The sequence below is a fragment of the Macaca thibetana genome, chromosome 8 (genome assembly GCF_024542745.1).
Source record: "Macaca thibetana thibetana isolate TM-01 chromosome 8, ASM2454274v1, whole genome shotgun sequence".
Lineage (NCBI taxonomy): Eukaryota > Metazoa > Chordata > Mammalia > Primates > Cercopithecidae > Macaca > Macaca thibetana.
In genome coordinates this window covers 109882270-109952969 of record NC_065585.1, presented here as the reverse complement: position 1 = coordinate 109952969, position 70700 = coordinate 109882270, and the positions used below count along the sequence as shown (strand labels likewise).

Sequence of the window (70700 nt, the reverse complement as noted above, 5' to 3'; positions counted from 1 at the left end):
TCCAGCCCAAACTAATATACAATTGACTCAGATGAAGAAAAACCACTGGCTTATCTGTGGAGACTCAGGAATGTGGAGGCCTGCTTGGTGCTGAGATATTTTTAACTTGGTAACAGCTTTTAGTTATCATCCTCACTTTCCAAGGCAGGAAAATGTCTCTCAATTATTACTAACTCACACAATGCAACCTTCTACTCAAATTCAGAGAATCCAGACACAGTTATGAAGAAATCATACTATTACCTGAATGAGGTGGTGCTCTGGTGTGTACAGGTGGTTGAAAACGGCATGGTACAGGACCTGGGCTCTGTTATATTGGAGTAAATCAGCAGCTGGCTGAAACCAGACAAAGTATCAAATTAAAAGAATAGTTTCCCAAGATTGGCAAATGTTGACCATCTTTGAAATTGGATTATGGGTATGAAGCATGAAGAACATGCCATCCCAAAATATGCCACATTGGTATCATGATGGTTTTGAGTTGAAAATATTGGAGAAACTGTAGATTCAGAAAGGGCGAGCTGAGAGAGAGAGAGAGAGAGAGAGAGAGAGGGAATTTACTGCTCCTAGCCAGATTTTCTTTGTCCTGTCATTTTTTTCTGACAGGACAAAGAAAATCTGGCTAGGGGTAGTTTAAAAAAAAGATGAAAAATTTATCAATTCTTTGTCTAAAAAGTATAAAAGCATATTGCTTTGGTCACTTCTTCAGACTTCTCTCTCTTGTGAAGATCCCCATGTACACGTAAAACTAATAAAATGTGTATGGCTTCCTCTTGTTAATCTGCCTGTTGTCAAATTCAGTTTTCGATCCAGGAAAAGAGCCCACTACGAGATAAAAAGGGGGCTGAGGCTGGGCATGGTGGCTCATGCCTGTAATCAACCCCAGCACTTTAGGAGGCTGAGGTTGGATCGCTTGAGGCCAGGAGTTCAAGACCAGCTTGGTCAACATGGCGAGACCCTACCTCTACAAAAAACAAACAAATTTTTAGTTGGGCATGGTGGCATGTGCCTATAATCCCAGCTACCCCAGAGGCTGATGTGCAAGAATCATTTGAACCCGGGAGGCGGAGGTTGCAGTGAGCTGAGATCACACCACTGCACTCCAGCCTGGGCAACAGAGCAAGACTCTGCCTCAAACTTAAAAAAAAAGGCAGGGGGCCAGGGTTGGAGGTGATCTCTGGCTCTCTCCTACAGGTACATGGAGATTAATTACACCACTCTCTCCACTTCCATGTATATTTTAAAAGCTCCATACTACAAAGTTTTTTTAAAAAAATTTTTCCTTGAGTAATAGCTTCCACATTTGGGTATAGTCCCTTTTAGATTCTGATTTTGTTTTGTTTTCCTACTTGAAAGTCAACTGTAGGCTGGGCGTGATGGCTCATCTCTGTAATCCCAGCACTTTGGGAGGCCAAGACAGGCAGATCACCTGAGGTCAGGAGTTTGGGACCCACCTGGCCAATATGGTGAAACTCTGTCTCCACTAAAAATACAAAAATTAGCTGGGTTTGGTGGCCACTACTAGGGAGCCCCAGCTACTAGGGAGGAGTCCCAGCTACTAGGGAGGCTGAGGCAAGAGAATTACTTGAACCCGGGAGGCGGACGCTGCAGTGAGCGAAGATCACACTCCAGCCTGGGTGACAGAGCGATAATGTCTCAAAAAAAAAAAAAGGAAACAAAGGAAGTAGGCCGGTGCAGTGGCTCACGCCTGTAATCCCAGCACTTTGGGAGGCTGAGGCGGGTGGATCACGAGGTCAGGAGTTGAAGACCAGCCTGGCCAAGATGGTGAAACCCCGTCTCTATTAAAAATACAAAAATTAGTTGGGCATGGTGGCACGCGCCTGTAATCCCAGCTACTCAGGAGGCTGAGGCGGAGAACTGCTTAAACCTAAAAGACGGAGGTTGCAGTGAGCCGAGATCGCGCCACTGCACTCAAGCCTATGTGACAGAGTGAGACTCTGTCTCAAAAAAAAAAAAAAAAAAAAAAGTCAACTGTTCACCAGTTCTCAAGATCTGGTTATTCGGTTTGATAATGACCCATGCCTTCCTGTTTCTTCTATAATTATCATTTTAGTTATTACATTACCTATAGGATACAACTTCTACCAGGTTGATAGAGGAAAAATATAAGGAAAAAATACAAATAGGTAAAGCTGAATGACTTATCATTACCAGAAAAGAAGAACAGCCAGGAATGACTCAGTCTGTCCCATCAACATGGATGACAAGGTAGAGGTTGCTTACCACATTAAGCACAATGTGATGGAGACAGTGTACACCCAGGATTTTGTTCTCAGTCTGATAATCATCTGAAATGAGCAATGATGCAGGAAGTACCCTTTCCAGATGCTGGCTCAGCCAGGGCCGAGTGACCTGTTGCAGAGTCCATGAGAAAACATGTTTGATGGCAGGGTTATTCTTCCAGGATTCCCTAAATGGATACATAAAATTACATTAAGTGACATGGTGGTAAGTAGCAAAAAAATAAACTACTTCAAGCTAAACAGAGTATTTTCATGTCTTTGCAAAAAAAAAAATACATCACACATAAGATAACTCTTAATTCTACATCATACATTTTAAGATTTGGATTAAAATAACTTCCACAACTTACACCAAATACTTAATCACCCAGGTCTTTGGGTCTAAAGCCTATCCAATGAGAAGGAGCCAATTATAACCAGAGCTACATAAAGGACTTATGATGATGGATGGTGAAGGTATGTTGAGAAGGGAGGGAGGAGTAAAGGCAATGTGTTAGTATTATTACACTAAGGAAACAAATCAATACTTGAACACCTGTTAATAGCTAATAAAGTGAGTGTACACGTGATTTAACTAATCCTCAAAATAATTACAGTGTAATAGGTATATTATATTTATTTATTCTGAAATAGAGTCTCGCTCTATTGCCTACAATGGAGTGCAGTGGCACCATCTAGGTTCACTGCAACCTCCACCTCCCAGCCTCAAGTGATTCTCCTGCCTCAGCCTCCTGAGTAGGTGGGATTACACACTTGCACCATTATACCCGGATAATTTTTATATTTGTAGTAGAGACGGTGTTTCACCATGTTGCCCAGGCTGGTCCCGAATTCCTGGCCTCAAGTGATCTGCCAGCCTTGGCCTCCCAAAGTATTGGGATTACAGGTGTCAGCCACCACACCCGGCCAAGTATATTATCTTTATATTAGAAACAAATGGATTCAGAAAACTGTCTAATCTAGTCCTACTCAGAGCAACAAATAGAAGCACAAAACTCAAAATCAAGCCTTTTAACTCCATGTTCCTGGTAAAATGACAGTTACAGATACTTCTTCTCTCATCACTCCGGTGCTAACAAAGTAGCAAGTGGAAACTCATTGAAAGAACTTTAATAGCAATCTAAAGGTGCTTTTCACTTTTTTTTTTTTTTTTTTTGAGACAAGAGTCTCGCTCTGCCGCCTAGGCTGGAGTGCAGTGGCGCGATCTGGGCTCACTGCAAGCCCCGCCTCCCGGGATCACGCCATTCTCCTGCCTCAGCCTCCCGAGTAGCTGGGATTACAGGCGCCTGCCACCATGCTCGGCTAATTTTTTGTATTTTTTTAGTACAGACGGGGTTTCACCGTGTTAGCCAGGATGGTCTCGATCTCCTGACCTCGCGATCCGCCCGCCTCAGCCTCCCAAAGTGCTGGGATTACAGGCATGAGCCACTGCGCCCGGCCGGTATTCACTCTTTATCCTAAACATGGCTTCCTTAGCTGATAGTCATCCTTATCTAACAACTGGTAATGACATTCAAGATCCCCAAGTCTAAATTCAAACCGTAAGTTTAAATCCTCTCCAAATCCCCCAACCAAATTCCAGTAATTTGCAATTTTTTTTTTTTTTTTTTTTTTTTTTTGAGATGTAGTCTTGCTCTCTTGCCCAGATTGGAGTGCAGTGGCCTGATCTCAGCTCACTGCAATCTCTGCCTCCCGGGTTCAAACGATTCTCCTGCCTCAGCCTCCCGAGTAGTTTGGATCACAGGCGTCCACCACCATGCCCCGCTGATTTTTGTATTTTTAGTAGAGATGGGGTTTCACCATGTTGGCCAGGCTGGTCTCGAACTCCTGACCTGAAGTGATCCACCCGCCTCAGCTTCCCAAAGTGCTGGGATTACAAGAGTGAGCCACCTCGTTCGGCCACATTTTGTAATTATTAACTCCAAGAAAGTGGCACAGAATTTCCAATTTTCCTAAGCAGTCGTCCTAAGCGCTGGAAAGAGCACTGGACAACTGAGCCTGAACACCTCAGTTATGACCTCCAATTTGCCACTATCCGGTTATGTCATTTATATCAAATCGCAACGTTTCTGGGCCTTAAGAGTTCTGTGGTAACAGCACCCTTATTTTACTGATGAAGAAACTCAGCTTCCTTTGAGGTCTAATGCTCTAAAAAATTAAGGTAGGGCAGGTGCAGTGGCTCACGCCTGAAACCCCAGCATTTTGGGAGCCGGAGGCGCGTGCATCACTTGATGTCAAGAGTTCGAGACCAGCCTGCCCAACATGGTGAAACCCCGTCTCTACCAAAAATACAAAAAAATTAGCCGGGCGTGGTGGCGGGCACCTGTAATCCCAGCTACTCCGGAGGCTGAGACAGAAGAATCGCTTGAACCCAGGAGGCGGAGGTTGCAGTGAGCCGAGATCGCAACATTGCACTCCACCCTGGGCAACAAGAGTGAAACTCTGTCTCAAAAATAAATAAATAATAAAAAATAAAAATAAAAAACTGTGAGGCTCAAGTCGGTGGCAAAGGGCAGGAGTACTCACTTATTCAAGTCGGGTTTGAGAAGCCCTAATATCACCGAAAGACTCCCTTTCTCATCTTCGTTTTCTCCGCGTAAGAATCCTGCCACAGAACTGCATTCAGTAACTTGAAGCAGTAAGGTGAGCACCTCCCTAGCAACCTCCCGAGATCTCGGAGTGGTCCACGGTTGCTCCAAGCTGTGTGTGATGGCAAAAATATAAACCGGTCCTGCCAAGTGATGCAGGCCCGTCTGCCATGCAGGGCCGACCAGGGAATTCTTAGCAGTCTCAACCTTCCCCAACAGCTTAAGAAACAGTAACCCAACTTTGGCTGCTTTCTCGGCCACTTCAGAGTGCCCATCACCTCCACCTTCCTCCTCTTTGCGGGGGGCTGCATACTTCTCCACGGCTTTTGCCACCTGCCCCAGTGTTTCCGGCATTCCGCGGAGCCGTGCACCACTCCCCTCAAATAACCTATCACATTCGGTGGCTTCTATTAGATCACCGAGGTCTTTAAGAGCTACATCTTTTCCGTTGCCTCGTCGTGCCTCCGGGCGGGTAAGACTGTGTAAAATCTTGGAGAAGGCCTGTCCAAGGGCGGAGGGAGACAACTCCCCGAACAAAGAAGACTCTTCCCGCGACGGGGCTTCCAGGGCGCTGTCAAGCTCCATTCCTGACTGCAACACCAGAAGGCTGGTCTCTCCCACAGGACGAGGATGGAGGCGGGGAGGGATCCGCTGAAGAGGGAAGGAGCGATCACTCAACGAGAACTAAAGTCAAATAAAATAAAACGGAGAGATGTCTTGGAGGAGGGGCGAGTCTGACCGGGATAAGAATAAAGAGAAAGGAAGAGACACAAGAAAGGAAAAGGGGACTCTCGGGGAGTAAAAGAGTCTTATACTTGTAACGGTGACGTAAAAAAAAACTACTGTTGCTTTCTGAAGACTAAAAAGAAAAAAAAAAACCTTAAAACTTTAAAGAAATAAACTTCTGAGCCATGTCACCAACGCAACCACCGCCAGGTACTTGCAACCGCTCGCGCCGGTCGGTGTATACCAGGATCCGGACCTAGCTCATATTGCTGCCGCAAAGCACAAGGCTAGCTTCCGCCAGTACTGCAGTACTGCCGCAACACCTTCTTATTTCACGACGTATGGTCGTAAAGCAATAAAGATCCATGCTTGAGAACAAGACCCAGCGGTGGAACCATGGAGAACAAATTTGCATATATAATAATCCGCTCGCTAATTGTGTTTCTGCTTTCCTTTGCTAAGGTAGAAACAAAAGAATAATCACAGAATCTCCGTGTGGCTTTGAAAACATCCAGGGTTTTATATATGAAGACTCGATATGTCGCATTACGGTAGTCACCCTATCTGTAAAATTAGTGGCACATACTTGGAGCTCCTTAATGGGTGCTATAAGATGATCCTTTTGTGGTTCATGAGCGTGATGATTGGGTGTTCACACGTTTGTGTGAGATGTGCCACCCTACAACCTTGTTGCGACGTCGGCACATTCCCCATCTGACCTGAACTTCAAGGATCAATTTAACGCTGTAGTTTACCTTCTTGCTAGTTACAATTATAGGTGATTTAATAGTCTTGTAGTTACCGCTGGTGGGTACCATTATTTTCTGTCTGTAAGATACATGCACGGGTGCTCTTTCGTTGTACAACTGTGAGGTGTGTGTTTGGGAGTGGAAATCTCGCTCTGTCGCTAGGCTGGAGTGCAGTGGCGCCAGCTTGGCTCACTGTAACTTCCGCCTCCCGGGTTCAAGAGATTCTCCTACCTCAGCCTCCCGAGTAGCTGGGACTATAGGCGCGCGCCACCATACCCAGCTAATTTTTGTATTTTTAGTAGAGACGGGGGGTTTCCCTCATGTTGGCCAGGATGGTCTCGATCTCTCGGCCCGTGATCCGCCCGCCTCGGCCTCCCAAAGTGCTGGGATTACAGGCGTGAGCCACCACGCCTGGCCTGTGCAGTGTGTTTTAATGGCTTACAATTTTTTAGGTTTTGGGGATACCTGCGCAGGTTTGTTACCTGGATATATTGTGTGATGCTGGGATTTGGAGTGCAGCTTGGCCCGTTTTTAGTGCCCCCTCTAGTAGACCTCAGTGTTGTTGCCACTTTTATGTCCACGTGTTCCCAGTGTTTAGCTCCCACTTACGAGTGAGAACATGCGGTATTTGGTTTTCTGTTCAATGCAATACTTTAGCTGGTTTCTGGAGCTAGCGTTCTAAAGCCTATATGCACAAGCGTTTGAAAATTCAAATTCTAGCGTCAAGGTAGAAGGCCCCAAGTGGCATTTGGGGCAGCCCCGAGTGAGGCGGGTCGTCGCGTTGGAGGATCCGTCTTGGTCCCGCCCCGCCGATGTCGGCGCCGGGTGTGCGGGGACAGCAGAGCGCAGTCTTGGACATGGGCCGCAGGCGGCGCCCGGAACTGCCCAGGGGAGCCGGAGGCTGCGGGCTCTGGCCCGGGTGGATGTGGAAACCAGCCGTGTTTGGTTGGGTTTTGAGAAGGCGCGAGAAGGGTCGCTCCTGTGCTACTGCCCTGTGTTAAGTCCCCCACGCCGCGTGGGCATATCTTGTTCCCTCTTCCTGCGCCTTCCTGGAGGGTGGAATTGAGCCCTATTGGCCTTCAGTTCCCGAGGGGCTGGTCACATTTAGGAACTTGTGACTCTCATAGCTTCCACGGTTTCGCAGGAGCCCGAGGAGGCAAACTTCATTTGTGCCACTGCACAGGCGGGAGCTTCGGACCCTGGGAGGGGTGGCGCGCGCGAGAGAGATGTGTCGGCCACTGCTCGGAGAGGGACTCCTTTAAGGCGTCAGCCGCGCATCCAGGGGTCAGGAGTCCAGAGAAAGCCTTTCGGGGTTTTCTGACCTGGGGTAGGCTGAGGGGCGTGTGTGCGCGCAGGGGCGAGGGAGGGGTGATGTGTCGGGTGTCCTTTGTTCTCGCCAGGAGGTGGTCATGGGGCAGAGGGACATACAGTACTTTCCTCCCACCTTGGGGAGGGCACCAGCTTCTTGGTGCACTGCTTGCAATTGTCCCATCTGCGGTGTCTTGCTATCTGCTCGCCTGCCCTTCTTTCCATTTTGCTGTGTGGCCTAGGGCAAAAGTTTGGTAAACTCTCTGTGCCTTAATTTCTTTTTATTTTTTATTTAATTAAAAAAATTTTTTTAGAGTCAGGGTCTTGCTCTGTCGCCCAGGCAGGAGTGCAGTAGCGTCATCATATTTCACTGCAGCCTCAAACTCCTGGGTTCAAGCGATCCTCCCGCCTCAGCCTCGCGAGTGACTGGGATTACAGGCACCCACCACCATGCCCAACTAATTTTCTATTTTTAATAGACACGGAGTTTCACCATGTCAGCCAGGCTGGTCTCGAACCCCTGACCTCAAGTTATCCACCCGCGTTAGCTTCCCAAAGTGCTGCAATTACAGGCATGAGCCACCTGGCCCAGCCACCTTAATTTCTTTATCGGAAAAATACAGGTAGTAATAATTCGTACCACTTAGGAGTGTTGTGAGAAAGGGGTTATATGTAAACTGCTTAGAACAATATCTGGTCAGCAGAAAGTTCTACACAGGTGTTGGCTCATGTTAAACCACAGCTCCTGTGTTGTTACATTTCCTCTTTCCAGGGTAATTTTGTGGTTAGGACTCTCCCTCTCCGCCTCTTTCATTCAGCTTTCCCTTCTCTGACCAATTGGTGGCACTCATGATTTTCTAAGCAATTTCAACCATGGGTAACCATTTCCTCCCGAGGGGACTCTCCTGTTCGTAGGCCCAAGTGGAAGCAAGATGCCAATCAATAGACAGTTATTGTATCCCTCCTGTGTGCAAGCGTCTCTTCCCTGATCCATGTGCCCCTTGTGCTAAGTGGACCCAAGCTATTACTTCTTATAAAGAAAGCACTTGTATTGTGGAGATCTCCCCATCTGCACTTCCGAGTTTCCTGAAGCCAGAGACCACGTCTTTATTCCCAGTGCCTGGCACAATTTGGTCATGGAATAAATGTTGAACTCACACGTCCATCCACAGAGGGCTGGCTGAATAAGCTACGTACATCCATACAATGCAGTTTTATGCCGCTGTACAGAGGAAAGAGAACCATCTCTGTGGACTGCTTTGGAAATCTAGGATGTATTGTTAAGTGAAAAAAGCAGGACAGAGGCCATGTATATGTTGCATTTATTTTTATTTTTCCCCCTTTTCACACGTGTTGAAATGTTGCCTTTGTTGTAAGAAAGATGGGGAAATAGAAATAATGATGTGTGCATTTGCTTACATGTTAAAGAAGCAATAAAGTATAAATTATAAACTAAGAAAAATGGTGACATGTAAGAAAATAACAGGGTGAAGGAAATAGGAATGGAAGCTAGATTTCTCTGTACACACTGTGTTTAATAGCTTCAACTTTGGATTCATGTAAATGTTTTACTTTTTTTTTTGAGAGAGAGAACCTCACTCTGTCGCCTAGGCTGGAGTGCAGTGGTGCGATCTCGGCTCACTGCAGCCTCTGCCACCCGGGGTTTCAAGTGATTCTCATGCCTCAGCCTCCCAAGTAGCTGGGATTACAGGCGCCCACCACCACACCTGGCTAATTTTTGTATTTTTAGTAGAGATGGGGTTTTACCATGTTGGCCAGGCTGATCTGCAGCTCATGACCTCACGTGATCCGCCCACCTCGGCCTCCCAGAGTGCTGGAATTACAGGTGTTGAGCCACGGTGCCCAGCCACATATATATATATATATATATATATTTTTGAAGCAACAAAAGCAGAGATTTATTGAAAATGAAAGTACACTCCACAGGGCAGGAGTGGGCCAAAGTAAGCGGCTCAAGAGCCTACATAACTATGTTTTAAAAGAAAATAACAAAGCATTTCCTAAAAGAAAAGAAACAGTCAAAGTGTACATGGAGTCACTGGCATAACCACATAGAAATTACAGACTGTAAAACTTGTTAATTTGACTCTATATCCTTAGTGTGACAAAGCCTAAAAACAGAAAAAAATTAACTGCATTTAATAATGGTATTGTAGGCCGGGCGCGGTGGCTCAAGCCTGTAATCCCAGCACTTTGGGAGGCCGAGACGGGCGGATCACGAGGTCAGGAGATCGAGACCATCCTGGCTAACATGGTGAAACCCCATCTCTACTAAAAAATAGAAAAAACTAGCCGGGTGAGGTGGCGGGCGCCTGTAGTCCCAGCTGCTCGGGAGGCTGAGGCAGGAGAATGGTGGGAACCCGGGAGGCGGAGCTTGCAGTGAGCTAAGATCCCGCCACTGCACTCCAGCCTGGGCGACAGAGCGAGACTTCGTCTCAAAAAAAATAATAATAATAATAATGGTATTGTAATAATACTAATATTATTGTTTAGGTTGTTTCTTTTGGTTTGTTTGTTTTTTGAGACAGAATCTCCCTCTTTTGCCCAAGCTGGAGTGCAGTGGCATGATCTCGGCTCACTGCAACCTCTGCCTCCTGGGCTCAAGTGATTCTCCTGCCTCAGCCTCCCAAGTAGCTGGGATTACAGGTGTGTGCCACCATGCCCGGCTAATTTTGTATTTTTTAGTAGAGATGAGGTTTCACCATGTTAACCAGGCTAGTCTTGAACTCCTGACCTCAAGTGATCCACCTGCCTCGGCCTCTCAAAGTGCTGGGATTACAGGCATGACCCACTATGCCTGGCCTGTTTAGGTGTTATTACATGTATTTTGTATAACTTATATATGTGTATAAAATAACAAGTAACTCAATATTGTTAGAAACCCAGATTTTCAGTTAAAGATAAAAGAGATACTCGTATCAAATCAATGAAGTTAGCTATAAATTCTGTAATCTGATTGAGTCACATATTTGAGTAAAAAAATCTGTAATCTGAAATTAGAATTGGCAATGTTGGTATGAATTTATAAGTAATTTTCCTCATTCTACAAAATATATACATATAAATATATACATATATACGTGTGTGTGTGTGTGTATATATATATATCTCCTGGTTGTGTTCACTGAAAGGCCAAGAAGAATGACAGTCTAATGGCTGTGAGCACCCTGGGTGTCCAAATTCAGAGTTTAAATGCCATTTCCCACTGAAAGGAACCAGTGAGGCTTTAGGAAATGATTGATTTTGATTTCAGAACTAGGGCAGAAATTGCACAAGGTGGGCCTGTGGCGTTTTGTTATGCCTGAAAGCAAGGTAGTTATCAAATGCTGCTGAGGTGGCCGGGCGTGGTGGCTCACGCCTGTAATCCCAGCACTTTGGAAGGCTGGGGTGGGCAGATCACGAGGTCAGGAGATCAAGACCATCCTGGCTAACATGGTGAAACCCCGTCTCTACTAAAAAATACAAAAAATTAGCCGGGCGTGGTGGCGGGTGCCTGTAGTCCCAGCTACTTGGGAGGCTGAGGCAGGAGAATGGCATGAACCTGGGAAGCGGTGCTTGCAGTGAGCCGAGATTGCGCCACTGCACTCCAGCCTGGGCGAGAGCGAGACTCCGTCTCAAAAAAAAAAAAATTGCTGCTGAGGTGATGTGAAAAAAAACCAAACAACACACCGAAGGCCCTACAGCTCAGGGATTACAGCATTGGTCTTGTAAAGGAGTAATGACTGTAATGAATTAAAACAAATATATATAAATCCATGAGTTCATAGTGATACTAAAAAAAAAATCATTCACCTTTGGATCACTTAAGAAAACAAATGTTTATTTTGAAAATTGGTATATAAGAGGAAAAAAATCAAGCACTTATTCTTCTGTTTCAGGGTACCCAAATCATTTGTAAGGATAATACATACAACAAAATGGTAGAATTAGAAAGTCACTATTCACACCTCCTAATGAAACACTGAGACAAGGCAACTGTCATCCAGTGTGATTACAATTACGAGGTGAAGGTTGATGGGGAACTTTATAACTGAACTACTGATTTATTGAACATCACTAAAAGCAAGGCAGCCAGATACCAGGCACCTCTGAATGCAATAAGGTAGGAAGTACACACCACCTACGAAATATTCTTGCCTAAAAATGGACCCTAAATCTAATCAAATTTTTAGGTCTACTACCAAATGACAAGAAACATGGAGGGTAAAGAAGCAAAAGACACCAAGAAATTTAATTTATTCAAGGAAAGATAAATAAATAAATAATTGTTTTAAAGACACCAAGATAATATAATCAGCCAAGCCAAGGATGAGAACTGATATAGATTGAAAGTTTTAAGATATTCTCAACCAACAATGTTGCATATTTTTCCTTCCTTCCTTCCTCCTTCCTTCCTTCCTTCCTTCCTTCCTTCCTTCCTTCCTTCCTTCCTTCCTTCCTTCCTCTCTCTCCCCTTCCCCTTCCCCTTCCCTTCCTCTTCTCTTCTCTTCTTTTTTTTTTTTTTAGAGGCAAGGGCTAGCTTTCTTGCCAGCTGGACCTCCCAAAGTGCTGAGATTACAGGCGTGAGCCACTGTGCCCCACCAGATCTTATTTTCTTTCTTTTTTTTTTTTTTGAAATAGACTTTCGTTCTTGTTACCCAGGCTGGAGTGCAATGGCATGATCTCAGCTCACCGCAACCTCCACCTCCCGGGTTCAAGCGATTCTCTTGCCTCAGCCTCCCTAGTAGCTGGGATTACAGGCATGTGCCACCACACCTGGCTAATTTTGCATTTTTAGTAGATATGGAGTTTCTCCATGTTGGTCAGGCTGGTCTCCAAATCCCGACCTCAGGTGATCTGCCCACCTTGGCCTCCCAAAGTGCTGGGATTACAGGTGTGAGGGTGTGAGCCACCGTGCCTGGCCTCTTTCTTTTTTTTGGGAAACGGAGTCTTGCTCTGTTGCCCAAACTGGAATGCTGTGACGTGATCTCAGCTCACTGCAACCTCCACCTCCTGTATTCAAGCAGTTCTCCTGCCTCAGCCTCCCAAGTAGCTGGGATTACAGGTGTGTGCCACTGTGCCTGGCTAATTTTTGTATTTTTAGTAGAGATGGGTTTTTGCCATGTTGGCCAGGCTGGTCTCAAACTCCTGACCTCAGGTGATCCACACGCCTCAGCCTTCCAAAGTGCTAGGATTATAGGAGCGAGCCACCACATCCGGCCCAGATCTTATTTTCAATAAATAAATTGTAGGCCAGGTGCAGTGTCTCATGCTTGAGCCCAGGAGTTCTAGACCAGCCTGGGTAACAAGTGAGACCCTGTCTCCACAAAAAAATAAAAAAATAAACCCACCCAAATTATAGAAAGACATATTTAAGACAATCAGAGAAACGTGAATATAGATTAGTTATTACGGTGTTCATACAATTTGTCATCTAAGCAGAATATGTTGAGAGTTCAAGAAGGCGCTATTAACAGTTGTGCTGGTACAAAGGTGTACACTGGATTTGTCCCAGGCAAACATGATTATCCTGGTATTACACAATTTTGTGGAGTATTTTAGATTGATAATGTTAGCACATTTATGTTTTTGTGAAAGCTATTAGTCAGAAAAGCAGTTCTGAAAGGTTTTAGTCTCAGGATCCTTTACACTCTTAAAAATTATTGAGTCATACTCATTAGGATGGCTAGAATGAAAAACACTGAAAATAAATTTTGGCAAGGATGTAGAGAAATTGGAAGAGAAATTGGAATGCTCATACATTGCTGATTAAAATGTAAAATGGTGCAGCTGCTATGGAAAACAGTGTGACAGTTTCTTAGAAAGTTAAACATAGAGTTAGCCATAGGACCCAGCAATTCTATTCCTAGATATATTGCCAAGAGAACTAAAAACATGTATTCATACAAAAACTTGGCTACAAATGTTCATAGCTGCATTATTTGTAATATCCAGTAGAAACAACCCAAAAGTCAAGTGATGACTGGGTAAACAAAATGTGGTATATGCATACAATGGAATGTTATTTAGCTATAAAAAGGAATGAAGTTCTGATACATATTACAACACGGATGAACCTTAGAGACATTATGCTAAGTGAAAGAAGCCAGAAACAGAAACAAAAGGCTACATATTGTATGATTCCATTTATCTGAAATGCCCAGAAGAGGCAAATCTGTAGAGTCAGAAAGTACATTAGTGGTTGCCACTAGATAATGGGAGGGGACATTTAGAAGTGACTAATAGGCCTGGCGCAGTGGCTCATGCCTGTAATCCCAGCACTTTGGGCAGCCAAGGCGGGCAGATCACAAGTTCAGGAGTTTGAGACCAGGCTGGCCAATATGGTAAAACCCCGTCTCTACTAAAAATACAAAAATTAGCTGGGCGTGGTGGCGGGCGCCTGTAATCCCACCTACTCGGGAGACTGACTGTAGTCCCACCTACTCGGGAGGCTGAGGCAGGAGAATCACTTGAACCCGGGAGGCAGAGGTTGCAGTGAGCTGAGATCATGCCACAGCATTCCAGCCTGGGCGACAGAGCGAGACTGTGTCTAAAAAAAAGTGACTAAAATGGGTATAGGGTTTTCTTTTGGGGTGATAAAAAGGTTTTGGAATTAGCTAGCGGCAGTGGCTGCCCAACCTTGCAAATATACCAAAACCTATTGAAGTGTACACTTTATTTTTTTGTTTTTTTGAGACAGAGCCTCACTCTGTCACCCAGGCTGGAGTACAGTGGTGCGATCTTGGCTCACTGCAACCTCTGCCTCCCCAGTTCAAGCAGTTCTCCTACTTCAGCCTCCAGAGCAGCTGGGATTAAAGGTGTGTGCCACTACACCCGGCTAATTATTGTATTTTTCAGTAGAGACAAGGTTTTGCCATATTGGCCAGGCTGGTTTCAAACTCATGGCCTCAAGTGATCTGCCCACCTTGGCCTCCCAAAGTGCTGGGATTATAGGTGTGAGCCAGCGTGCCTGACCATGAGGTGTACATTTTATTTTTTTTTTAATTTTTCTTGTTTTTTGTTCCTGAGGTGTACATTTTAAAATAGTAAGCTGCTGGTCATGGTAGTACGTGCTTGTAATCCCAGCAACTCAGGAGGCTGAGGCAGGAGGATTGCTTGAACCTAGAAGTTTGAGGCTGCGGTGAGCCACGATTGCACCATTGCACTCCAGCCTGGGAGACAAAGTGAGACCCCAACTCTAAAACAATTAAAAATAAATAAAATTATGAATCTAGTGGTTTATGAATTAAATCTCAAAAATATTTTAGAAGTATTAAGGACCCCAAAGAGCTTTTCTTTATGTGTGATGGATAAATATTCAGATAAATGGATTATTTTCTACCCTAGAAATTAAAACTGAAAAAATTTTTTAAATACTCATTTGATTTTTAAAAATTGCCTGGGTGCGTTGGCTCACACCTGTAATCCCAGCACTTGGAGAGGCCGAGGTGGGTGGATCACCTGACATCAGGAGTTCAAGACCAGCGTGGCCAACATAGTGAAACCTCATCTCTACTAAAAATTAGCTGGGCGTGGTGGCAAGCACCTGTAGTCCCAGCTACTTGGGAGGCTGAGACAAAAGAATTGCTTGAACCTAGGATGCAAAGGTTGCAGTGAGCCGAGATTGTGCTATTGCACTCTAGCCTGGATGACACAGCAAGATTCCATCTCAAGAAAAAAAAAAATTAAATTTAAAAAACATAGTAATAATAAAGATATTACATGTTAAGGACTTACTTTTATGAGAATAAGTATATTTTTCAAACAGCATCATGACAAGTGACATTGTTTTACACTTTTGTCAACAGATTTGTAAAAATTTGCAACTCTTTCTTATCTGGTTTAATAGGAGACAGCTGGATTTTCAGATTTGTGGCTGCATTCGATCTATGTTGGAAAATTCTACTGTACACGAGATAATGAGAACAAAAAGATAAACAATATATTAATATTGTTATAAAAATAGTTTTGACCTAGCAGGCTGCCTGACAGGGTCTTGGTAAGTCCCAGGAATCCAGGCCACACTTTGTGAAGTATTATTGGAAACACACACAAGTATTAATTGTTGAAATGATGCAATGTCTGGGATTTGCTTTAAAATTCCCAACACTGGGCAGTAGACACTGAGCAGACCAGATTCCAGTCGCTCGTGGGCATGGCTCAGCTTCCTTTGTGACCATATCTGGCAAGTCCAGTATGGATGAGATCGAGAAATTAAATAAGCCGAAACTGAAGAAGACAGAGATGCAAGAGAAAAATCCACTGCCTTCCAAGGAACGGATCGAACAGGAGAAGTAAGCAGGCTTCGTAATGAGGTGTGCGCCACCAATATGCACTGCTCATTCTACAAAGCATTGCTTTCTATTTTGCTTCTTTTAGCTGTTTAACTTTGAAGGATGCAAAGAGGTTAAATCAAGTTTAAATGACTGTGCTGCCCCTTTCACATCAAATAACTGCTGCTGCTGATGGCTGTGCCTGCCTCTCTTATCTGCCTGTCTAGCTGGTGGGAAAGAAAAGAACTTGCATGTTGGTGAAGGAAGAAGTGTGGTAGGATGACAGTGAAATCTAGAATAAAACCAAGCTGGCCCAAGGCGTCCTGCGGGTTGTAAAATGCAGTTTAATCAGAGTGCTTTTTTTTTTTTTTTTTGGTTATTGTTCAAATAATTTTAATTATGGGAATGCATTTTGTTTGTTTGTTTGTTTGTTTTGAGATGGAATTTCGCTCTTGTTGCCCAGGCTAGAGTGCAATGGTGCGATCTCAGCTCACTGCAACCCCACCTCCCAGGTTCAAGCGATTCTCCTGCCTCGGCCTCCCGAGTAGCTGGGATTACAGGCGCCTGCCACCATGCCCAGCTAATTTTTTTTGTATTTTTTTGTAGAGATGGGGTTTCACCATGTTGGCCAGGCTAGTCTTGAACCCCTGACCTCAGGTGATCCTCCTGCCTCGGCCTCTCAAGGTGCTGGGATTACAGGCATGAGCCACCGCGCCTGGCTCAGTTTTTAAAGTAGGCAAATAAAAAGTTTAAAAACTTGAAAAATAAAATTTTCCATGACAGGGGATGGTGGTAAAGGAGTGGTCAAAAGCTAGATGAAAAAGATTATCAACATCTTGACAATTGTAGAAGCTGGGTGATGGATCACAGATGTCCTCTATGTTAATCTCACTTCTTTAGTGTAACTCTGAAATTGCCCATAATAAAAATTGTTGTTATTAGCTAGGCACAGTGGCTCATGCCTGTAAGCCCAGCACTTTAGGAAGCTGAGGTGGGAGGATCACTTGAGCTCAGGAGTTTGAGACCAGCCTGGGCAACATAGTGAGACCTCGTCCCTACTAAGAATAAAAAAATTAGCCGGGCATTAGTGGCACATGCCTGTGGTCCCAGCTACTTGGGAGGCTGTGGCGGGAGGATTGTTTGAGCCCAGGAGGTCAAGGCTGCAATGAGCTGTAATCACACCACTGTACTCCAGCCTGGGTAACAGAGCAGGTTGCTGTCTCAAAACAAAACAAAACAAAAATATTGTTGTTATTGCTCTTATTTCAATCAATGCTTATTTAACAGAGCAAAAGACGTGGAGGTAGTTGGTAGGAGGAAAAACCATGTTAAGGACTGGATATGTAAAGATGCAAAGATGAATTAGATACAGTTCCTGCATTCAATAGGTTTTCATCTGATGAGGGGAAACAATGATGCACAGCTGGAAAGAACTGTAAGGAAGACATCCGATAAAGAACCCATCACATTTAACAAGCGCCAGGCGCTCTGCTGAGGGCCTTACATGCACTTCCTCCTCAAGGCAACCCTCTCAGACTGGTATCATTATCTCCATCTTGCAGAGGAGGAAACTGAATTTCTGAGAAGTTGAGTAACTCGCCCAAGATCTCACAGCAGAAAGTGGTAGAGCTGCAACTTACACTTCAGTCTGTTGACTCCAAAGCCTGTGCTTTTCATGGCTTTGGAGTCAGTCACCTTTCAGTTACACAACCCTGGAACATCACTCTCACTGTGTACCACATAAATGGCACTCATCAGAGGCCCAGCTGGTGGCCTAGAGGAGCCCACAGTCTTTTTTTTTTTTTTTTTTTTTTTTTTTTGAGACGGAGTCTCACGCTGTTGCCCAGGCTGGAGTGCAGTGGCGCGATCTCGGCTCACTGCAAGCTCCGCCTCCTGGGTTCACGCCATTCTCCTGCCTCAGCCTCCTGAGTAGCTAGGACTACAGGCGCCCGCCACCGCGCCCGGCTAATTTTTTGTATTTTTAGTAGAGACGGGGTTTCACTGTGGTCTCGATCTCCTGACCTTGTGATCCGCCCGCCTCGGCCTCCCAAAGTGCTGGGATTACAGGCTTGAGCCACCGCGCCCGGCCCACAGTCTTTAGGAGAACAACAAATATTATCAACCAGGTTGGTCTTTACACTGTACCTATGTCCTCATTCAGTCCTCACAATTTAAACTCACGGAGTAGGGGCTGGGCGGGGTGGCTCACACCTATAATCCCAGCACTTTGGGAGACCGAGACAGGCAGATTGCTTGAGGTCAGAAGTTTGAGACCACCTTGGCCAACATGGTGAAACCCTGTCTCTACTAAAAATACAAAAATTAGCCAGGTATGATGGCGGGTGCCTGTAGTCCCAGCTACTTGGGAGGCTGAAGCAGGAGAATTGCTTGAACCTGGGAGGCAAAGGTTGCTGTGAGCCGAGATCACACCACTATACTCCAGCCTGGGCGATAGAGTGAGGCTCTGTCTAAAAAAAAAAAAAAAAAAAAATTCATGGAGTAGGCATTTCTGTCCAAGTTTGCCTTCCTTGTCTTGACTTTCTTTCTCAAGGTTTTGGGAAGCAACATCTCTTAAAAAGAATAAATTCAATGGCAACTCTCCTGTAATTAGCAAATGCAAATAACCATATGTAAGGATATGGATTCAAGACCATAAAGATAAAGAAGTAGGTTTATCACATCCCTATTCATAATGCAGAAACGTCAAAACAGTGGAAGCTTGCTCATCAGTGGCACATCCACACTGGGGAATTCTCCAGCCGTTTTTCTTTGTTGTTGTTGTTTGTTTGTTTAAGAATGACATGGAGCTAAGCCAGATGTCAAGGAGAGGTTTCCATAAGGTATTGTTAAATGGTGAGTGTAAGATTTGTGAGCCAGGTGTGGTGGCTCACACCTGTAATTCCAGCATTTTGGGAGGCCGAGGTGGGTGGATCACTTGAGGTCAGGAGTTTGAGACCAGCCTGGCCAACAGAAATGGAAGGCTGAAATAAATTCCTGGGAATTGATGACTAAATGGTAAGCAATACCTCTTAGCTTTCCAAAGACCATACGATCAACAATTTTAGATGAAGATTTCTTCATAAGGATAAACAAAAGTGAGAGAAAGTAAAAAAGGAAGTATTTACTCCCCTTCATTCTAAGAGTAACAAACTGATGAAATTGAAGCGTGACAAATATACCAACCACAGCTTTCAAGGTTCATGTGGTCTAAACATGGTTAATAATAGGAGTTTGAAACACGCTATAAGGGCTGGCCGCAGTGCCTCACACCTGTAATCCCAGCACTTTGAGAGGCCAAGGGAGACCGATCACGAGGTCAGGAGTTCGAGACCAGCCTGACCAACATGGTGAAACCCTGTCTCTATTAAAAATATAAAAATTAGCCAGGTGTGGTGGCACACACCTGTAATCGCAGCTACTTGGGAGGCTGAGGCAGGAGATTCACTTGAACCCGGGAGGCGGAGGTTGCAGTGAGCCGAGATTGTGCCATTGAACTCCAGCCAGGGCGACAGAGCAAGACTCAGTCTCAAAAAATAAAAAAATAAAGAAACACACTGTAAGATAATTACTGCTTGTAGCAGAGCTACTTTTCTGATTATAGGCCAAATGGAAAAATAATATTACAATATTTATCATCCTTGAATGCCTGCCAAGAATGAGGCAACCACTATATTCTTTCAGTTTAATATTTTTACAAGTATTTAGCTGGGTGCGGTGGCTCACGCTTGTAACCCCAGCACTTTGGGAGGCTGAGGCGCGTGGATCATGAGGTCAGGAGTTCGAGGCCAACATTGGTGAAACCCCATCTCTACTAAAAATACAAAAATTAGCCAGGCATGGTGGTGCGTGCCTGTAATCCCAGCTACTCAGGAGGCTGAAGCAGGAGAATTGCTTGAACCTGGGAGGCGAAGTTTACAGGGAGCTGAGATCGTGCCATTGCACTCCAGCCTGAGCAATAGAATGAGACTCCGTCTAAAAAAAAAAAAAAAAAAAAAAAAAAAAAAAAAAAGAATATTTTTACAAGTATTTAGGGTAGGTAGTACATTATCTAAGAACATCTTACCCAAATGATAAGACCACTCTTTTTTACTTTAGTGCTCCAAAATGTTCAATTTCATTGTTGAAATGTTCTATGTGCCATATTTCTCTCCAGCAATTGCTATTTCTCTGCTCAGCAAAATGTCTTAAAACAAAAACAGGCTGGGCTCAGTGCCTCATGCCTATAATCGCAGTGCTCTGGGAGGCCAAAGGAGAAGGATTGTTTGAGCCCAGGAGTTCAAGACCAATCTGGTAATCAGGGAGACCCCCATCTCTACAAAGTAAAAAATATTCGCTGTGCATGGTGCTGCACACCTGTAGTCCCAGCTAATTGGTAGGCTAGGGTGGGAGGATCACTTGACACCAAGAGTTAAAGGCTGCGGTGAGCCATGATCATGCCACTGCACTCCAGCCTGGGTGACAGAGTAAGACCCTCTAAAAAACAAAAAAAGACAACAAATCCACACCTGTTGTCCCCAATTATCCACTCAACTTTAAAAAATTTTTATTACTTGAGCATGTTTCTTAAGTTTTAGTTTCTCTCTTTTTTTATTTTTATTTTTTGGAAATTAGAGTTATCCTGGAATATTTCTTTTTAAAATTATTTTAAAAACAGAGATGGAGTCTCACTACATTACCCAGGCTGGTCTTGAACCCCCAGGTTCAAGGGATCCTCCTGCCTCGGCCTCCCAAAGTGTTGAGATTACAGACATGAGCTACTGCGCCTAACCCTGGAATGTTTCTTAAGTTTTAAAAACTTTATAAAGTCCCCCTCTGTTTTAAGAAATGCCATTTATTTGTTGAAGAAGTAAAGCCATGTGTCCTGTAAAATGTCTGAAACTCTAGATTGGCAGATTGCTTCCTCTTGATGTTATTATTTATTTATTTATTTATTTATTTATAAACTTTTTTTGAGACAGAGTTTCGCTCTTGTTGCCCAGGCTGTAGTGCAATGGCACAATCTTGGCTCACTGCAACCTCCATCTCCTGGGTTCAAGGGATTCTCCTGCCTCAGCCTCCCGAGTAGCTGGGATGACAGGCAAACACCACCATGCCCGGCTATTTTTTGTATTTTTAGTAGAGATGGGGTTTCACCATATTGACCAGGCTAGTCTCGAACTCCTGACCTCAGGTGATTCTCCCACCTTGGCCTCCCAAAGTGCTGGCATTACAGGCGTGAGCCACCGCATTCGGCCATTTATTTATTTTTTGAGGTGGAGTTTCGCTCTGTCGCCAAGGCTGGAGTACAGTAGCACGATACCGGCTTACTGCAATCTTCACCTCCCGGGTTCAAACAATTCTCACACTTCAGCCTCTTGAGTAGCTGGGACTATAGGCATGCACCACCACTCCTGACTACTTTTTTGTATTTTTAGTAGAGACAGAGTTTCACTATGTTGGCTAGCCTGGCCACAAGTGATCCACCTGCCTTGGCCTCCCAAAGAGCTGCGATTACAGGCGCTCTTGATGTTATTGTTAATTTATTCCTCTATCTAACCCATTTCCTGGAAAGGGGTGGTTGGATCTAGAGATAAAATGAAATTTAGGATCAGCCTTTGGGGTGGGGCTGTATACTTCTTACTGTATCGCAGGAGGCATGTGATGTCTGATTGTCCCACTTTTACTAATGATAAGACAGATTGATCTGTTACAAAAGTCTCCATCAATCTTTCCCCTGGTGGCTACAGGAGCCATGAATAATCACTGCTTAATTTTATTACTTTATTAGAGTTACAAAATGGCAATTTCCTAATTCTGTTATTTCCTTTTGCATCTTTACCTGGAACTCTGCTTTAAATAGAACTTTCCCCCAGCAACCAGTTATCTGATCACCCTGAATACAACTTGCACAGCAAAAGCAGGATAAATGCTTGATATTTTCCTTTCTTTAACCAGGTTTTAGAATAATGAATTTAGTGCCTTAGCGCCCGTCAATGAATACCTGATATTTGGTTGTTGTTCTTGTTAGTTTTTATTTTATTTTATTTATTTTTATTTTTGTGGAGACAGGGTCTTAATATGTTGCCCAGACTGGTCAGCTAACTCCTGGACTCAAGCAATCCTCCTACTTCAGCCTCCCAAAGTGCTGAGATTTGGGAGGCATGAGCCATTACACCCAGCCTGTTCTTACTAGTTTTATATGATCTTAAGGAATTTTATACATGTAATGAGTTGTATTCCATTGTAATTATTCTTGTTATACTCAAATCGTCCCATCTTTTGCCAATGGGGGTCTTTTCATTTTGGCTTCTGTGCCCTATTAACATGACCCAGTAGTCGTGGATTGCTTCCTTCCTTTCTAGAATGGCAAGATTGAAGCAACCACTGTCTCCAAGGAGCCCCAATTCCTTGTAAGGAGAAAGGTTGTTTAAGGGCTACACTTTGAAGAGTGAGATGCCATTGCTCTTGAGTTTGTATTAATTTTAGTTTTCTAGGTCTCAGTGGACGACACATCTAGGAAACATATACTCTTTAAAAGCAGAAAAAAATAATAAATCTGTATTAATATATCCAATTCAGATTTAAGATTTCAGGCTTATACTTCTTTAAAATGAGACTTGTATCTCTCCTCTCTTTTACTGCCCAGGCTGGAAGGCAATGACACGATCTCGGCTCACTGAAACCTCTGCCTCCCAAGTTCAAGCTATTCTCCTGCCTCAGCCTCCCAAGTAGCTGGGATTACAAGTGCGTGCTACCACGCCCAGCTAAATTTTTTTTGTATTTTTAGTAGAGACGGGGTTTCACCACGTTGGCCAGGATGATCTCGATTTTTTTTTTTTTTTTTTTTTGAGACGGAGTCTCGCTCTGTCGCCCAGGCTGGAGTGCAGTGGCGTGATCTCGGCTCACTGCAAGCTCCGCCTCCCGGGTTCACGCCATTCTCCTGCCTCAGCCTCCCGAGTAGCTGGGACTACAGGCACCCGCCACCACGCCGGCTAATTTTTTTGTGTTTTCAGTAGAGACGGGGTTTCTCCGTGTTCGCCAGGATAGTCTCGATCTCCTGACCTCGTGATCCGCCCACCTCCGCCTTCCAAAGTGCTGGGATTACAGGCGTGAGCCACCGCGTCCGGCCGGTGTCGGTCTCTTGACCTTGTGATCCGCCCACCTTGGCCTCCCAAAGTGCTGGGATTACAGGCATGAGCCACCGCGCCCGGCCAAAAATCTCGATTCATAATAACATTAATGTAATTACTTGCTTTATTCTAACATATACACATAAAGGTATTAAAATAGCAATGTTGTTATTACTAAACATAAGATTACCTGGGTGTGGTGGCTAACGTCTGTAATCCCAGCATTTTGGGAGGCTGAGGTGGGCAGATTACCTGAGGTAAGGAGTTAGAGACCAGCCTGGCAAACATTGGTGAAACCCCACCTTACTAAAAATACAAAAATTAGCCAGGTATGATGGCATGTGCCTGTAGTCCCAGCTACTTGGGAGGCTGAGGCAGGAGAATCAGTTGAACACAGGAGGCAGAGGTTGCAGTGAGCCAAGATCGCACCACTGCACTCCGGCCTGGGTGACAGAAAGAGACTCCGTCTCAAAGAAAGAAAGAAAGAAAAAAAAACCCGTAAGATTATTGAATATAATTTAAGACTTCTTTGCTATTTGCTTTTGTCTTTAGGGTATGCCGAGTAAATAACTGCAATCACCTGGGCATGGTGGCTCTCGCCTGTAATCACGGCACTTTGGAAGGTGAAGGCAGGAAGATTGCTTGAGGCCAGGTGTTTGAGACCAGCCTGAGCAACATAGCTAGACCACCCTCACCATCTCTACGAAAAGTAAAATTAGCCAGGTGAGATGGCACATACCTATAGTCCCAACTACGTGGGAGGTTGAGGCAGGAGGATCACTTGAGCCCAGGAGGTTGAGGCTGCTTGACCCATGATTGCGCCACTGCACTCCAGTCTGAGTGACAGAGTGAGACCCTGTCTTAAATAATAATAATAATTTCAATCAAATGCTATGTTTCAAGTCACTTGAAATAGGCTTCTTTTCTATATGGCCGTGATATTCATTTTAGGTTTCGACTCAACTGGGTCAAGGAATACCCAGATAGCTGGTAAAAGCATTATTTCTGGTTATGTCTGTGAGGGTGTTTCTGGAAGAGATTGGCATTTGACTCACTGATTGAGTAAGGAAGAGCTGCCTGATGTGAGCAGGCATCATCTAATTTGTTGAAGGCCTGGATAGACTAACAAGACAGAGGAAAGTCTAATTCACTCTGTCTTCTGGAGCTGGGACATCCATTTTCTTCTGCCTTTGGACATATGAACTCTAGGTTCTCAGACCTTCAGACTCTGGGACCCACAGACCAGGGGCCCACAGGTTCTCAGGCCTTCGGACTCAGACTGAATTAGGCCACTGGCTTCCCTGGTTCTCCAGCTTGCAGATAGTATATCATGGGGCTTCTCAGCATCCATAGTCATGTGAACCAGTTCCCCTAATAAATCCCCTTTTATCTACCTATCTGGAAAATTCTGACTTATACAATGGCTATGTGAGGAACTTGATATATGTTTATATGCATTTTTGTTTCTTTTCAATCTTCTAGGAATGGCTTGTCTCTTCTCATTTATTATTATTTTCCTTTGTAGAGATGGGGTCTTGCTGTGTTGCCCAGGCTGATCTTGAATTCCTGGTCTCAAGTGATCCTCCTTCCTCAGCCTCCTAAAGTGCTGGGATTACAGGCATGAGCCAGTGTATCCAGCTTATTCATTTTTCAACACACTCAATTTTTCCTTCACCCCACGAATCCAGCAAAACTGCTTTTTCTCAGGCCCCCAGTAGCCTCCTCATTGCCAAATTCGGTGGAGTGAAGTGGTACACTCTCGACTCAGTGCAACCTCCGCCTCCTGGGTTTAAGCACTTCTCGTGCCTCAGCCTCCTGAGTAGCTGGGATTACAGGTGCGCACCACACACCTGGCTAATTTTTTTTATTTTTAGTAGACATGGGGTTTCACCATGTTGGCCAGGCTGGTTTTGAACTCCCGACCTGAGGTGATCGGCCTACCCGGACCTTCCAAAGTGCTGGGATTACAAGCATGAGATACCGTGCCCGCCGCCCTGCTCGGTGCATTCTTTTTTTTTTTTTTTTTTTTTTTTTCTGAAACAAAGTCTCACTTTGTTACAGTAGTTAGCTGGTCACGCATGAGCAGGGCAGGAGAGGGCTCCGCCCAACACACACAAATATCAGGAATGTCAGGCAACCATCAGGTGATGGCCAGGCAGTTAAGTGTCGTTCTAAAATAATAATTGGTCACAGCTGGTGCCAGGGAAAGGCAGGATCCTAACAAATAGAAAACACCTGAAATGTGATCATTGGCTTCTTGAGAAGGCCTCAGGGGTTAGGCAAGTAGGTTCAGGAATGTGCCTGGAGACAGCCCACCCCAAGGGAAGAATCAGGGAAGAAGTAACAAGAGCCCAGAAGCATGCCAACGTATAAAACCCCAAGTCAAAAGGTCAAACCTCACACTTGTTTTTCAAGTCACACACTTGCTCCTCGTCCAAGTATATGTTCTTTCCTTCCTTTTATTCCTGCTCTAAAGCTCTTCAATAAACATTCACTCCTGCTCTAAAACTTGCCTTGGTTTCTCCTTCTGCCTTAGGTCCCTCGGTTGAATTCCTTCTTCTGAGGAAGCAAGGTCTGAGGTTGCTGCAGACCCCTACAAATTAGCCTTGTCTAATATATTTTGGTGCCATGTGACTCAAATACCTTCCACTGATAACAACTCTGTTGTCCAAGCTAGAGTGCAGTGGCGCAATCATGGCTCACTGCAGCCTTGACCTCCTGGGCTCACGCGATCCTCCTACCTTAGCCTCCTGGGTAGCTAGGACTATAGGCACACAGCCCAATGCCTGGCTAATTTTTTGTATTTTATATATATATATATATATATTTTTTTTTTTTTTTTTAATAGAGATGGGGTTTTGCCATGTTGCCCAGGCTGGTCTTGAACTTCTGACCTCAAGCAATCCTTCTGCCTCGGCCTTCCAAAGTGCTAGGATCACAGGCATGAGCCACCGTGCCCGGCCTCTTTTCCATTCTTGTACACAATTCCATTTCCAATAAAAACTTAACCCAGATAATGTCACTTTTCTGCTTCAGTCCCATTATAAGTTAGAATTCCCTAACATGGCTACTAGGCCCTCCCTGATCTGCTCCTGTGTCTCTTTGACCTCACTTTGTACCTCCCTTCCCCATCTCTCACTAAGCTTAATTACATGGGATGTGTTCGCCAACAGCCCAAGCTCTATTTTGTCGCAATTTCTTTTCTTTTCTTTTTTTGTGAGAGGAAGTTTCGCTCTTGTTACCCAGAATGGAGTGCAGTGGTGCCATCTCAGCTGACTGCAACCTCTGCCTCCCAGGTTCAAGTGATTGTCCTGCCTCAGCCTCCCGAGTTGCTGGGACTACAGGCGCCCGCCACCACGCCCGGCTAATTTTTTTGTATTTTTAGTAGAGACGGGGTTTTGCCATGTTGGCCAGGCTGGTCTTGAAGTCCTGACCTCAGGTGATCTGACCACGGGGCCTCCCAAAGTGCTGGGATTACAGGCATGAGCCACCAGCCCCGGTCCTCAATTTCTTACATACACTCTTCTGTCTGGCCTTTCCCTACCTCTTGTCATTCTTGTGATCTGAGCTTAAACATCTCTTGCTCAGGAAGACCTTCGTTGTCCATCCCTCTCCTCTGGTTTTACGAAGGTTAGTCACTGGATACCTCACAATGGTTGGTCCCTGTAATATGAAGATGCTTGTTTAGGCTTCATCTCCCCCATTAGACTGTAAACATCTTGGGAGTAGGAGCCATTTTGGTCTTGCTCATTGGCATAATGATTGGCATGTAGGCACTCAATATGTGTTGGTCTTTTAATAAATTTGAGAAGTTTGACTCTAAGTACAATCATCCACATCAGACTTCTCTACAAATTGTATATTCAGTGGGCATCAGCTCTGCCCAGTGAGAGAAAGCAAACCTGGAATGCAGTGCTTGTGCATTAGTACAGGCTCAATAAGGGACAGCTGTATTAGTCGGGATACTGGCAGGTGAGGAATACACACAAACTTATTTCTTACAGACTTTTCATTTAGTCCCCTTGTTTAGTTGCATGGCTTCCTATGACTTTATTTTATTTTATTTTATTGATTCTTTTTTTTTTTAGATGGAGTCTCGCTTTATCACCCAGGCTGGAGTGCAGTGGCGCAATCTTGGCTCACTGCAACCTCTGCTGCCCGGATTCAGGTCATTCTCCTGCCTCAGCCTCCTGAGTAGCTGGGACTGCAGGCGCCCGCCACCACGCCTGGCTAGTTTTTGTATTTTCAGTAGAGACGGGGTTTCACCATATTGGCCAGGATGATCTTGATCTCCTGACCTCGTGATCCACCTGCCTCAGCCTCCCAAGGTGCTGAGATTACAGGTGTGAACCACTGCCCCCTGCCCCCTGTGACTTTAGAAACAAAAATAGCTTATAATTAGCATGACTTCGAGTCTTTCATATATACTCTCTTATGTACTCTTCTTAATCACACTCTGAGGCAGTTACTATATCTCCATTTTATAGAGGAGAAAAATGAGGCTTAGAGAGATAAAGGAACAGACTGAGTTCTCCCAGCTAATTAGAGGCAGAGCTGGGTTTAAAACCCATTCTTTGAATTCCAGGGCTAGCTTTGTTTATTCCACACTACAAATTAATCTCATAATGAGGCATGGAAGGGAACTATCCCATGTTTTCCCAAAACACAGCCACATTTCATCACTGACTCTTGCCAGTGAACCTTTTGTTTCTCAAATACTAGGAACAAAAACTATTCACTTGGAAGTGTTCTTTCTTCCTCTGTACGTGCTTCATGCATTTCTCTTTGTAAACAAGACTTTAAATAAATTACTTCTAGGCCAGGAGCAAAGGCTTATGCCTGTAATCCCAGCAATCTGGGAGTCCTAGGCAGGAGCATCACTTGAGATCAGGAGTTTGACACCAGCCTAGGCAAAAAATTGAGGCCCCCATCTCCACTAAAAAATAATAAGAAGAAGAAAACCAAAGAAATTACTTCTAATTGTTTTATTCTGTAGGCACGTCTCACTTAAAGAAAAGCATTTTATGTACATATCTTTGTGTTTTAAAGTCTGTAAATTAGGTAAAAAACTCCTTAAGTATCATTTTAGAGAGTGTTTTAGTCATAAAAAGGCTCGACATGGACTTCTTTAGATAATGAAAACCCCTGGCATGTTTCAGGCCATTATTCAATTCAATGTGCACAGCTTCCAGAACACAGAATGCAGAGATGCCTGGAATTAATGGTCTGGCAGCAAGTCTGTTTCTCATGTTTTCCAATCTGAATGTATAAATTTTTAAATCTTACAAACCTGTAATGAATGTGTTGGATTACTGTCTTTGCTCTATTGTCAGCATATAGAGACTCGGCTTCTTGGCAGAATGATGAAGTTAAGGATATTGCATTCTAACCACAAGGAAACACAGATCTCCTTGTCAGCATTCTTTCTTTCAAAAAGGTTGCTTAAAGTGGTGCTTCAAAGATAATTCTATCCTAAAACACAGTGACTTAGGAAAAAAAAAAAAAGAGAAATAAAGATAATTCTAGCTCACTAAATTTAGGGTGTGGAAAAAGTCCAAAACGAGAATATTCACTGGGTAATTGTGCAAGAAATGTTAATATGTGTGATAACGGGAGGGTGTTCTACCCTCCTGATGCTTGCCTCTGCCGCCTCTCTCTGTCTTTCATTTTGCCTTGACATACAACATACAATTTATCAAGCTTAAAAGTTAAATGAGGGCCAGGCGTGGTGGCTCACGCCAGTAATCCCAGCACTTTGGGAGGCCGAGGCAAGTGAATTGCTTGAGCCCAGCCTGGGCAACATGGCAAGACCCTGTCTCTATTAAAAAAAAAAAAAAATTGCTAGTTGTGGTGGTACAAACCTGTAGTCCCAGCTACTTGGGAGGCTGAGGTGCGAGAATCACCTGAGCCCAGAAGGTTGAGGCTGCAGTGAGCCATGACTGTGCCACTGCACTACAGAGTCTAGGTGACAGACTGAGACCCTGTGTTACTCTGTTCTCATGCTGCTATGAAGAAATACCTGAGACTGAGTTATTTATAAAGGAAAGAGGTTTAATTGACACAGTTCTGCATTGCTGGGGAGGCCCCAGGAAACTTACAATCATGGCAGGAGGCAAAGGAGAAGCAGGCACCTTCTTCACAGGATGGCAGGACCGACAGAGTGAGTGCAAGCATGGGAAATGCCAGACGCTTAAACAACCGTCAGATCTCGTGAGACTAACTATCATGAGAACAGCATGGGGGAACCACCCCCATGATCCAATTACCTCCACTTGGTCCTGCCCTTGACACATGGGGATTATGGGGATTATAGGGATTACAAATTAAGATGAGATTTTGGGTGGGGGAGCAGCCAAACCATATCAGACTGTGTCTCAAAGAAAAAAAAAGAAAAAAAAGAAAAAAGAAAAGCTAAGTGAGGCAGTCAACTCTTTGCCACTGCAACCACATTTTAAATATGAAATGGGCTGTGTGCGGTGGCTCACGGCTATAATCCCAGCACTTTGGGAGGCCAAGATGGGTGGATCACCTGAGGTCAGTTCGAGACCAGCCTGGCCAACATCATGAAACCCTGTCTCTACTAAAAATACAAAAATTAGCTGGGTGCGGTGGCAGGTGCCTGTAATCCCAGCTACTCTGGAGGCTCTGGGAGGAGAATTGCTTGAACCTAGGAGGCAGAGGTTGCAGTGAGCTGAGATTGAGCCATTGTACTCCAGCCTGGATGACAAGAGCGAAATTCCATCCCCCCATGCCAAATAATAAATAAATAAGTATGAAATTATTTCATAACTGAGTTACTCCTTTTTTTTTTTTTTTTGAGAAAGGGTCTCACTCTTTTGCCCAGGCTGGAGTGCAGTGGTGCGATCATAGCTCACTGTAGGCTCGACCTCCTGAGCTCAATCAGTTCTCCCATCTCAGCCTCCTGAGTAGCTGGGTCCACGGGCCTACGCCACCACATCCAGCTCACCTTTGTTTAAATTTTTTGCAGGCATGGGGGTCTCACTATGTTGCCCAAGCTGGTCTCTAACTCCTGGGCTCAAGTGATCCTCTCACCTTGGCCTCCCAAAATGCTGGGATTACAGTTGGGAGCCACTACACCCAGCCATATACCTGAGTTATTCCTGAAACCATCCTGAAGTCACAGCTACTCTTCAAAAATCTGTCAGCAAGTTATCTGCTCATCTTCATATTCAAGGCGGATTTCTAGTCATCCTCAGTTAACTCACAAAAAGAGAAGTTAGCAGCACAAGTTAATAGAAGAAGCTTACTGGTATCTGAAGCTTGCTTTGAAATGCATTTTTTTTTTTTTAGTGACAAGGTCTTGTGCTGTCACCCAGTGTCTGGGCCTTTGACACTTCAGTAAGCTTCCTGCATTCCATATTAGGCACAAAGGGTGACAGATGGGGCAGGGGCCAGAAAAGGTGCCCAGGAGACCAGCAGCTTAGTGGTTAAATGGTGTGTACAGGATGGCTGGGGAGTGTTGATCTGTGTGACTCTGAGGTACATGAATATTTCTGGAAAGAAAGAAGCATTGCAGACAGGGTATGGATTTCCCATGATCTCAGAAGCTTGGTAGCTCAGCAATTTAATGGGAGGAAAACTGTAATTTCTAGAATCTTTGAGTTTGCAATGGAGATTCATGCTTATAACATAATACTGATGACCACCAACTTGCTTGTCTCTTGGTCTTTGTCCTTCCAGATTTAAAAATATTCTTTCGATTTCTTCCTCATGGCAGTTATATATATATATATTATATAAATGTATTTATATATTATATATAGTTATTTTATATAAATGTATGTTATATATATATGCTGGGATCTCATTGTGGTGCCCAGACTGGTCTCAAACTCCTGGGCTCAAGTGATCCTCCTGTCTCAGCCTCCCACAGTGCTGGGATTACAGGTGTAAGCCACTGTCTCTGGCCCCTCATGGCACTTTTTACAGCCTCTCTGTTTTTCTGCAGATGTAAAATGAGAGTAAAGGAATCCAATAGAAATGTGGACAATATTGAAGGCAGAGAGGACTTCTTCCCAGCATGTTTTAATTGTGCTATTGCATTTTTGATTCGTTTTGATTTTTTTCTGCCTTATGACCAGCTTGAACAATCCACTATGCTACCAAATCAATTTCTCCTACACTTAAGCAAATCTAGTTTTTTCTTCATTTGGGTTGCTATTTGATGGCCACCCTCACATTGCACCAAAGTCGCCATGGATTCTATTCCTCTCTCTGAGGGTATCAGCATCTTCTTGAGAAATAATAGACATATATAAGAAAACATTCAGAAACTCAGAGCTGGTTGCTGTGGGGGCTTAAACCACCATTTGGGTGTACTCTTAGTAATCTGTGTAACCTTTGAACTATTCATGACCATCGTGGCCCATGAGGAGGGTTTTGCAATGACTTGGCGTTCTCAGCCATGATAGAGACTAGACTGGGATGAAAGGGGAAAAAAAGAGGAAAGAAAGGAAGAGGGAGAAAAAATGAATGGGAGAGGAGATGCGATTGATAAGAAAGCAGTTCTAATCCCAGTGTGCAATGGCTGCAAACAGCAGCTTTCTTGGTGGTGTACATGGCCTGTTTCTTATATGGGTTGCTCTACGGGTCCTTGGAGACAGGCCTTTCAAATGTATGTTCATGTCTCTGACCTTGCACTACCCCCAATGTAGGCTCCAAACAGGCATTCAAGGTGTCTTTGGAAAGCCCCAGGGCACTGTGGCCAGGGTTCACATTGGCCAAGTTATCATGTCCATCTGCACCAAGCTGCAGAACAAGGAGCATATGATTGAAGCACTCTGCAGGGCCAAGTTCAAGTTCCCTGGCCGCCAGAAGATCCACATCTCCAAGAAGTGGGGCTTTACCAAGTTCAATGTGGATGAATGTGAAGACATGGTGGCTGAGAAGCAGCTCATCCCAGATGGCTGCAGGGTCAAGTACATCCCCAATCATGGCCCTCTGGACGAGTGGCAGGTCTTACACTGGTGAGGGCTTCCACTGCGCTGCCCCCCTCCCCCAAACTTTTTTTTTTTGAGATGGAGTCTTGCTCTGTTGTCCAGGCTGGAATGCAATGGCATGGTCTCAGCTCACTGCAACCTCCAGCTCCCGGGTTCAAGCGATTCTCCTGCCTCTGCCTCCCAAGTAGCTGGGATTACAGGCGCCTGCCACCACGCCCGGCTAATTTTTTGTATTGTTAGGAGAGACAGGGTTTCACCATGTTGGCCAGGCTGGTCTTCAACTCCCGATCTCGTGATCTACCCGCGTCGGCCTCCCAAAGCGTTCAGATTACAAGTGTGAGCCACTGCACCTGGCCTCTGCCCCCTCTTAATACCCACCAATAAATGCTACTTCCTGTCCATGTTAAAAAAAAAAAAAAAAAAAAAAAGAGAGAGAGAAAGAAAAAGAGAGATGTGCAGATGTTTAGCACCAGAGAGGTGCCAAAGATGGGGAAGAGTGCTCAGTAGCCATCACAAACATCTTCTAGTCCTCCTGGCGCTCTTCTTGAAGGTTCTCCCTCCTCTACAGAGCACATGCCCTTGTTTCTTTTCTTTTTTTTTCTTTTTTTGATGGAGTCTCGCCCTGTTGCCCAGGCTGGAGTGCAGTGGCTATTTGATTCTCCTGCCAAGATGGGGTTTCACCGTGTTGGCCAGGATGGTCTCGGACTCCTGTCCTTGTGATCCACCTGCCTTGGCCTCCCAAAGTGCTGGCATTACAGGCGTGAGCCACCGTGCCTGGCCTGCCCTGGTTTCTTACTGAGACTTTCACATGGGAACAAAATAGGAAGCCGTGCCCATGCACAAAAGTGACATTGGTCATGTCCTCCTTGCTTCCCTGCTTGACTAGTTTATTAGAGAAATAATTAAATGGGCATGATTTTAAAAATAAGGTAAGTAGGAATCCAGTGCTGACTGGGGTGTCATAAACAGCTTGATTTTTTTTTTTCCATGAATGGCACTGGCTATACATGCCTGCATTACTGGTCAGTCTGTCCTTGTCTCTAATTTGATCACATCTGTCCCTCTGAACCTGTGCATATGGCTTCAACAGAAGACTCCCTCTGAGTGAGTGAAGGGCATGCAGGATATTACTGACACCCACAAAGATACAAGAGGGTGGTAGAATGGAAGGCAGAGGTTGGGTCCTACCTCAGTGGGGAGAACATGCAAAACTGGGGGAACATAAGAACCCCAGGTGAGAATGGGGAAAAGCCCTGTTGAGGGATGGGTGACAGACATAAGAACTGATGGGAGGAGCCGGGCACGGCGGCTCACACCTGTAATCCCAACACTTTGGGAGGCCGAAGCAGGTGGATCACTTGAGGTCAGGAGTTGGAGACCAGCTTGGCCAACATGGTGAAACCCCATCTCTACTGAAAACACAAAAATTAGCTGGGCATGGTAGTGAGTGCCTGTAATTTCAGCTACTTGGGAGGCTGAGGCAGGAGAACTGCTTGAACCTGAGAGGCAGAGGTTGCAGTGAGCCGAGATCGTGCCACTGCACTCGAGCCTGGGTGACAGAGCCAGACCTTGTCTTTAAACAAAAACAAAAACAAAAACTGATGGGAGGGAATATGGAGGAATGGGAGGGCACAGTCCTTGAAGAGACCCATTGTCTCAGTCTATCACTCAGGATTTTTCATATTCTCATCCACGCTCCAATTACTCATTTGATAAATGCTGCTTCAACACAGATTCTTTATTAGCTGGGTGTGGCTGTGGGTGCCTGTAATCCCAGCTACTTGGGAGGCTCGGGCAGGAGAAACACTTGAATCCGGGACACAGAGGTTGCAGTGAGCCACGACCGCGCCACTGCACTCCAGCTGGGCAACAAGAACGAAACTCCATCTCAAAACAAAAAAAAAAAGAAAAACAATCAAACATACATAGATTTCTTTAAAAGAAGTAATCCACTGTGGAGTTAAAAACAACAACAACAACAACAACAACAACAAACATCTCATGGAAGTAGAGTAGAATGATAGATACCAGAGGCTGGGAAGGGTATGTGTGGGGAGTGTAGAGAGGTTGATTAATGGAGACAAACATGTAGTTAGACAGAAGGAATAAGTCCTAATATTCCACAGGAGAGTAGGATGATTCACATTAGGAACAATGTACTGTATATTTCAAAATAGCTAGAAGAAAGGACTTGAAATGTTTCCATACATCGAAGTGGTAAATGCTTGAGGTGATGGATACCCTAAATACCCTGGCTTGATCATTACACATTCTGTACATGTAACAGATATCATATGTACCCCCAAAGCACATACAAATAGTATAAAAAGAAACACTCACACCCCATGGCCCTAGATAATGACAAGCACACAAATCACTTGACAATTTTCTGGGGTTTTTGTTTTCCCAGATTGCATCAGTCCAGGCATTAATAGCACCTGCCGCTTTCTTATCTTTGCAGAGAGCAATCTGCTTCTGAAGCTACATGAGGCAGCAAAGCCAATAATGAACTTAGATCTATACAATCTGGGTTTGTGCCTTGACTCTGATGCTTATTATCTGTGTAGTTACAGCTAAGTGTTGCTTTTCTCAACATTCTTTCCTAATCCGAAAGTCAGAGGGATATATATGGCGGTGGGAGGGGGAGGCGGGAAATGCATTTTGTGAAACAACTTGGTGCGTAAATGCTTATTATCTTTGACTGATTGGTGTTTGTTTGCCACAGATAAGATCACGAAGTTGGAATTCTGGTACCTATGATTATCACCCAGATTTTTACTTTTTTTTTTTTTTTGAGACTGCATGCACTGGTGCAATCTTGGCTCACTGGAACCTCTGCTTCCCAGGCTCAAGCAATTCTCCTGCCTCAGCCTCCCTGGTAGCTGGGATTACAAGCACCCGCCACCATGTCTGGCTAATTTTTTTATTTTTAGTAGAGAGAGGGTTTCACCATGTTGGCTGGCTGGTCTCCAACTTCTGACCTCAAGTGATCTACCTGCCTCGGCCTCCTAAAGTGCTGGGATTACAGGCGTGAGCCACCATGCTTGACCCAGTTTTTTACCCATTGAAACACATTCAGAGTACAAGTTATCCTTCAGTAATGTGAATACAGCTAAATACCCTGTAGCCGCCCATGGTCATCTCATGAAGAGAGAGGAAAATAATGGCCTTAGCTCCCAAATGGTGCCCAATTTTTTTTTTCTTTTTGAGACAGAGCCTCGCTCTGTCTCCTAGGCTAGAGTGCAACGGTGCAAATTTGAATCACTGCAACCTCCGCCTCCCAGATTCAAGCGATTCTCCTGCCTCAGCCTCCTGAGTAGCTGGGATTATAGGTGCCTGCCACCACACCCAGCTAATTTTTTGTATTTTTAGTAGAGACAGGATTTTGCCATGTTGGCCAGGCCCTGACCTCATGATCCACTCACCCTGGCCTCCTAAAGTGCTGCGATTACAGGCGTGGGCCACTGCACCTGGCCAGTGGTGCCCAAATTTTTAAAAAGCCCAACCTAAAGAAACTTCAGGATTCTCACTCTATCAAGTCCCAGGTGTCTGGCCCCACCAGAGACTTCTCTTCTCCAGCCTTTGCCCACCTCAACTTTATTCTCTACAGTTTGCACTCTGTTGTATAGCTCTACCCAGCAGGCTGTTAATCCTGTGTGAGTTTGCCCACACTGATCTTGAGACTTAGGTGTCATATCCCGGCAGGTACCCTCGCAGTTTTCACAGACGTGGTGCTAAGGGTCTCTGCCATACAAGCCTGCTCACCTAAAATACACTGCTTACACTGCTTTATGAGGCAGGAGCTATCCTATCTCAGCACCTGGCCCAGGTAGTAGGTTCTTCAGCAACACTGAACTGAGTCACTAGACCACACTAATGACTACGAGTTGATTTATGATTATTTGTTTTCAGCTGCTGCCAAGTCATATCTGATCAGCTAAACAATATCCAGTTTTCTCTTCTCGGTGCTCCGTCACGACATTCTACCTAACTGTATGGAAGCACTAGAAATGATGCAAGGACATTTTTCCCCTGTCCTCTTGACTTCAGGACATTGACTTTTCAAATTTGTGAACAGAGACAATTTAGTGCCAATATTTTAATCAGAATTGGCTGGGCATGGTGGCTTATAACTGTAATTCCAGCACTTTGGGAGGCTGAGGTGGGCAGATCACCTGAGGTTCAGGAGTTAGAGACCTGCCTGGCCAACATGACGAAACCCCGTGTCTACTAAAAATACAAAAATTAGCCGGGCATGGTGGCATGTGCCTGTAATCCTAGCTACTCAGGAGGTTCACTTGAGGCAGGAGAATCACTTGAACCTGGGAGGTGGGGGTTGCTGTGAGCCAAGATCGCACCACTACACTCCAGCCTGCGTGACACAGTAAGACGTTCTCAAAAAAAAAAGAAAAAGAAAATTCAATCAGAATTATGCTAATCTGATGAATTCAACACCGATACATTATCCTTAACAGGAAGGGGAGATGGTTGAGGCAGGAAAGTTGAAGCCAGCCTACTGATCATGCTTTCTCCATCTGATCCCAGCAGTGCATCTACCACGAGGCTGCAGCAGGAGCTGGAGGGAAGGCTCTGTGTTTTGCTTAGGAAACGCATTTTATTTCCCACATTAAAGCAAGCTGAGGGGTGCTGGGAGATGATGTGGTATCCCCAACAAAGAAAGGATCAGGCTCCATAGGGTTGGCAGCAGCAAGCTGGGGCTGGTGGCTTCAAGGAAGAGCAGGGGTTACCACTCTCTGAGGGAAAAACAGGTGGTAAGAACAGGTGTACCCTTGGGCAAAGAACTCCATTAAGACAGGTATCAACAACTGCACCAGGACTGCCAGGTGCCCCAGCTGCACCTTGGGGCTGCCCAGCATGAGCACACACTGTGCTGACAGCCTCCATGGCACAACCACAGGGGTGAGAAGGCTTCGCACCTACCGTGGGGCCTGCTACATCGGGGTGCATGGGCATCTCCCGCTTACCTATGACTCACCAGAACAGTATACTCACTCAGCAAATGCTCTTTCTGTGTTCAACACTCAGGGGCAACATAGGCCCAGCTGTTCCATGCTTATTAGGGTTACGAAAATCATTCCCAACATTTTTACTTTATTTTTGAGAGTCTCACTGTGGCCGAGGCTGGAGTGCAGTGGTGCAATCTTGACTCAGTGCAACCTCCGCCTCTTGGGTTCAAGCGATTCTCGTGCCTCAGCCTCCCGAGTAGCTGGGGTTACAGGCGCGCGCCACCACGCCCGGCTAATTTCCATATTTTTAGTAGAGACATGGTTTTGCCATGTTGGTTAGGTTGATCTCAAACTGATCTCAAGTGATCTGCCTGCCTCGGCCTCCCAAAGTGCTGGTATTACAGGCCATTCCCAACACTCTTAATGCACTTTGCATGCTCCCTACTGACTCAGTGCTTCCTTGGGCCATGGGCAGAACAAAGCTGGAGGGCATGGATGCAAGGTCTGAGGGCACACAGTACCATAAAGCATCACCATGCAACACTGCTAGAGGTGGCAGAGGTGGCAGCAATTGTCAGCAAGTAGCTAAGAAAAAATATGAGGCCTGGGCACAGTGGCTCACCCCTGTAATCCTAACACTTTGGGAGGCTGAGGTGGGCGGATCACTTGAGCCCAGGAGTTTGAGGCCAGCCTGGGCAACACAGTGAGACCCCATCTTTACAAAAAATACAAAACCCAACTGGGCATGGTATGTGTGCCTGTGGTCCCAGCTGCTTGGAGGCTGAGGTGGGAGGATTGCTTGAGCCCAGGAGTTTAAGGCCACAGTGAACCATGATTGTGCCACTGCACTCCAGCCTGGGTGACAGAGTGAAACCCTGTCTCAAAAAAAAAAAGAAAAAAAAAAAAAATTAAAGGCTGGGCACAGTGGCTCATGCCTGTAATCCCAGCACTTTGACAGGCCGAGGCAGGTGGATCACTTGATGCCAGAAGTTCAAGACCAGCCTGGCCAACATGGTTAAACCCTGTCTCTACTAAATACACAAAAAATTAGCTGGGTGTAGTGGCACATGCCTGTAGTCCCAGCTACTCACAAGGCTAAGGCAGGAGAATCACTTGAAGCCAGGAGGTGGAGGCTGCAGTGAGCCGGGATTGCACCATGCACTCCAGAGATTGTCACCACAAAACAAACAAAAAAGAGAGCTCAAAGCCTGTATGGTAGCAATCTAGACCTTTTTAGTTGTGACTAGTTGTGTTAAGGGCACTGACAATTGCTTGAATTACAAGTAGAATTCTTAGTTTCAAGTCTTAGTTGATGGAATGCTGTGATTGAAAATATCGACTTCCTTTAAAAATATGCTAGAAATGAGACAGAGCCTGGTTTAGCAAGGTCTTAATGTACCTTAGTGTTAATCCTAACATATATTGTTCAGCTAATAATCGAAGATCGATTTTTGTTCTTAAGGATTAGGAACTTTTAGGCTGAGTGCAGTGGCTCACACCTGTAATCCTAGTACTGTGGGTGGCTGAGGTGGGAGGATTGCTTGAGGCAAGGAGTTAAAGACCAGCCTGGGCAACATAGGGAGACCTAGTCTCTACAAAAAATTTTAGAGAATTAGCCAGGCATGTGGCACACGCCTGTGGTCCCAGCTATTTGGGAAGTTAGGTGGGAGAATCACTTGAGCCGGGGAGGTTGCAGTGATCTGTGATTATGCCACTACGCTCCAGCCTCGATGACAGAGTGAGACCTTGCCTCAAAAAGATAAAGAAATTTAAAAAGGATCAGGAACGTGTGTGTGTGTGTGTGTGTGTGTGTGTGTGTGTGTTTGATTTGGGTATGGAGAAGTGAGAAGAGGCAATTTGAGAACTTTTTTCCCTCTTTTGGCAGAAAAGGGCCAGGCAGCCACAACCACAAGCAAAAGTAGGTTAGAGAAACTTATTATTAAATTTATTTTTCTTTAAATATGTAACTTTCTTCCACCCTCACCCACTCCAGGGAGGAAGAGAAAATCCCCACCCCCTTCCATTCTGGGGATTTCGTATCTAAAGCCTGAGCGGTGAGGATGAAGTATAAAAATACTATTTACAAAGGGAAGGAGGTATCTGTTGCTTAACCGTAGACACCCCCATCCCCACACCCCTTTTGATCCAAAAAAAAAAAAAAAAGGCCCCTGGGAATCCATTTAAGCATAGAACTAGCCCTCCTCTAGAGGGGCCCGCAAACCTCAACAGAGAATAGGAAGCTCCGAGATTAACTGAGGAAGAGATTGAATGGATAGCACCGTGGGTCCTGGCAGGGGACGGGACCTCTCTTACCCTGGAGTCAGCTGGCGCCGGCCAGCCTTTGTTTCCATAGGTCCCATGTAAACATCGACATTTTCCTTTAGGTCCCTGCTCTTCTGTTTCATACAGAGCCTCCCTCGCCTCCCGTGGAGGTGCTTGGTTCCCTGATCTTTCCTTCCTTCCCTTCTAACCTTCCTCTGGAAGGAGTGGGAAGGGGAGGGAAGGTTGTAGAGAGGGCAGAGCCCATCTCATCCCTTCTGGATTAGGGCAGCTCATCCTCCTAAGGGGAGCCTTGAAAGAGGATGTTCTCCATGTTCTTGATCGGGGTGAATGCCTCCCCCCATTACAGGGACAAGGCAGGTAGATAGTCCAGTACCGGGAGACAGTGGTCTTGATGGGAGAGGCCACCAGCATGGAGTAGCAGGGAAGAAGGCTTCAGGAGGCAGGAAGTGGGGGCACGTCTGGCACTGGTCTCGAACTGAGGGTGGAAACCCAGCCCTAGACCACCCTTCCCATCACCGGGAAAGTGATCATCATCACCCTACAGTCCTGTTGGTTGGAGCTGTGCAGAGGGACCAGGCATCCATGAGGCAAGAGGTCTTCTCCAGGTCTCGGTGTAGTGGCAGCACTCACACCAGTTCATCCAATAGAATCCCAATGTTCTGCGTGGCCTCTGAGGGCCCAGCAATGGGCTTGTTACACATGGGGCAGACACAGCGAACTTCCAGCCATTTCACCAAACACCTGGGAACAAATGAAGAACAGTAATCTCTAACAAGATAGACCACACTGCTCCAGTTGTCTCTCGAAACAAGAATATCCCGTGGTGGCTCACACCTGTAATCCTAGCACTTTGGGAGGCCGAGGCAGGTGTATCACCTGAGGTCAGGAGTTCAAGACCAGCCTGGCCAACATGGTGAAACCCCATCTATACTAAAAATACAAAAATTAGCCAGGCATGGTGATGGGCACCTGTAATCCCAGCTACTTGGGAGGCTGAGGCAGGAGAATTGCTTGATCCTGGGAGGCAGAGGTTGCAGTGAGCTGAGATTGCACCATTGCACTCCAGCCTAGGCAACAAGAGCAAAACTCCATCTCAAAAAAAAAAAAAGAAGAAGAATATCCCTATCCCTGTCCCAACCTAATCCCCCTGGGCTTTGCTCTGTGTTCACGCAGGACCAGGGACATCACTGGCAAGGGGTAAATAGAAAGTGGCAGAGACTGGAAGGTTCCAGAAGATGATCCCTGATTATTTCTCCTTTGACAGGCACCCTAGACACATTCCCACTTACTTCCGGTGAAAGGCGTGTTGGCACGGGAGCACGCCTAACTCATCCTTTCCCTTGAAGTCTTCCAGACAGACTGCGCAGGTCTGCTGTAGAGAGAAAGGAGCAGGCGTGTGAGGAAACTGGGGAAGCCTCTCATTCATTCATCCCCAGACAAGAAAACTAAGCTCTAGCCCAGTCTGTTCTACGAGGCAGGGAAACTTTTTAGCCATCCTTTACAAAACTGTATTGATGGCATGGTAGTCATTAACCACATGTGGCTGTTTAAATTTAAATTAACCAAAATTAGATGAAATTATAAATTCAATCCCTCAGTTACACTCACCACATTTCAAGTGCTCAACAGCCACATGGTGCTAATGGTTTCCATATTGAATGGTGCGAATAAAGAACATTCTTATTATCACAGAAGTTTCCACTGCACTGGAAAGTACTGTCCTAGAGGAATGGTTTTCGGCCGGGTGCGGTGGCTCGCGCCTGTAATCCCAGCACTTCGAGAGGCCGAGGCGGGTGGATCATGAGGTCAGGAGATCGAGACCATACTGGTTAACATGGTGAAACCCTGTCTCTACTAAAAATACAAAAAATTAGCCGGGCATGGTGGCGGGAGCCTGTAGTCCCAGCTACTCGGGAGGCTGAGGCAGGAGAATGGCATGAACCTGGGAGACGGAGCTTGCAGTGAGCCGAGATCGCGCCACTGCACTCCAGCCTGGGTGATAGAGCGAGACTCCATCTCAAAAAAAAAAAAAGAATGGTTTTCAATCCTTTCTTGCCCAACACATTTGGTGAGGTGGCACTTAATACCAACCAGAGGTAAGGGGGCATAGTATATGTGATCGGTTATGTTCTTTTTTTTTTTTTTTTGAAATGGAGTTTCACTCTTCTTGCCCAGGCTGGAGTGCAACGGTGCAATCTCGGCTCACCACAAACTCCACCTCCCAGGTTCAAGCAATTCTCCTGCCTCAGTCTCCCAAGCAGCTGGGGTTACAGGCATGCGCCACCACACCCAGCCAATTCTGTATTTTTAATATAGATGGGATTTCACCATGTTGGTCAGGCTGGTCTCGAACTCCTGACCTCAGGTGAGTCACCCACCTCGGCCTCCCAAAGTACTGGGATTACAGGCATGAGCCACCACGCCCAGCCCAGTGACAGTCCTTAAATCCAGACTTCCCACATCCCTACATATTAACTCCCTTGATCTCAGTTGAATTATTCTCCGAGAGAAGGGCTTGGGAAACATCTGCACTTGCTGAGGCGTAACAGACAAAATGAGGCCATGTCTAGGCGGTCTCATGTTTAGTGGAACTGTGGTCCTCCCCGCTCCCAGACAACCACAAACATGCTCAGAGCAGGAGTGTCTGTGGTCATGATCAGGAGCCTTGGGAAATGGGTTAGGTGACCTTAGAGGCATAGGTAGGAAAGGAATAGGATATAACTAATTCCTCAAGTCAGAGTTGAGGGGACTCAAAGAATTGGTGTATGGGTGGGAGTCTGGTGGGAGAGAAATGGGAGAGCCATGGGAATCAACACACTAGTCAGATCTAGTCTGTTAAGATGGAGTATACACAAAGGTAAAAGGACCTCATTTTCTATGGTAACAACCAGGACATAGGGGCTGAACATAGGGAAAGTTAGCTGAATTCTGTCTATGGCATGAAAGGGTGTGACCATCCTCCTGGTAAAAATTATGCAGTGTGGGATTTCTGGGGCCGTGAGGCACTACTTATCTAAACCCTTCTGTGACCCCTTCATGCCTTCTGCCTGAGGCTGTTCCAGATGTAATCAATTCCACATGTTAATTACTTGCTGAGATGTGTCTATTATTTGGCCAAAGGAGATACGAAAGCATGCACTAAGCAGTTTTCTGAAAAGCGTCCAGGCTGAGAGCTGGAGCGAGGTGTGGTCTGCCTCACCTGCGGGGGCCCTCCTGCACACTCTCCTGGCACACTTACCCCATACAATTGTAACTTCTTGGCATCACCTCTAAGCACCACCTGAAAAGAAAGAGGAGGCATGATGTCCGAAGATAAACCAACCACTGGGGCCAGCCGGGTAGTATCAACCAATGAAGGGAGTCCCCTGGACTGCCTGGGGCAAGCCAGACTTCAGACACTGAAGGGGGTTAGCCTCAGGGAGGCCCAGAGGTGAGGCCAGGGGGATTCCTGCCCAGGAGAGCCTGAGCCTGCCCTCTTTGCCTCTTCCTATCAGGTCAGGCAGAGAAGGAAGCTTCTAGGGGAATACACAGCACTTTACCTCCTTATATCCGTATCGCTCACTCTGTGCCTGGTTCCGGAGTTTGCTGGGGGAAAGAGGAAAAAAAATTGGAGAAAGCATGTTAAACAGAACGATTCAAAGCAGGAGAGGCTGGTTGGCTGCTTGGGCATTCTTCCGAGGGCAGGGAGGGGTGCTTGTCCCATACACACCACAGGGCATACTTTGGACCTATGCGGGCCAACAAGGGTTGATGAAGGACTAAGACTCTTACTCGGGTTTAACAGCCTCAAAATTCACCACCAGGTCTCATACACAGATTGGAGGACCCTCCAGCACAGCACCCCCAAATAGCTCATTCACTCACCCTGCCTTTTTCTGGTCGGCAAATTCCTTCAGTCACCCAAACTGTATAGAAATCAACACTGTGTTTACTGAGTGTGCAGCAGTTAGACAGATAAGCATAAAAGGGTTATTTCTGTTAAGCCAGGATAGCAGGATAAATAAGTCTCTGTTGACCCTGGGGAATTTTCCACACGGAGAACCTAAGTATTCTGGAACCAAAGCACACTCTTCCCTTCACTGTGCCAGACAACACAGACGATGCCTCCTTTGTTTTCTGCTTTTCATTTTAAGCTGGTGGCCTGCATACGGGCTGACTCTCAATGGCCAAAACATGGCATGCCATTTCTAATGGCAATAGCATAATATAATGGTTATGAAGCACTTGCTATGTGTCGCTGGGACACTTAACATATTCATATATGTTCTAATGATTTCACACTCTAAGAGTGAGATACCTTCGCTTTTACAGGTAAGAAAAATAAAGCCTGGCTGGGTGCGGTGGCTCATGCCTGTAATCACAGCACTTTGGGAGGCCAAGGCAGGTGGATCACTTGAGGTCAGGAGTTCAAGACCAGTCTGGCCAACATGGTGAAACCCCATCTCTACTAAAAATACAAAATGAGCCGGGCGTGGTGGTGCATGCCTGTAATCCCAGCTACTCGGGAGACTGAGGCAGGAGAATAGCTTGAACCCGGGAGACGGAGGTTGCAGTGAGCTGAGACTGCGCCATTGCATTCCAGCCTGGTCAACAAGAGTGAAACTCTGTCTCAAAAAAAATAAAAAAAGAAAAAGAAAAATGAAGCTCAAAGAAGTGAATTTATTTGCCCAAACATCACGGAGCTAATTGGTAGCAGAGTCTGGATGTGAATCAAAGTTGGTGTGATGACAGAGTCCAAGCTCTTTACCATAAAATGTGGTCTGTTCCCCAATGAGGTGGAATACATCATAGTCCTGAGAATCTGATCTGGTCCTGGGACACACCCTACCTTTTATTAAGTTTACAACTCTGAATGGCTTGCCGTGTAAATGGCCGAGACCATAATTATACACTGGCTTTGGTGCCATATTATTTTCAAGGAAGGGGTGGAGGATCTTCCATGCTGAACTCTGCGGGTAGCTTTAGAAGGCCTCCTGTATGTGGGTTGGGTGGGATGGCTCATGCCTGTAATCCCAGCATTTTGGGAGGCTGAGGTGGGCGGATTGCTTGAGCTCAGGAGTTTGAGACCAGCCTGGGCAACATGGCAAAACCCCATCTCTACAAAATATACAAAAATTCATAGGGCAATTCACACGGCATGGTGGCATGCACCTGTAATCCCAGCTAGCTGGGGGCTGAGGCATGAGAATCTCTTGAACCCAGGAGGCGAAGGTTGCAGTTAGCAGAGATCGTACCACTGCACTCCAGCCTGGGTGACGAGCAAGACCCTGTCTCAAAAAAAAAAAAAAAAAAAAAAAAAAAAAAAAAAGCCTCCTGTATGTGTGCTATGGGGGAACCTTATGGGCCTTTTCCTGGTGATCACTTCTTAACACAGTCCTGGGTTATGTGGAAGGAAACATAGAAACCCAGCAAGCCAGGAGAAGCAGGAAACTTCAGTCTAAGGACCAAATCTAGCTCACTACTTGTTTTTGCAGGGTCCACAGGCTAAGAGTGGTTTTTATTCTTAAATGGCTGAAAACAGAAATAAAGAATAATGCCAAGTCAGGCAGATTGCTTGAGGCCAGGAGCTTTGAGGCCAGGAGCTTGAGACCAGCCTGGGTGATACACAGAGAACTTGTCTCTTCAAAAATAAATAAACAAAAGAAAATTAGCTGGGTATGGTGGTGCATGTCTGTAGTCCTGGCTACTTGTGGGGGCTGAGGCAGAAGGGTCACTTGAGCCCAAGAGTTCAGAGGTTACAATGAGCTAGGATTGTCCCCACTGAACTCCAGGCTGGACAACTGAGTGAGATGCTGTCAGAAAAAATTTTTTAAATAAATAAACAAATGAGTGGATAGAGGGATGGCTGACCCAAGTCAAAAAAAGGGAGGCTCCAATCACAAAGAGCCCCAGTGGAAGGGAGTGTGGTGAGAAGCTGAAGCTGCTGCCTGGGTGATGGAAGAGGCAGAAGATGGGGGCAGAGCCAGGCCCGCAACACAGTGCAGGGCAGATAAGATCAGCCTGCCAGCCTCCTCCGTTGTTCCTGATGGGAAGTCAGGTGACCTGGCGAGGTTCATGTTCCTGGAGCCTCTTGAGAGTTCCAGTCCAAGTGGACTCATGCCACAGGCCTGGGCGCTAGGGCAGCACATCCACCATCCCCTCCCCTCCCTCTTCTCCCAACAATATCCTTTCTGCTTAATGCAGGGCTGGGCTAAAGGCCTAAGCAAGGCTCCCACTGTCCCATCCTTCACTTTGCAGATAGCTTCTTGGTCCAGAAAAGGTCTTTGTACATACACATGTGTCTCTGTCCCAATTTCCAAATGAGCAGGGCAGGACATACCCAATGCTTAGGTGGCTACTGTTGTTTGACTGACACTGGGTTCAGCTGAGGTGGAAAGGAAGTGTTCCCATGGACAGGGAGCTCAGAGCCGCCTTGAGGGAGAAAGACACTGTTGCTCTGTTATGAGGTACGTGCTGAGTAAATAAGGAAGTGGTGAAAAGCCTGTGTTTTTAACTGTCTGGGGAATGAGGGACTGCTATGCATCTTTGAGGCACTAATGTCTCACCTGCAACGTGGCTATACTTATGTAGTAGACGCTGTCTTTTTCTGTTTTCTGTACCCCAGGCACCTAGAATACCACTTCTCCACCCCTCATGCCTCTTGTCTGGCTGAATCCTTTAGTGGTTTTGCCCAGGGATCCTCCAAAACTCAGAACAGGGAAGCTTCAGAGCTGCCACCTCATCCTCCATGTAGATTTCAGCTCAGAAAGAATGAGATCATGATGAAATGTGGCCGAAAAGCTTGCAAGGAAAATAGAGTAAAAAGCAAAAACCCTGGGCAATCCCAGCTGGGGGCCTAGTACCAACCAGTCTGGACAGGTGGCCTTCTCAGCTGTTGGGTGAGCACAGCAACTAAAAATACCCCGATTTCAATGAGACCATTTCTAGCCGCTGCCAGTGGCTCTCCCTTTCCTCTTTTCCCTTTTAGAACAAACAATGCATCCAGGTCCTGAAAATAATGTTTCCCTTCCTGCCTATTTGTACTTCCCCGGCCCCTCCATTCCTGTGTAGGGCAGAGGTCAGCTCTGAGAGAGGGGGAAGAATGAGCGAGGGGCTGGCCTCGGCTGCTGAGCTCACCAGGTCAGGAGCAGTGGGGCCTATTTTGGCTGAGGAGGAAACCGAGAAGCAGGGAGAGGAAGTGGTGGTTTCTGCGCCTGTGTGTCTTTCTATATATAGACATTCACAGGCTACCACGTACCAGTGAGCCTCTGGGACTGTGAAACTTCAGGGTCAGCAGGCTTCAGGCAGGCTACAGAACAGGGCAGGGTGACGCAGGAGCAGATTACTGAAGGAACAGGTGGTGCTGAGTAGCACCACAGTGGGGGCAGCTTTTAGCATCGTGTGGTTACTGTTCTGTTTTGTGTGTGTGTGGTTTTTTTTTTTTTAGATGGAGTTTCACTCTTGTTGCCCAGGCTGGAGTGCAATGGCATGATCTTAGCTCACTGCAACCTCCACTTCCCGGGTTCAAGCGATTCTCCTGCCTCAGCCTCCCAAGTAGCTGGGATTATAGGCGCCTGCCACCGCAGCCAGCTAATTTTTGTATTTTTAGTACAGACGGGGTTTCACCATGTTGGTCAGGCCAGTCTCAAACTCCTGACCTCAGGTGATCCACCTGCCTCAGCCTCCCAAAATGCTGGGATTACAGGCGTGAGCCACCATGCCCAGCCCTGTTCTGTTCTTTGACTATAGCCAAAGAAAAAGAAATCAGCAATCCACAACTCTCCAGCCTGTCCTTCTGCGAGAACTGACCCTGACCTGCAAGAGGGTGGCTGTGGAGCCTACAGCAACTCCTCTACTTCAAGGAATACGACTCAAAAGGCAAACACTTGGAAGGACTCAGCAAGACCCTAGCTCACCGCTACCAGACTTGTCCACCTCTGTGTCTTCCTCTATGTATCACCTTGGGCAGATCCTAAACTGTCTGGGCATGAAGTTCCTCATTTATAAAGTGGGCTAATACCCAAACTGAGGATTAAGTGAGCTAAATGGTTTATAAAATGGTGACCACAATGCCTGGCCTATGGAAAGTCCTTGGTACAGAGTGGCTAACGGCCAGGCACTGTGGCTCACGCCTGTAATCCCAGCACTTTGGGAGGCTGAGGCAGGCAGATGGCTTGAACTCAGGAGTTTGAGATCACGTTGGGTGACGTGGTGAAACCTCATCGCTACAAAACAAATCAAAAAATGATCTACAAAAAATGAAAACGTTAGTCGGGCATGGTGGCTCACGCCTGTACTTGGGAGACTGAGTTGGGAGGATGGCTTGGGCCCGGGAGGTGGAGGTTGCAGTGGGCCGAGATCTCACAACTGTGCTCCAGCCTGAGCGACAGAGCAAGACCTTGTCTCAAAAAAAAAAAAAAAAAGAGAAAACCTAAGGTCGCACCTATTATTGGTTGATTTAGGAAATGAACCCTGGTCACCCACTTCCTAGCCCACAGTAGTTTTCTCTAGGTCATTTTTGTAGAGATGGAGTTTTGTTCCCCAGGCTGGTTTCAAACTCCTGGACTCAAGTGACTCTCCTGACTTGACCTCCCAAAGTGCTACAATTACAGGCAAGGGCATGGTGCCTGGCCTAGATGGTCTCTTGAAGCCCTTTGCTGCTTGGCATATGTATGCCTCTGTGTGTGCGTGTGTGGTGGGCAAGGAGAGCAGGGAGGAAAGGGAACAAACAGAGTTGGTTTTACAAACCCCTGTCAGCCTCATCATAAAGAAATCTTTGGTATTTGGTATATCTTCATCCTCTGTCTCCAGGATTTACGTGTGAATTGCTTAACATGGGGGTGCAGGAGTTGGGAGGCTGGTGGTCGGGAAGAATTTGAGGAAAAAAACAGCCTTCAGGAAAGGGGAGGAGACACGAAGAGAGAAGAGATACCAGAAATCTACCCTTACCTCCACTTAATGGTTAGATGTAATCTTCAGACCCAATTGTACAAGAGGGAAGATAAACCAGTATCTCCTCTGCATAGATTTTTACATGGAAAATTCCAGTTTCAGGGACCTATGTGAAAAGTTCTGAGAAAGAACAGGTCCAAGGTAGCACCTGGGAGTGGTGGGGAGATGTGCCTGACGGCACTTCCGCTTCTTAGAGGGAGCTCTTCCAGCCTTGGGGAAGATGGACTAGTACCTGCCTCTCTTGTAGCTGCCTTCCAGCAAAGCACTCAAACCCAGACGGGCATTTTAGGAATAAAGCCAGCAAAGCCTTTTCCTTAATCTTAATTTAATCTTCTTAAATTATTTGACCCGTCACCAGCCCAGACCCCAGCTGATGTCTACCCAAGCATCTGGTAATGTGTGGGTGGCGGGGGAGACAGCTGATGGCCACAATGGCCCTAAAGACTACTACCATGCCCTACTGGCCAGGGATGTTCAATATTCTCCAAGGCACAGAAGAGTCCCACACAATGAGGAATTGTCAATGCCAACAGTAAACCCCAGTCAGAAACACTACTACTTTGATTCCCATTCGAAATACCAGTCATGCTCAACATTTTTTATAGAAAACAGCCACCAGAGGCTAAGCACGAGGGTTCATGCCTGTAATCCCAGCACTTTAGGAGGCCGAGGCGGGTAGATGACTTGGACTTGAGGTCAGGAGTTTGAGACAAGACTGGCCAATATGGCAAAACCCCGTCTCTACTAAAAATAAAAATTAGCTAGGCATGCACCCGTAATTCCAGCTCTTAGGGAGGCTGAGGCAGGAGAATCGCTTTAACCCAGGAGGTAGGGGTTGCAGTGAGCCAAGACTGTGCCACTGCACTCCAGCCTGGGTGATGAAGTGAGACACCATCTCAAAAAAAAAAAAAAAAAAAAAAAAAAACCAGCCACCAGTTCCCAAGTCCTTCAGCAGGAGATAGAAAAAGCGTTCCTGGAGGGTGAAGAGCCCTGCCAAACTCCAGGTCTTCCTCTGGATCCCTAAGCAATTAAGAATAAATGATAGTTCTTTAGGTTTGTTTTGGTTTTATTTTTTTCCACTCTCAAAAATAAGAGCTTATAAGGCAGAATAAGCAAGTAGCTCTGGCTGGGTGTGGTGGCTCACGCCTGTCATCTCAGCACTTTGGGAGGCTGAGGTGGGTGGATCACTTGAGGTCAGGAGTTCGAGACCAGCCTGGTCAACATGGTGAAACCCCATCTCTACTAAAAATACAAAAATTAGCCAGACATGATGGCGTGTGCCTGTAATCCCAGCTACTTGGGAGGCTGAGGCAGGAGAATTGCTTGAACCCGGGAGTTGGAGGTTGCGGTAAGCTGAGATCATACTATTGCACTCCAGCCTGAGCATCTCAAAAAAACAAAACAAAACAAAAACCAAGTAGCTCTCTAGACACTGGCTTGCTTCCTAATATTAGTATCTGGAGGGCTAACAACAGGTCCCAGGAGGGCAAAGGAACATGATGCTGGCATAACTGATGCCCACCTGTTCCTGACCACCCAAAGGGCATGAGTAGGAATAGAGACAGACGGACAAGGAAAGGACTGCTAACTTTATGACTCAGTCACACAGAAATTCTAGGCAACCTTAGAATAACTGGTGAGGTGGTGGGATGCAGCCCAACCCGTGGTGACCTCATATGCTCAGGAACAACTTGATAGGCTGATGTAAATAGAAACACCAGACCCTCAGGGGCCTAGAGAAAAGCAGGCTCAGCCATGTCCTCAAAGCGGTGCCTCCAGTATAAGACTGGTGACTCTGCTGTGGGATCCTCGCTCAGCTTACCCCACAGCCCTGGTCTCCTCCCTCCTGCTGGACTCCCACCCCGCTCAGCCAGGGATCCACGTACCTGATAAAATAGCAGCAGAAGATAAGGCTGAGCATGAAGACAAAAATGCCCGTGCCGAAGATAACCATATAGATGTTGAGCGGAAGGTCTTGGAAACTGATGGGTGGCATGGAGCAGGACTTGTTGGTGCTAACCAGTCCCAGGCCACAGAAACACCCTGCAAAGGGAGAGGAAAAAAAAAATCATTAGGGTTGGAAATTTACTGCTGGGCTGATGGCACTGTGTCAGCAGGATAGAAATAATTGGCAGGCTCTGCGCACCTAAGCCTCAGATTCAGTGGCTCCAGTTTTATATCCTAGTTCTAACACTTATTAGCTATGTAATCTTGAGTAAATCTGATCTACAAAATTGAATACTATCCAAAATACTTAAAACAATATCCCCATCTAAGAAATAATAAATTCAGGCAAGCTGGGTGCAATGGCTCACGCCTGTAATCCCAGTACTTTGGAGAGGCTGAGGCAGGTGATCTCTCGAGGCCAAGACTTCAAGACCAGCCTGGGCAACACACAAGACCCCATCTCTACAAAAAATAATAGAAAAATTAGCTGGGCATGGTAGCGCATGTACTACCATGTAGTCCCAGCTACTCAGGAAGCTGAGGTGGGAGGATCACTTGAGCCCAGGAGTACAAGGCTGCAATGATCGGTGATTACACCACTGCACACCAGCCTGGGTGACAGCGTGAGACCCAATCTCTATTAAAAAAAAAAAAAAAAAGAATTTAGGCAATGAGCAGAAACTGGAGAACTTAATTCTATCAGGTCAGAACCCATATAGCCTTAGCTGAGAAATTATTATTTGGGTTCTAACTCCCCGCTCCCTAGCTAGCCATATGACCTTTAAGAAGTTACCTCTAAGCTTCACTTTGTTATATAAAAACAAGCAAAATAGAGGGAGGACTAAAAATGAGTGTGTAAGAAATATGCTTTGTAAATTGCAAAGGACAATTGCAAAGGTCATTTGTCATTATTAAGCCACCTGCTCCAGAAGACAAGCTGTGCCAGGACTAGAATAGAAATTGTTCACTCCAAGTCCTGGGCCAGCATTCCAGAAAGTGGCGATGGGGGTGGGGAGGAGGTTGCAACTTCCCTTACTGTGGTCACCTTCCCTCTTTCTACTCAAAGCCTCAATGTGCGGTCCCAATGGCAACAGCATCCCCTGGGAGCTTTTTAGAAACGTACACTCGCGGGTCCATCCCGGCCTACATGAATCAGGACCTATGCTTTTTTTTTTTTTGAAACAGAGTCTCGCTCTGCTGCCCAGGCTGGAGGGCAGTGGTGCGATCTCGGCTCACTGCAACCCCTGCCTCCCAGGTTCAAGAATCCTAGATTCTCCTGCCTCAGCCTCCCGAGTAGCTGGGATTATAGGCGCATGCCACCATGCCTGGCTAATTTTTGAATTTTTAGTAGAGATGGGGTTTCACCATGTTGCCCAGGCTGGTCTTGAACTCTTGACCTCAGGCGATCCACCCACCTTGGACTCCCAAGGTGCTGGGATTACAGGCATGTGCCACGGCACTCAGCCAGGACCTACGTTTTAACAAGCTCCTCAGGTGATTCCCCTGCACATTCAGTTTGAAAAGCACTGGCCAGCCACTAGATGCGTCCCTTCTCACAGGACTCAGGGATAAATACTGACTGGCCTACCCATCATGATAGTCACTTCTCCCTTTCCCCCTTGCCAGTATTTTATGTTCAGGTGGGTATGTGACCAGGTTCTGAGCAAAGAAACAAAGAGATCTGCTGGAAAAGGAACTTCGTTTGTTTTTGGAGACGAGGTCTCACTCTGTCCCTGCAGGCTGGAGCTCAGAGGTATAAACATGCCTCACTGTAGCCTCCAAGTCCTGGCCTCAACGAGATTCTCCTGCCTCAGCCCCACAAAGTGCTGGGACTATAGGCATGAACCTATAGTCATAGCGGGGGGCCGGGTGGGATCATGTCTCTCAGAGACACCTAGAATTGTGATAGCCAAGCTATAGCTGGAAAGAGAGCAGCCCAGTAGAAAGTCAAATGACTTGACCAGGCGTGGTGGCTGGTGGCTCACGCCTGTAATCCCAGTACTTTGGGAGCCCGAGGCGGGTAGATGGCTTGAGGTCAGGAGTTTGAGATCAGCCTGGCCAACATGGTGAAACCCCATCTCTATTAAAAAATTAGCTGGGCATGGTTGCACACATCTGTAATCCCAGCTAATCCGGAGGCTGAGGCAGGAGAATCACTTGAACCTGGGAGGCAGAGGATGCAAGCGAGCCGACATCATGCCACTGTACTTCAGCCTGGGAGACAGGGAAAGACTCCATCTAAAAAAAAAAAAAAAGTAAAGTAAAATGGCTGAGGATGGCAGAAGGGAAAGGGAAAGAGAGGAGTCCTTGATGAATGAGAGAGCTGGAATTTGCTGTCCATTGCTACATCCTAAGCATATTCTCATGCTATCAATTTAATCTTTGTACTGCCACAGTAAAGGTTACTTCCCCCACCAATGGGAAAAAGACTCAATCATTTAGTAACCTGCCCACAGTCAAATAGCTAGGAAAGCCCAGCTCCAAAGGGTTCTCTGTACCCAGGCCTTGGGTTCCAGGCACTTTCCTGACATCTTGGAGCCAGATGCATTCACATGCCACAGAATTCTATACGCTAACGACCAGTGCTACCACAACTCAGCAGAACGCTGGCTTGAAAGACTGGAAGCCAACTTGGACATCAGTCCTCTTCATCCCTTACTGGTGAGTATACAACGAGCCTCCATTCAAACCTCTTTCAGACTGTGTCCAATTCTACTGCCACAGCCCTATTGCAAACACTCATCACCTCCTACTGTTTCCTAGTTGATGTCATCCCTGTTTCTAGTTCCTTCTCTCATTTACCCCACACGCCTGACACATCCTCCTAGTTGCTTTTTTTTTCTTCTTCATTTTTTCTTTGGAAAGAGTCTTGCACTGTATCACCCAGGCTAGAGTGCAGTGGCACTATCTTGGCTCACTGTAACCTCCGCCTCCTGGGTTCAAGCAATCCTTCTACCTCAGCCTCCTGAGTAGCTAGGACTACAGGTGTACACCACCACACCTGGCTAGTTTTTGTATTTTTAGTAGAGACTGGGTTTCACCATGTTGTACAGGCTAGTCTTGAATACCTGACCTCAAGTGATCCACTCGTCTTGGCCTCCCAAGAAAGTGCTGGGATTACAGTGCATGAGCCACTGTGCCCCGCCCCCTCCTAGTCGTTTTGATCTTGTATTTTCCAAACTCATGACTGGCTTCAAGTCCTCCTAAAACATTCACCCTGTCCCTTCACAACTTCCTACTTAAAAGTTCTCAAATACTATCCCACGTGGGTCAGTCTTTTTCACTATTTCTTGTCCCACCTTGTCCTTACCTGCTTCCCTTTGTTCACACAGCTTTCCCTGCCTGAAACGCTCTCTCTGAGGCCCATCAAGCCTGTGATAGTCCAATAACCTCTCTTCCTTGAACTCTACAGCACTCATGACCTCCATCATTTGTTCTGGCCCCTGCTCACTCAGTAACTGTCTTACATCATTCAGTTACTGTAACTCAAATGTGCACTAATCATTGATTATATGATAAGTACTATTATAAGAAAGCAGAGAATGGGTGTGGTGGCTCACACCTGTAACTCCAGCACTTTGGGAGGCTGAGGCAGGAGGACCGCATGAGGCCAGAAGTTCAAGACTAACCTAGGCAACACAGTAAGACCCCACCTCTACAAATAATAATAATGATAAATTAGCTGAGTGTGGTGGTAAGTGCCTGTAATCCCAGCTACTCAGGAGGCTGAGATGGGAGAATCACTCGAGTCTGAAAGGTCGAGGCTGCAGTGAGCCACGATTGCACCATTGCACTTAGCATGGGCCATAGAGTAAGACCTTGTCTCAAAAAAAAAAAAAGAAAAAAAAAGGACAGAAGAATGATTAGATGATCTTCTAATCATAGGAAAAAAAGACACAAAGATTTTCACCATAGAAAGTGAGGCTCAGGCCAGGCGTGGTGGCTCACGCCTGTAATCCCAGCACTTTGGGAGGCCGAGGTGGGCAGGTCACCTGAGGTCGGGAGTTCGAGACCAACCTGGCTAATATTGTGAAACCCTATCTCTACTAAAATACAAAAATTAGCTGGGTGTGGTGTCTGGCGTCCGTAATCGCAACTACTCGGGAGGCTGAGGCAGGAGAACTGCTTCAACCTGGGAAGCGAAGGTTGCAGTAAGCCAAGATCGTGCCACTGCACTCTAGTCTGGGCAACAGAGACTCCCATCTCAAAAAAAAAAAAAAAAAAAAAAAAAAAAAAAACCTGGGCATGGTGGTGCACGCCTGTAGTCCCAGCTACTTGAGAGGCTGAGGCAGGAGAATCAGTTGAACCTGGGAGGCAGAGGCTGCAGTGAGCTGAGATTGTACCACTGCACCCCACGCTGGGCGACAGAGCGAGACTCCATCTCAAGAAAAATAAAAAAAGCCTGAACCTCCTAGGTTTGCTGACTCCAACTTGGACTTTTGTATATTCTCCAGTGTCTGGACTAGCCTAGAGTTTGGCTTGTTCTCAATAACTAGTTAACAGATAAATAATTCCCCATTTGCTTAAAATAACCTGGTCCCCTTGGCAAAACCTCCCACTTCAAAGCAGCAGGACTGATGTTTGGGAAAACTGCCCAGAAACTGCCCTCCGCTAATGGATCACCAGTCAACCAGCGAGTATGATTGAGGGCTTGCTTTATGCACTGACCTACACATTGTGGGAAAACAGAAAGTAAAAGTTCTTGTTCTGAAAGACTTTTTGATTAAGTTGAAATGAAAGAAATAATTAGCTACTAAACTTTGCTGTGCCCAACAGGAAGTCCCTTGTGTCTAGGCTCCAGCAGGGGTTAGAGAGAAAGTGGTTTTCACCACCACTCCCACCCAAATATTTACTTTCTGTGGGTCAAAGAAGAACAATTTTCCATGAGGACATCATGGCAGACTGGCTAGAGTGACAAACTTCAGTCTATGCTGGAAAAGGGCCTTAGGACTTCCCTTCCAACGAGACCTGGTGCTCCCAGCTGTCTTCTCACCTCCTTCCTCAGCAGTATTTGATGTTACAAGACGGTCTAAACCCCTATCTGCCTTAGTTCTTCCAGGCACCATTTATGAGCTGAAACCTCCTTTGGTTTCCAGTTCCGAGAACTTGCAGAACCTGGTCAGAGCTATTACAGAGGATATCTGTGCACTCCACAAGCACGATGGCCCCCCATAAGTCTTCTGATCAGTTTATCCCCACCATCTTATCCCGTCTGATAAAGGCTTCCCCTTTATCTCCCCACTGATTGAATCAGTGAGCTTGGTATTTTACATGTTAAAGAGGTTGGTGGGAAGAGCGTAGTCAAGAGGAGATGGTTCATTTGCTTGTGTTACTATTAAAGAAACGGCAAAATAGTCTCTTGGTCAAAAGCTGACATTGCAGTAAGGTTTTTCTTTAAAACTATATAAGGACAGAGAATACCAGCCCCAGAAAAGAGGGACTCCAGGTAGTTTCTGAAGGCGTGGGGGAGGGGTTGCTTCTTCACTGGAGTCAAAGGACAGGATCTCTCAGTCACTTTTCTAAGAAGTGCAAAGAGGGCCAGACGAGGTGGCTCCTGCATGTAATTCTGGCATTTTGAGAGTCTGGTGTGAGGATTGCTTGAGCCCAGGAGTTAAAGACCAGCATAGGCAATGTAGTGAAACCCTATCAGTAAAAGTAAATTAATTAATTAAAAATTAGCCAGTAGCCAGGTGTGGTGGCACACACCTATGGTCACAGCTATGCTGGAAGGCTAAGGCAGGAAGATCCCCTGAGCCTGGGAGTGGCAGGCTGCAGTGAGCCATGATCATGCCACTGCACTCCAGCATGGTTGTCGGAGTGAGACCTTCTCTCAAAAAACATTAAAATGGGCTGGGCACGGTGGCTCATACCTGTAACCCCAGCACTTTGGGAGGCTGAGGCGGGTAGATCACCTGAGGTCAAAAGTTCAAGACCAGCCTGACCAACATGGAGAAATCCCGTCTCTACTAAAAATACAAAATTAGCCGGCTGTGGTGGTACACGCCTGTAATCCCAGCTACTCGGGAAGCTGAGGCAGGAGAATCACTTGAACCTGGGAGGTGGACGTTGTGGTGAACGGAGATCGAACCATTGCACTCCAGCCTGGACAACAAGAGTGAAACTCCATCTCAAGAAAAAAAAAAAAAGCAGCAAGTCTAAAATCTGATATGAAAGGGGGCTGCCCAGAAAGGGCAGTGTTACTAACAGCTGCCTCGTTTCTCCCTAAGTCTCTGTTCCATTGTCTCCGCCAACCTATGAAAGCGTTGACATCAGAATGTCTCATCTCATCTGGCAGGCTGGGAGCAGGAATGACGTCAGACAAGGGCTGGCCAAGAAAGACCAGGGGATCTGGGAACTGCTTCTCTTTCCCAGCCAACGGGAATCTTTCCCAGATGCTAGGATGCACGGGCCTTCCTCAACCCCCATCCTCTGCCCCCTCTCCCACAAAACCGCCTATCACATACGGCTTGGTTCATTTTCAGGAAATGAGATCTGATCAGCAAAAGAAGGAAGGCGGGGTAGGGGGACGTGGGGTATACATGCTACCCAAACCATGCCTTAAAACAAAGCCTCTTGACATAATTAATCCAAGATCTGGCAGAAGTACTCTCAAGAATGATTTTTTTTCCCTTGTAACTAGCTCGCTTGCCATACTGAGAGATAAGACCAGCTGCTTCCCATCTCTCTCTCCCAGAAACTCTCCAAGCATCGGAACAACGCGGTCAAGAGTGGGACCCCAGGGAGGCTGGAGGGGGTGGGGTGGGGGGCGATTAGTATCCAAGGTTTTGAAGTGTCCCGCTCGGAAACACCTACATTTGGGTAGCTGGCTGGGGAATCAGACTCCAGCCTAACCCAGTATCACCTGAACCTCCAAAAAGCCTCAGGTGAAATGAACTAACTTAGAAGCGTCACCCAGGCCTGGGGAGAAATGGGGCGAGGGGTTGTCGGGTCTGGAGGTGCGGCCTTCACTTGGGCTCAGGAGCAGACACCCCAATCCGGCTTTGGGGCCAGAAAGCACGGCTCCCGCCAGGCCAGCCTGGCATCCCAGGGACAGCCGGGAGCGGAGCTCTCTGCAAGGGTTTATCAACTCAGGAAAACGGCTTTTTTTTTTTTTTTTAATGTAGTTTCATTCTTGTTGCCCAGGCTGGAGTGTAATGGCACGATCCTGGCTCACTGCAACCTCCACCTCCGGGGTTCAAGCGATTCTCCTGCCTCAGCCTCCCAAGTAGCTGGGATTACAGGCATGCGCTACCACGCCCAGCTAATTTTGTATTTTTAGTAGCGACGGAGTTTCTACATGTTGGTTAGGCTGGTCTCGAACTCCGACCTCAGGTGATCCGCCCGCCTCGGCCTCCCAAAGTGCTGGGATTACGGGCGTGAGCCACCGCGCCCGGCCGAAAGCGACTCTTTAATCCAGTCTTCCACAGGCACTAAGCCACCCCAGCAGCCCATGGGAAACCAACAAAGCCAGAGGAAGCCACCCCCGCGCCCCGTCCCGCACGCTGCACGGTATACATATTTACAATAGCCTGCAAAGTTTCAGGCCGGGAACTTGAGCTCCCTCTAGGAGATCCCAGCCCGAGCGCGGATTTAATTCTCCTCCAACAACCACAACAAAGAACAGAGTTTGAGCGCACAAAGGCAGGGGATGGGGGTAGAAGAGCGGGGCCGCCACACAAAGGCCGGGAACCCCTCGGCTCCCACGCCCCTGGCCCGCCGCCCGTCCGGAGGCCCCTTCCAGGCCCTGGAGTGAAACCTGGATAGTTTCAAATTCCGCGCTGTGCAGAACAGAGTGGGGCGCCAGGACGCCTTCTCGACCGTCCCATTTCAGGAGAAACTTGGTTCCCGAGGGAGGACCAGCGCGCTGCTGTCCGACCTTGCGCCTCGCGCCGCGGCTCCCACCAGCCCCACGTAGGCTCGGCCCTCGCCCTGGGGACTCACCGTTACACCACTGGAATGGGTGCATCAATGAAGTCGCGGTTGGCTTCCTAGGGCGAACGGACGCAGGCGGGGTGCCAGGAAGGCGGGGTGGGAGCACTAGTGGCGTGAGGGGCCGCAGGCGGGGTCGGGGCAGCGCGCTGCAGCCGCCCTGCTGGAGAAGTCGAACTCCCTCCGGAGTGGGGGGCTTTGGCGAGGCCGGTGTTCAGCCCAACAAAGAGGGACGAGGAGGAAACAAACAAAGTCCCGCGGAGCAGAGTCGCACGGAGCGCACGCGCCAAGGGCCCCTGGCTGGGGGAATGTGGGGCACCGCGGGGCGGGGGTGCCCGGGCGGCAGAAGCCCTCGGCCGGGGGAGGAGGGAAAACCTTTGCCGGAGGTACAGCTCGGGTTCAGTAGCGCGGAGGTGAGCTGCCTGGGGTTCCGAAACTGACACCCGGCGGTGCACACCCCCTCCCTTTTACTGCTCCCACCAGCCCCCCAGGAAAACTCCGCCCCTTGTTCGTCACCCGCCCTCCGACCAATCGGAGCCTTTCTCCTGCCCCCGGCTATTATTTGCAGGCCCGCCCTCCCTTCCCTGGAAGCCGGGAGGATCTTCGCAAGGTGGGTCCCTCCCACTTCGTCTTGCCAGGCCTGGGGCAACTTCCGTCTGCACAGAAGGGAGCTGCGACGTGCGATGCCCCGGGGTGGGGGCCCGCCTTCTGCTCAGGGACACCAAAGCAAAGGAACAATTACTGACACGTTGTTTTCCGCCTACAGATCTGTTATTTATTTACTTAGGTATTTGGAGGCAGAGTCTCCCTCTATCGCCCAGGCTGGAGTGCAGCTGCACGATCTCAGCTCACTGCAACCTCCGCCTCTCGAGTTCAGGTGATTCTCCTGCCTCAGCCTCCGGAGTAGCTGGGATTACAGGCGCTCACCACCATGCCCAGATAATTTTTGTATTTTTAGTAGCGACGGACGGGGTTTCGCCATGTTGGACAGGCTGTTCTCGAACTCCTGGCCTCAAGTGATCCTCCTGCTTCAGCCTCCCAAAGTGCTGGGATTAGAGGCCTGAACCACCGCGCCCGGCCCTCTTTTTCTTTTTTGAGTTACAGTCTTGCTCTGTCACTCAGCTGGAGGGCAGTGGCGCAATCATAGTTCACTGCAGCCTCTAACTTCTGGGCCCAAGCAGTCCTGCCACCTTAGCCTCCCAAAAGAACCTGGGACCGCAGGTGCCTGCCACCAAGCCCAGCCACTTTTTAATTGTTTTGTATAGATGAGTGGTCTCACTGTGCTGCTCAGGCTGGTCTCAAGTGATTCTCCCGCCTGAGCCTCCCAGATTGCTGGGATGATAGGCATGAGCCGTGGCGCCCAGGACATTTCATTTCTTAATTAGATAATTACAAAAGCTTCCTAACTGGCCATTCTGATTCTAGTCTATAGCTCAGACTTTAGAGCCTACAAGAATCACTCCTACCTTTGAGATGTAACGTGCGGATTCTCAGGCCTTGAGCCCAGAGATTCTGATTCAATAAAGGGTGGACTCAGAAATTTTCATTTTAATGTGCCTTGTCTTCCCCACCCCTCAGATTCTCATGCGTCTATTGAAAGAAACAGTGCTCTGATTTCACTCTCAAGTTCATCCCTTCCGGTCACAGTTATCTTTCTAAAATGTAAATCTGAACATTTCTTTGCTTAATAACATTTGTTGGTCTCCAGTGTTTACAGAATAAAATTCTGTAAACTAGAGTGTGATATTCAAAGTGTTTCAGTCTAGACTCACTCCTATAATCTCAAAACTTTGGGAGGCTGAGGTAGACGGTTTGCTTGAGCTCAAGAGTTTGAGACCATTCTGGGCAACATGGTGAAGCCACATGTATAAAAAACACAAAAATTAGCTGGGACTGGTGGTGCGCACCTGCGGTCCCAGCTACTCTGGTGGCTGAGGTAGGAGAATCATTGGAGTTCAAGAAGTTGAGGATGCAGCTGCAGTGAGCTGTGACGGTGCCACTGCGCTCCAGCCTGGGCGACAGAACGAGACTACTCTGTTTCAAACAAAAAAAAAATTTAAATAAAGTGTTTCAGTCTAGCCTTATTTGTTTCAGTCTTCCTCATACTCAAATACTCCCTTTCAGCACACACTATTTATCAGCCTTGTTGTTACTCTTCCTTGAACATAGTCTGTGTATATTCTTTCTGTTTTGTTGTTTTTATTTATTTAGAGACAAGGTCTGGTTCTGTTGCCCAGGTTGGAATGCAGTTGTGTGATCTTGGCTCACTACAGCCTCCACCTCCTGGGTTCAAGCCATCCTCCCACCTCAGCCTCCCGAGTAGCTGGCACTACAGGCACTCACCACTATGCCAGGCTAATTTTTTTTATTTTTTTATTTTTTAATTTATTTTTTGTAGTGACTGGGTTTCACCACATTGCCCAGGCTGGTGGCAAACTCATGAGCTCAGGCTATCTGCCTGCTTTGGTCTCCCAAGTGCTGGGATTAATGGGTTACGCTATACATGTGTAGGGCTGGGGTTGTATCAGAACTCTACCTTCTTCTCAATTTTGCCGTGAACCTAAAACTATGCTGAAAAATAAAGTTTTTTTTTTAAAAAGTGTGCATAATGGTAACTTATCCAATAGTTCTTTCTATTCATTGGCTCAGGGGAGAGGTGTGATGGGTGATCCTAATTTTATTGAGGCTCTCCTGCTAAGTGCCTCCAGCACCAGACTGTGAAAAAAGGAGAGCCTTTGAAGGGGAAATTGACAGGAAGTGAGGAACACCTCCCATCCCATTCCCCTTTGGACCAGAGGTTCTTGGTAGGAAAACACCCTTAAAGGTAGGAACGATGGAAATTCTTTTTTGAAACGGAGTCTTGCTCTGTGTCGCCCAGGCTGGAGTGCAGTGGCTTGATCTCAGCTCACTGCAACCTCTGCCTCCCGGGTTCAAGTGATTCTCCTGCCTCAGCTTCCTGAGTAGCTAGGATTACAGGTGCAACAATTTATATTTTAAGCATGATATTTTAAGAATTCAATAAGATCTCCCGAGGCACTTAAGGACTCCAATTTGGAAAAACTGGTGTATCCCTTCACACTCTCCTCACCTCGTCCCCCCTGGCCAGTGTGGCCACAGCATCTCAACTGATGGTTGACATTGGGAGTTATATGTTGGTAGAAGGGCTTTGGTTCTGGGCATCTTTGAAACGATTGGTTCAGTCCCAGCATTTTCCTGGACTGAAGGGTTCTATGGAAGATAAGCTGATTTCTCACATCATGTCAACTAAATTTAGATCTCTCACTCCTCCACCCTCACCACCAGGTGACTTAGCTCCACCTGAGTCAGGAAGACTAGTCTGGTTTGCTGGGGAAGAAACTGAAACAGTAAAGAAGATAATGGGCCATATATTCAAAGCCACTTGATAAATATGAAGTAGAAATATGTTTCTAGGATGGGTGTGGTAGCTCACACCTGTAATCTCAGCACTTTGAGAGGTTGAGGTGAAGGAGCTTGAGCCAGGAGTTGGAGACCAGCCTGGACAACATAGCAAGACCCCATCTCTACAAAAAATAAAAATCAGCTGGGCATGGTGGCACATGCCTGTAGTCCCAGCTACTCCAGAGGCTGAGGTGTTCAAGGCTGCAGTGAGCTATGATTGTGCCACTAGACACCAGCCTGAGCAACAGAGCAAGACGAAAAGAAAAGAAAAGAAAGAAATATGTTTTAAAATCTTCTGTGGAAAGAGAAAAAATACTAAACCTCCAGAAAAACTTTTTTTTAATTAATTAATTTTTTATACAGGGTCTTGCTCTGTCACCCAGTGGTGCAGTGGTGACATCTCTACTCACTGCAACTTCCACCTCCCAGGCTCAAGCGATCCTCCCACCTCAGCCTCCTGACTAGCTGGGACTACAGGCACATACTACCATGCCTGGCTAATTCTCTGGGGTTTTGCCATGTTGCCCAGGCTGGTCTCAAACTCCTGAACTCTGGCAATCCCTCGGCCTTGGCCTCCCAAAGTGCTGGGATTACAGGCAGAAGCCACCATGCCTGGCCTAGAAAGGCTACTCAGGAGTCAAGGGATTCTTTTTATTCCCACTGCCCGACTCCAGCTTCCTCTTAGACACTCCGTGAGCCCCCCTCGTTTTAAGGCCTTGTGAACAGTAGAGAAACCCTCTGGAGAGAGGCAGTCAATTCTGTGGAGGTGCATGGGGGAAGAGGCCTGAATCACCTCCTTTCATCTTTAGTAAAATACCTTCTTTCATGGGCCTCCAAGTGCGGCCCGATAATGTAGCACACAGAATGCTAACCATGGTTGGTTATAAAAAATGATACATGACTGGAGGCCATGGCTCACGCCTGTAATCCCAGCACTTTGTGAGGCCAAGGTGGGCAGATTGCTTGAGCTCAGGAGTTCAAGACCAGCCTGGGTAACATGGCAAAACCCCATCTCTACAAAAAGTACAAAAATTAGCTGGACATGGTGGAGTGCACTTGTAGTCCCAGCTATTCAGGAAGCTGCGGCAGGAGGATGGCTTGAGCCTGAGAGGCAGAGGTTGCAGTGAGCTGAGATTGTGCCACTGCACTCCAGCCTGGGTGACAGGGTGAGACCCATTCCCCCCAACCCCCCACCAAAAAAAAGATATATAACCCCAAGTAAACATGTCATACCTCAGAATTAGACAAATTGTCACAATATTTTCCCAAACTTTTAAATTTTGTATAAGAAGCGTTTTCATGGGAGGAGCATGTAATTCTTTGAAGGTGTTGAGAGTCGTGCATTGTATATTGGGCAAATGAAGCCCTTCGCTTTTTCTTCTTCTTCTTCTTCTTTCTTTTTTTTTTTCTTTTGAGACAGGATCTTGCTCTGTCTCCCTGGCTGCAATTTTTATTCTTAGAAGATCTAGGCTTCCTCTGTGCAGATACCCTAGAAGTCTCAGTAACGGGATTTTTTTTTTTTTTTTTTTTTTGAGACAGAGTTTTGCTCTTGTTGCCCAGGCTGGAGTGCAGTGGCACGATCTCGGCTCACCACAACCTCTGCCTACTGGGTTCAAGTGATTCTTCTGCTTCAGCCTCCTGAGTAGCTGGGATTACAGGCGTGCGCCACCACGCCCGGCTAATTTTGTATTTTTAGTGTGTTGGTTAGGCTGGTCTCGAACTCCCGACCTCAGGTGATCCGCCTGCCTCAGCCTCCCAAAGTGCTGGGATTATAGGCGTGAGCCACCGCACCTGGCCAGTACTTGGATTTTTTTAGGGGATTGATGCAACTCTTGGCCGAAAGTATTCATAATCTACCCAGCAATGTCCCCAGGTCCTAGTCTGTGGTTCTCCAGGAAAACAAAGCAGCAATTTCCCACCCTTCCTGTCAGCTCGAAAACCACGTGGAAAATGCAATCAGAGAAAAAGGCATTGGTGTGACTAAGGAGGAAAACACTTTCTCTCTCTGGAAGCTGGGGCAGTTCTGGGACTGTGCCAGGGGCTTTTCTTAATTAAAGCATTTCTTTAGGGAATGCTCTGATGCTTTTCCTAAGTGTCAGCAGAGGCTGGGAGGAAACAAAGGCTATGGAGTTCAGGCGTACCTGGTTTCCCAGGAATTCCGCATAGTCCTGCTACATTTTGCTTTCTGGAACGAAGCCAACAGTCTGGCCACAGCTGAACCATCTCATGTATGAATGAAAGTGGAGATTTGAGAAAAAAGTGAAGGAGGGGAGAAGACCACCTTTTACTGACCACCCCTATCTGTGCTAAGCCCTGTGCTCAGGTCTTTGGATAGTTTCATTTATTCCTCAGCATAACGGTTAAGGGATTATCTTTTTTTTTCTATAAGGTAAAATCAAAGCCCAAGAAGATTAGGTCTCACCAAAAATCACATAATTCTTGCCTAACAAAGATGAGCAAATAAAAGAAAGAAAAATAACAAAATTCTTTTTTTTTTTTTTGAGACAGAGTCTCACTCTGTCGCCCAGGCTGGAGTGCAGTGGTACGATCTCGGCTCACTGAAACCTCCACCTCCTGGATTCAAGCAATAATCCTGCCTCAGACTCCCAAGTAGCTGGGACTAAGGTGCCCTCCACCATGACTGGCTAATTTTTGTATTTTTAGTAGATATGGGGTTTCACCATGTTGGCCAGGCTGGTCTTGAACTCATGACCTCAGGTGATCCACCCACCTCGGCCTTCCAAAGTGCTGGGATTGCAAGTGTTAGCCACCATGCCCCACCCAAAATCAGATAATTCTTAAGTGTTGGTGACAGAATTCCAACCAATCTCAGCCTCTCTCCATAAAGCACACATTTTCTCCAGCACTAGTGCAGTGATTAAGAGTAAGGCTTGCAGGAGGGATAGTATTAGGAGAAATACCGAATATAGATGATGGGTTGATGGGTGTAGCAAACCACCATGGCACATGTTTACCTATGTAACAAACCTGCACATTCTGCACATATACCCCAGAATTTAAAGTATAATAATAATTTTTTAAAAATCTAAAAATAAAGAGTAAGGCTTGGGACCAGGCACTGTGGCTCATACCTGTAATTCCAACACTTTGAGAGGCCAAGGTGGGTGGATCACCCACCAGGAATTTGAGACCAGCCTGGCCAACGTGGTGAAAAAACCCTGTCTCTACTAAAAATACAAAAATTAGCTGGGCATGGTGGCAGGCGCCTGTAATCCCAGCTACTTAGGAGGCTGAGGCACAACAATTGCTTGAGCTTGGGAGATGGAGGTTGTAGCTAGGTAAGATTGTGCCACTGCACTCCAGCCTGGGCAACAGAGTGCAAAAAAAAAAAAAAAAAAAAAAGAGTAAGGCTTGGGAGCCTGGCCTGGTATGAACTCTGCTAAACCTGTTTCCTCACCTATAAAATTAAGGCATGTTGGCAGGGCGTGGTGGCTCACACCTGTAATCCCAGCACTTTGGGAAGTCGAGGTGGGTGGGTCACCTGAGGTCAGGAGATTGAGAGCAGCCTGATCAACATGGTGCAACCCTGTCTCTACCTAAAATACAAAAAATAGCCAGGCATGGTGGTGCATGCCTGTAATCCCAGCTACTCAGGAGGCTGAGGCAGGAGAATTGCTTGAGTCCAGGAGGCAGAAGTTGCAGTGAGCCGAGATTATGCTATTGCACTCCAGCCTAGGCAACAACAGCAAAACTCCGTCTAAAAAAAAAAAAAAAAAAAAAAATTAAAGCTTGTCGTAGAATCTACCACAGAGATTCTCATGAAGGACAAAATGTTTGAAAAACGCTTGGCATATGCCTTGCACATAAAAAGCCCCCAATGATGTTAGTTATTATTGTCCTTGAACTACATCATGAGGCATTATGGCTCAGAATATGCACGGGGATAGGAGTTGGTAGATTTAGCATATTTTAATTAGGATGCAGGATAAAAAATTTCTGTAAAAGTTACGGATGGGCACCATGGCTCATCCTTATAATCCCAGTGCTGTGGGAGGCCGAGGCGGGTGGATTGCTTGAGCTCATGAGTTTGTTTGTTTTTGTTTTTGTTTTTTTTGAGATGGAGTCTTGCTCTTGTTGTCCAGGCTGGAGTGCAGTGGCATGGTCTCAGCTCACTGCAACTCCGCCTCCCAGGTTCAAGTGATTCTCTTGCCTCAGCCTCCCGAGTAGCTGAGATTATAGGCACCCGCCATCATGCCTGGCTAATTTTTGTATTTTTTTTTTTAAGTAGAGACAGGGTTTCACCACGTTGGCCAGGCTGGTCTCGAACTCCTGACCTCAGGTGATCCATCCATCTCGGCCTTCCAAAGTGGTGAAATTACAGGTGTGAGCCACTGCACCCAGCTGAACTCACGAGTTTGAAACCAGACTGGGTAACATAGCAAAACCCCACTTCTACAAAAGAAGACACACACACATACACACACACACACACACACACACACACACACACATTAGCTGGCGTGGTGGTATGCACCTGTAGCCCCAGCTACCCTGGAGGCTGAGATGAGAGGATCGCTTGAGCCTGGGAGGCAGAGGTTGCAGTGAGTCAAGATGGCACCACTGTGCTCCAGCCTGGGGGATAGAGCCAAAACTTGTCTCAAAAAAAGAAAAAACACAAAAAGTTGATGAGTTAAAAATAATGATAATAGTTAGGACACAGGCTGAGTCACTATGGTAGTTTGAAAATATGTCCACACATTCTTTGATAGTCCTCCCTTTAGAAGGTGGAGCCTAGTTCTCACACCCTTGAGCTTGGGCAGGATTTGGTGACTCTTTTTAAAAAAAGAAATTTATTTTAATTTTTTAATTTTTTTTTTTTTTTTTTTTTTTGAGATGGAGTTTCGTTCTTGTTGCCCAGGCAGGAGTGCAATGGCGCGGTCTCAGCTCACTGCAACCTCCACCTCCTGGGTTCAAGAGATTCTCCTGCCTCAGCCTCCCAAGTAGCTGGCCACCAGGCCCAGCTAATTTTGTGTTTTTAGTAGACATGGAGTTTCTCTATTTTGGTCAGGTTGATCTTGGACTCCCGACCTCAGGTGATCTGCCTGCCTCAGCCTCACAAAGTGTTGAGATTACAGGCATGAGCCACGGCGCCCGGCTGTATTTTTTTCTTTTTTTTTTGAGACGGAGTCTTGCTCTGTCACCCAGGCTGGAGTGCAGTGGCCGGATCTCAGCTCACTGCAAGCTCCGCCTCCCGGGTTTGCGCCATTCTCCTGCCTCAGCCTCCGGAGTAGCTGGGACTACAGGCGCCCGCCACCTCGCCCGGCTAGTTTTTTTGTATTTTTTAGTAGAGACGGGGTTTCACCGTGTTAGCCAGGATGGTCTCGATCTCCTGACCTCGTGATCCGCCCGTCTCGGCTTCCCAAAGTGCTGGGATTACAGGCTTGAGCCACCGCGCCCGGCGTATTTTTTGTTTTTAATTTTTTTTTTTTTTCTTGAAACAGTGTCTTGCTCTGTCACCCGGGCTGGAGTGCAGTGGCTCAATTCTAGCTCACTGCTTCCTCCAACTTCTGGGTTCAAGCAATCGTCCCACCTCAGGCTCCCGAGTAGCTAGGACTATAGGTGTGCACCACCATGCCTGGCTGTTTATTTTGTTTTTGTTTTTTTGTTTTTTTTGGTAGAGATAGGGTCTTGCTATGTTGCCCAGCTGGTGTTGAACTCCTGGCCTCCCACCTTGGCCTCCCAAGGTGCTGGGATTACAGAGAACTTGGTGACTCTTCTAGCAAATAGAATGAACGGGAGGTGACAATGCTTGACTTGGGACTGGAGACTGGGTTATAAAAGTGCACTGCAGTTTCTTTCTAGGCCACTCCTTATTTCTGGTCATTTGCTCTGGGGGAAGCCAAGAACTGCCTCACAAAGACACTCACCTGTGGAGAAGCCATGTGATGAGGAGCTGAAGTCTCTGACAACAGCCAGAGTGGATGAACGTGGGAGTGAATATTCTAGTCCTGAGCTAGCAGTTCTGGATGGCTGTGGTCCCCGCCAATACTCTGGCTGCGGCCTCAGAAGGAATCCTGAGGCAGCTGAGCTGCTCCTGAGTTCCTAACCCACAGAAACTATGAGACAAGAAATGTTTTTAAATGTTTTTAATTTTAATTTTAATTAATTATATAATTTGTATTTTTGAGACAGACTCTCACTCTGTTGCCCAGGCTGGAGTGCAGGGGCTCAATCTCAGCTCACTGAAACTTCTGCCTCCTGGGTTCAAATGATTCTCATGTCTCAGCCTCCCACCTAGCTAGGACTACAGGCATGCACCAGGATGCCAGGCTAATTTTTATATTTTTAGTAAAGACAGGGTTTCACCATGTTGGCCAGGCTGGTCTCAAACTCCTGGCCTCAAATGATCAACCAGTCTCGGCCTCCCAAAGTGCTGGAATTACAGATGTGAAGCACCACGCCAGGCCTAATTTTTATTTATTTATTTATTTATTTATTTTTGATATGGAGTCTCGCTCTGTTGCCCAGGCTGGAATGCAGTGGCATGATCTGGGCTCACTACAACCTCCACCTCCCAGGCTCAAGTGATTCTCCTACCTCAGCCTCCCGAGCAACTGGCATTACAGGCACCCACCACCTCACTTGGCTAATTTTTGTATTTTTATTAGGGACAGGATTTCACCATGCTGTCCAGGCTGGTCTCGAACTGCTGACCTCAGGTGATTCGCCTGCCTTGGCCTCCCAAAGTGCTGGGATTACAGGTGTGAGCCACTGTGCCTGGCCAATTTTTATTTTTAAGACAAGGTCTCACTTTGTTACCCAGACTGGAGTGTACTGGTGTGATCATAGCTCACCACAACCTTAAATTCCTGGGCTTGACGAACATTCTGCCTCAGCCTCCTGAGTAGCTAGGACTGCAGGTGCAAGCCACTATGCCCAGCTAATTGTTAATTTTTTTTTTTTTTTTTGAAGAGATGGGTTCTTGTTATGTTGCCCAGGCTGGCATTGAACTTCTGGCCTCAAGTGATCCTCCTGCCTGGGCCTCCCATGTTTGTTGTTTCAAGCTACTGAGTTGTGGGGTAATTTGTTACTAAGCAATTGATAAATGATATAGCTACTGTAACAAAGAGACATAAAAATACCAGAGTGTTCCAACAATCCAGTTTATTTCTGTCTCGTAAATATTCCAAAGAAAGTAGAAAGTGCAGGGCAAGGAGGTGGTTCTGATTTATAAAGCCTTCGGGAGATCCAGGTTAATTTTCTATGTGGGTGTGTCCTGAGATGTGTCCCTTGTTCATAAGGTCTTGTCTGGCTCAACAGTTAGATATCTTACGTTCCAACCCAAAGGAAGGATACTAAAGAGCGAAGAAATGACATTTTCCTTATAAGAAACAGAGTATTATTTTTATTCACATTGCTGAGAACTTAGTCACTGCAAAGGAGGCTGTGGACTGTGGTCTCTAGCCCAATAGTTATGTATCTGGTTAAAGCCTGGGGCAGGTGTTTCAATAAAAGGAAGAAGGGGAGAATGGAATCTGATGGATGTCTAGAAATTTCTCCATACTTGAGTCCTGGTTTGGTTACTTTCTCTGTGACTTCCAGTTATTTACCTCTGTATCTCAGTTTTCTCATTTATAAAGTGAAGAATAAGATTGATTTTTGATTTTTTTTTTTTTTGGTAGCTTAACCTTTTCCCTCCCTCCCTCCCTCCCTTCCTTCCTTCTTTCCTTCCTTCATTCTTTCTTTCGATGGAGTTTTGCTGTTGTTGCCCAGGCTGGAGTGCAATGCGACCATCTTGGTTCACTGCAACCTCTGCCTCCCAGGTTCAAGTGATTCTCCTGCCTCAGTCTCCCTAGTAGCTGGGATTAGAGGCGCCCACCACCATGCCCGACTAATTTTTGTATTTGTAGTAGAGACGATGTTGGCCAGGCTGGTCTTGAACTCCTGACCTCAGGCGATCCACTGGCCTCGACCTCCCAAAGTGCTGGGATTACAGGAGTGAGCCACCGTGCCCAACCAGCTTAACCTTTTTTTTTTTTTTTTGAGATGGAGTCTCACTCTGTTGCACAGGCTGGAATGCAGTGCAGTGGTGAGATCTTGGCACACTGCAGCCTCCACCTCCCTGGTTCAAGCGATTCTCTTGCCTCAGCCTCCCAAGTAGCTGGGATTATAGGTGCCCACCACCATGCCCAGCTAATTATTATTATTATTTTAAGTAGGGACGGTGTTTCACCATGTTGACTAGTTTTCTTGAGCTTCTGACCTCAAGTGATCTGCCCACCTCGGCCTCCCAAAGAGCTGGGATTACAGGTGTGAGCCACTACACATGGCCCGTAGCTTAGTCTTTTAATGCAGTCATTTTTTAAAAAAGAGATGGGGTCTCACCATGTTGTCCAGGTGGGAATGCAGTGGCTATTCACAGGCATGATCCCACTACTGATCAGCACAGGAGTTTTGACGTGCTCCGTTTCTGACCTGGGTGGGTTCATCCCTCTTTAGGCAACCTGATAGCCCTCAACTCCCGGGAGGTCACCATATTGATGCCAAATTCAGTGTAGACATTTAATTGGCATAGGGCACTGCAGCCTAGAACTCTTGGGCTCAAGCAATCCTCCCGCCTCAGCCACCTGAGTAGCTGGGACACAGGCATGGGCCACTGCACCCGGTTCATGTGCAGTAACATACTTAATTTAATTAATTAATTAATTAAAATATTTAATTGAGGTGAAATGTACAAACTGTAATATAAAAAATGAAAATATCCGGCATGGTGGCTCATGCCTGTAATCCCAGCACTTTGGGAGGATGAGGCAGAAGGATGGCTTGAGCCAGGAGTTTGAGACCAGATTGGGCAACTTGGTGAGATCCCATCTCTACAAAAATAAAAGCATTAGCTGGGTTTGACGGTGAGCACGTGTAGTCCCAGCTCCTTGGGAGTCTGAGGCAGGAAGGTTGCTTGAGCCGGGGAGGTCAAGGCTACAGTCAGCTTTGATCATATCACTGCACTCCCATTCCAGCTGCAGTGACAAAGTGAGACTGTGTCTCTAAAATAATTTTTAAAATGTAAAAAAATAAAAATAGAGCTGCTTTGTTTGAATCACAGTGGGATTTCTCTCTTTGTCCCCCTTCCACATCAGTGGCCGCGTTGAAAGTTATTTAAAATACTAGGGCTCTGCCAAGCATAGTCCGAAAATCACCAAACTAGGAGTTCTCCTGGATTCCTTCCAGTTCTGGTATTTTTGAGGTTGTCATTCACCTTTGTGCCTGAACTGGGTTGGATCACAG

At 46.5% G+C, this 70700-nt stretch overlaps 3 protein-coding genes, 1 non-coding gene and 1 pseudogene across 5 annotated transcripts in view; 3 read left to right on the top strand and 2 right to left on the bottom strand.

The window, feature by feature from the left end:
• The window catches only part of TTI2 (TELO2 interacting protein 2), a 28036-nt gene extending 22191 nt beyond the window's left edge, over positions 1–5845 (bottom strand). For both annotated transcript variants that reach the window (XM_050802510.1, XM_050802509.1), the window contains exons 1-3: positions 4791–5845; positions 2245–2431; positions 244–336 (exon numbers count right to left, since the gene is read on the bottom strand). In XM_050802510.1, the coding sequence (XP_050658467.1) occupies positions 244–336; positions 2245–2431; positions 4791–5437 (927 nt within the window). In that variant the 5' untranslated portion in view covers positions 5438–5845. The remainder of the gene's footprint in view (positions 1–243; positions 337–2244; positions 2432–4790) is intronic.
• A 349-nt stretch (positions 5846–6194) lies between these two features.
• Positions 6195–6298, top strand: LOC126961938 (small nucleolar RNA U13). The gene has a single exon (XR_007728517.1). It is a non-coding gene; the product is annotated as a small nucleolar RNA U13 (small nucleolar RNA).
• Positions 6299–31522: 25224 nt separating this feature from the next.
• LOC126961915 (uncharacterized) lies at positions 31523–31643 on the top strand (annotated as a pseudogene).
• On the top strand, positions 31562–32029 carry LOC126960710 (60S ribosomal protein L10-like). The gene has a single exon (XM_050800333.1). The coding sequence runs from the start codon at positions 31562–31564 to the stop codon at positions 32006–32008; it is 447 nt and encodes a 148-aa protein (XP_050656290.1). The 3' UTR covers positions 32009–32029.
• On the bottom strand, positions 31800–58518 carry RNF122 (ring finger protein 122). The gene is made up of 6 exons (XM_050802585.1): positions 58047–58518; positions 50045–50201; positions 42767–42812; positions 42466–42507; positions 40517–40599; positions 31800–39968 (listed from the first exon to the last, which is right to left on the bottom strand). The coding sequence occupies exons 1-6, from the start codon at positions 58069–58071 to the stop codon at positions 39854–39856; spliced, it is 468 nt and encodes a 155-aa protein (XP_050658542.1). The 5' UTR covers positions 58072–58518; the 3' UTR covers positions 31800–39853.
• Positions 58519–70700: the final 12182 nt, after the last annotated feature.

Bases quoted from the DNA above. Each gene is read 5' to 3' on its own strand.
- LOC126960710 (XM_050800333.1), top strand. From the start codon at position 31,562: ATGGCTGCAAACAGCAGCTTTCTTGGTGGTGTACATGGCCTGTTTCTT.
- RNF122 (XM_050802585.1), bottom strand. From the start codon at position 58,071: ATGCACCCATTCCAGTGGTGTAACG. The intron at 42,508-42,766 runs GTAAAGTGCTGT...CTTTCTTTTCAG, and splicing joins AGCGATACGGATATAAGGAG to GTGGTGCTTAGAGGTGATGC. The intron at 39,969-40,516 runs GTAAGTGGGAAT...ATTTGTTCCCAG, and splicing joins CAACACGCCTTTCACCGGAA to GTGTTTGGTGAAATGGCTGG.